The 71,628-nt window shown below is 42.6% G+C and overlaps 3 protein-coding genes and 1 pseudogene across 3 annotated transcripts; all 4 read right to left on the bottom strand.

The window, feature by feature from the left end:
• Positions 1-13,240: 13,240 nt before the first annotated feature.
• Positions 13,241-15,735, bottom strand: LOC128576750 (ras-related protein Rab-5C-like; annotated as a pseudogene).
• Positions 15,736-23,386: 7,651 nt separating this feature from the next.
• On the bottom strand, positions 23,387-26,128 carry LOC128578542 (protein O-GlcNAcase-like). The gene has a single exon (XM_053581228.1). The coding sequence runs from the start codon at positions 26,126-26,128 to the stop codon at positions 23,387-23,389; it is 2,742 nt and encodes a 913-aa protein (XP_053437203.1).
• Positions 26,129-37,763: 11,635 nt separating this feature from the next.
• On the bottom strand, positions 37,764-42,899 carry LOC128576752 (histone H3.3A-like). The gene is made up of 2 exons (XM_053578988.1): positions 42,807-42,899; positions 37,764-38,162 (listed from the first exon to the last, which is right to left on the bottom strand). Exons 1-2 carry the CDS (start codon positions 42,897-42,899, stop codon positions 37,764-37,766), a joined length of 492 nt encoding a protein of 163 aa, XP_053434963.1.
• Positions 42,900-55,047: 12,148 nt separating this feature from the next.
• On the bottom strand, positions 55,048-55,714 carry LOC128578548 (60S ribosomal protein L21-like). Its single transcript, XM_053581230.1, has one exon. It carries the CDS (start codon positions 55,557-55,559, stop codon positions 55,209-55,211), a length of 351 nt encoding a protein of 116 aa, XP_053437205.1. The 5' UTR covers positions 55,560-55,714; the 3' UTR covers positions 55,048-55,208.
• Positions 55,715-71,628: the final 15,914 nt, after the last annotated feature.

Consider the following 71,628-nt stretch of genomic DNA (forward strand, 5'->3'; position numbering starts at 1 on the left):
ATAGTATCAAATGGTCCTGGTATGCTTCTAACCTACCCTCATATTCTCACACCCTGTTTTCTATGAAGGTTAGTTCAATGGGGATACAACATAACTTTAGGTCAGCATAAAAATCATGTATATGAGTCTATTTTTCAAAAACAGTTTTTGTCACCCTTATGAAGGGTTTTTTGGTCACTTGCTTCTCAAGTTCAACATGACTAATAAGAATTCACTGAATGACCCTGACACTGAATATCTTTATCAACAACATAAGCATCTACTTGTATTTGTACAGACTTTTCTAGTTTTGAAACTGCTTAAGGATCCTTATTCTTATCAGATCTTCTCAAAGATTGTTTAGAAATATTATCAACAACTCCAATATACAGATAAAAATCATAAGCTTGGAGATGGGAGAAGAAACGTGCCTGAGGTTTCTGGGTACAGTGTAGGTACCCAGTAAATATTTGCTAAATGAATAAACAGATAAAACTGAAACAAGTGATATATGATAAAAATAGGCCTCAATCTGTAATGTTATCTTCATTTCAAATGGTTCCTGTTTATACATTTTTAAATCCTGAAATCTTTCCACAGAGAAGTATCTTGCAAAGTCCACTTTTTTATTTCTTCCTGTTACTCTAAAATCCATTTTTATTGAGCTCTTGTCACATACTAGGTATATCACAAATGCTGTCTTACTTACTTTTTCAATTAAGATTAAGATTTAATCTTACGAGGTGGATGTTATTATTCTTATTCTAAAAATAAGGAAGGTCTTCACTGAGGGACATTCTATAAAATAGTTGTCATATTCTCTACAAAAATGTCAAAATCAAAAAGACAAAGGGAGACTAAAGACAGAAGAAAACTAAACGCAATATGTGATCCTGAACTATATCCTAGAATAAAAGTCTTTTTTTATTTCTCTACAATGTCATTATAGGGACAATCAATCTATTTGGAACATGGGTTGTTGATTAAATAAAAATATTTTATTAATAATTTTTCTAACTTTGGCTTGGCACCTGTAGCTCAGTGGCTAGGGTGCCAGCCACATACACCAGAGCTGGTAGGTTTGAATCCTGCCCAGGCCTGCCAAACAACAATGACAACTACAACCAAAAAATGGCCAGGCGTTGTAGCAGGTGCTCTCCTCCCCTCCCCTCCCCCTCCCCCTCCCCCTCCTCCCCTCCCCTCCCCCTCTCCTCTCCTCTCCTCTCCTCCCCCTCTCCTCTCCTCTCCTCCCCCTCTCCTCTCCTCTCCTCCCCTCCCCCCTCCTGTCCCCCTCCCCCCTCCTCTCCCATCCCCTCCCCCTCCCCTCCCCCTTCTCCTCTCCCCTCCTCCCCTCCCCCTCTCCCCTTCCATCTCCCCTCTCCCCTCTCCCCTTCCATTTCCCCTCCTCTCCCCTCCTCTCCCCTCTCCTCTCCTCTCCCCTCCTCTCCCCTCTCCTCTCCTCTCCTCTCTCCTCTCCTCTCTTCTCCTCCCTTCTCCTCCCTTCTCCTCCCCTCTCCTCCCTTCTCCTCTCTCCTCCCCTCCCCTCCCCTCTCCTCTCTCCTCCCCTCCCTTCCCTTCTTTTCTTCTCTTCTCTTCTTTTTCTTTCTCACAGTTACTCTGGGGTTGAGTGCCCTGGTGTCATAACTCTCATCAACCTCAAACTCATAGGTTCAAGTGAACTTCTTGCCTCAGGCTTCCGCCACAGTGCCCCGCTATTTTTAGATATGGAGTCTCACTCTTGCTCAGGCTGATCTCAACCTCTTGAGCTCAGGCAATCCACCTGCCTCAATGTCTCAGAGTGCTAGGATTACAGGTGTGAGCCACTGCACCTGTAAATAAATTCCTTTTCATTATAAATTACCCAGTGTGTGGTATTCTGGTACAGAGAACACAAAATAGTCTAAGATGATGGAATTGGAATATTAATTAAAGGATTAAGAAAAAAAAAAAAGAAGGTCCTGAAAAAATTTTTGAAAATGTGGCAAAAATATTACAAAATTTTTAAGTATAAGTAAAGAGTATAATGGAATTTTTAAAATTCTTCTTGCTGATTTCTGTAAATTAAAACTTTTTCTAAACTAAAAAGTGAAATAATAATAATAACCATACATATAATAATAAAGTTCGGCAAGATCAAGCTTGGTCCCAGGACACTTCCCGTTTAGCATTATGCCCTTTCAGTGTTGCTGTCTACTGGCCTTCTTGGTCGATGACTCAGAGGCAGCACTGCAGACGAAATGAATGATTTTAAAAGGGATGGCTGGTGCTCACTCAGGCACATCAGCCATCACTTGTCTTTATTCACTTTTTTATATATCCAAACTCATCAGATAAAAATAATCTAAGAATAAAGAAGACAAAAGGTAAAGATTCCTTATCAGTGTTAATGCAGCAAAGTATGTACACACCTTTCTAAACTAAGAATGTCGTATTTGGAGATAAACAACAATGGGGATAAACCACAAAGGTGCTGGGTTGTCTGTTCTTTTTGCCCACTTCCCTGTATGACTAACTGAAAGTTATTGTGTAGAGGTAGGGAATTAAGTGCAACAGCCCGTTGCCTCAGGCAGATGATCTGTGCCCAGCTGCAACTTGGCAGGGCCCTCCAGCACATTCTTTCCTTTAAGGCATGACTGCCTGCATTTTTCAGCAAAGCCGCTTCTGCGAGCTGGGGGCGAATATCCCCTAAAACTCATATCTGGCACAAGTACTGGAAATGTTCCTTCTCAGGGCCTCATACCTCAAGGAGCACAAATGAGACCGATTCACCTCACAAGAGTGCAGGGGACTGTCCCCCTTCATTTCAGGTATCTAACCCCTCTTGCCACTCTGATTATGCTTTCCTACTGAGATTCCTCCATGATGCTCCAAGCCCTGGACCTGGAGCTTACCACTTCATGAGAGGGTGACTGGACATCCCAGATTACCTAGGACTATCCTAGTTTTCATACTGAAAGTCTTGTGTGTTTGTGTAACCATCAGTCTAGGTTACCCAGACAGTTGGTCATCTTGACTTCATGATTATGTTTTTACCATGTTGACTATAGAGTGAGTCTAGGACCCAGGAAAAGATGGAGGCCTCACTGCACTCTGGGAGGCTAAAACCCCAGTTACTTAAATCACAATAGCACCAGTCTAGCAAGCCCAATCCAAAAATGCTCTCGAAAGGGTCAATTTTCTGGTCCAAGATCTCACAATTAGTGGTATAGCTGAACTAGAGCCTCTGCTTTGGTTCAGTGCTCCATTCATTCATCCATTAGTCTAGTCATTTAAAATCCATATTTAGTGATTAATCACTATGTATCAGGCACTGTTTTAGGCTCTAGAGCAGTGGTTCTCAACCTTCCTAATGCCATGACCCTTTAATACAGTTCCTGTGGGTCATGACCCACAGGTTGAGAACCGCTGCTCTAGAGGGAGATATAGCCATGAACAAGAAAAGATCCCTGCTCTAGTGGAACTTACAGTGGTGGGGGAGACAGATACTATGCAAATGCACAATAGTAAACAAGAAAGAATGAATGAATGAGATGTTTTTAGAGAATTAAAATAAAACAATGTGACAAAGTATGCCTGGGTGACTATTTCAGATTGAGAAGACCAGAACAAGCTTTGAATGACAAAAAGGAGATAGTTGTGAAATTTGGGGGAAGGTCATTCCTGGAGGAAGATGTGACAAATGTAACAGCTCCGAGGCAAGAGCTATTTTGGCACTTTCAAAAAATAAAAAGAGGCTGGGCGCGGTGGCTCACGCCTGTAATCCCAGCACTCTGGGAGGCCGAGGCAGGTGGATTGCCTGAGCTCACGGGTTCAAGACCAGCCTCAGCCAGAGCGAGACCCTGCCTATAAAAAAATAGTTGGGCATTGTGGTGGGTGCCTGTAGTCCCAGCTACTTGGGAGGCTGAGGCAAGAGAATCACTTAAGCCCAAAAGTTGGAGGTTGCTGTGAGCTGTGATGCCATGGCACACTACCTAGGACAAGAAAGTGAGACTCTGTCTCAAAAAAAAAAAAAAAAAAATGTGTTCAGGATACGGTATGTATGTGTAAGTGTGTGTATCAGGTGGGACTGAGGGAGGAAAAGAGAAAGGAAAAAGGGGGAGGGAAGGGGAACAGGAGATAAAGAATGAGAAAGAGAGAAATGGAACCCATTCTAAGAATGGGAAGAAGTGGGAAGCTGTTTGAAGGGTTTTTACTTATTTATTTATTTAGAGATAGTTTCACTTTCACCCTGGGTAAAGTGCTATGGCATCATAGCTCACAGCAACCTCAAACTCTTTCTTGAGCTTAAAAGATCCTCTTGCCTCAGCCTTCCAAGTATCCGGGACTACGGGTGCCCACCACAACGCCCAGCTAGTTTTTCTATTTTTAGGAGAGACAGGGTCTCCCTCTTCTCAAACTCTTGAGCTCAACCAATCCACCTGCCTCGGCCTCCCAGAGTGCTAGGATTATAGGTGTGAACCACTGCAGCTGGCCTGTTCGAAGGTTTTAAGCAAGTCAGAGACATTATCTTGATAGTTTACAACATTGTCAGGGTGTGTAGTTGTTTAAGTAAGGGATGATAGTGACTTGAATTACAGCAGTGATAGTGAAGCTGGAGAGAAGCAGAGATTGAAGAAAGAGTTGACAGAGATTACTTATGGATTGGATATAAGAGATGCAAAAAAAAAAAAAATAGAATCAAGGGTAATTCCTAGAGTTTGATTTAAGTGGCTCTTTGGGAGGCAATGCAGTTTACTGAGCTGGGGAAGGGCAGTGGTGGGGAAGCAGACTAGGATGTGGAGAATGAAGATTAATACTTTGGTTGTATGGAGTGTGAGATGTCGCCAGATAGCCACATGGCTATCTAGTCAAGCAGACACTTGGCAATGTGGGTCTGCTGTTCTCGTGGGTCAGAGCTGGAAATTTAGAGCTGGAAGTCCTGAGTATATGAAGAACATCAGCGTATGCTTGGAACTGAAGAGAGCGGCCTATGTTTTTCTCTTTTTTTCTTTCTTTTTGCAGTTTTTGGCCAGGGCTGGGTTTGAACTTACCACCTCCAGCATATGGGGCCCGTGCCCTACTCCTTTGAGCCATAGGCGCCGCTCTCTTTCTTTCTTTCTTTTTTTAAGACAGAGTCTCAGTTGGTCACCCTTGGTAGAGTGCTGTGGTGTCTTAGCTCACAACAAGCTCAGTCTCTTGGGTTCGTGTGATCCTCTTGCCTCAGCCTCCCAAGTAGCTGAGACTACAGGCACCTGCCACAATGTGCAGCTATTTTTTAGAGACGGTGGTGGTGGTGGGGTTCTCACTCTGGCTCAGGCTGGTCTCGAACCTATGAGCTCAGGCAATCCATCCACCTCAGCCTCCCAAGTGCTGGGATTACAGGCATGAGCCACTATGCCTGGCCATGTTTTTCCCAGCTGCATTTGCTGCCTGGATTTAGATTGGGCAAAGGAAGAAGAGGCAGCAACAGTGACCTAGAGAAGTAAGAGGAGAACCAGAAACCAAGTGACTAAGCTCTTTTGTTAAGGAGCCCGAGGGCAACAAAGTGGGAAGAGGAACATACACATTGTCTCGCATCAACATTGGGTCATGCTAATTCTTTAAATTTGAATAGCTGTAGATTGATCAACGGCTTTTCATAAGCTTTCTCACTTAACCTCTATAACAATCCTGTTAGATGTGTATTATTATCCTTATTTTGCATAGGAAGGAATGGCTGCCAGACACATTGAGTGTCCAGGATGGCCAGGCACGGTGGCTCACACCTGTAATCCCAGCACTCTGGGAGGCCCAGGCAGATTGGATTACCTGAGCTCAGAACTTTGAGACCAGCCTGAGCAAAAGCGAGACCCTGTGTCTACTAAAAATAGAAAAAGCTAGCCAAATATCGTGGCAGGTGCCTGTAGTCGCAACAACTCTGAAGGCTGAGGCAAGAGGATTGGCTGAGCCCAGGAGTTTGAGGTTGCTGTGAGCTAAGAAGCCTTGGCACTCTACTCAGGGCACAGAGTGAGACTCTGTCTTCAAAAAAAAAAAAAAAAAAGTTAAAGGAAAGTCAGTGTGCAGGGTCACAGTGCATGTTAGGCTTGAGGCTCCCCACTAGAAGCAGAGCCTGAAGAGCGTTTTGTTCAAGTGGGCAAGCATCCTCTGGAGATAGGGAAACAGAGCAGGATAGGACAAGGGAAGAAAGTTCAGAAAGGATGTAGTGTGGGCTACCGGCTGACTTCAAGCTGACCTCAGTGGGGTGTGTGTGTGGGGGTGCTGCAGCACAAATAGGACCACAGAATTGCCTCCTCCCCCTTTGAGATGGTTGGCCTTTTGTACCCGTGCGTCAGTCAGTCATTGGCCAGTGGTTGTCCTTGGGAGAGGAGGGGCCTTAATTTCTTTGGAGCAGGGGCTCCCGTTTGTCTGAGGGAAATTGCCTGAAAAGGGGGGCAGCTGTGAGTAGTTAGCTGCCTACACTTACAACAGGGAGGAGAGGCATGCACCAGCCAGGTAAAGGGTGTCCAGGCAGGGTACCAACAATATCCGCTACACAGTCAGTGCTAAAGGGCATCAGGATTTGAACTCAGGTTTTCTGAGGCTATAACTTCTCCCCATGACACTGTGCTTCCCCTTGCACTGTAAGAGCAATACAGGCTTCTTTGGTTACCATGCGGGCAAAGGGTAAGACCTGAAGGTGGGAAAGGAGTAAAGAAGTAATTGAGAGGTTCTCATGAAGTGAGGGGAAGGAAAGATGCTAGAAATAGAAGAAAAACTTGATCTATTTATTAAATTGCCTTAACATTGATTAAAGTAAGTCCTATGTTCCAAGTATACGAGTAGATATTTTCATCATAATAGCCCCATTACCCACGTCTTTCATATTAGAAATTTCATTTGCAAAACTGGTAACATGAAAAAAGATGTTCAGGCTGGGTGAGGTGGCTCACTCCTGTAATCCTAGCACTCTGGGAGGCCAAAGCGGGTGGATTGCCTGAGCTCACAGGTTTGAGACCAGCCTGAGCCAGAGCGAGACCTCATCTCCAAAAATAGTTGGGTGTTGTGGCAGAGGCCTGTAGTCCCAGCTAGCTACTCAGGAGGCTGAGGCAAGAGAATCACCTGAGCCCAAGACTTTGAAGTTGCTGTGAGTTATGATGTGACAGCACTCTATCAAGGGTGACAAATTTGGGACAATCATCTTAACTGGAAATGGGAGGTGGAGTTGGTTCGTACGATTGTTCCTGTAAATATTTAAGACATCTTTTTTGTCTGTATAAAATGCCTGATTCAAATGTTTTCATTGTCTTCCTTTCATGAGCCCATCTTTAAGAAAATGCTAGAATTCGTTATACTTTGCTATAAAACTCCCAACAACTTTTCATGTCCATTTTTCCCTTCTTTTGTGACCTCAGGATAATTAAGTGTCTTTTTCTTCTAAGAAGAAATGTGAAGCATGTGGTGAGCCTGCTGGCCTATTCGCTGATTTATGGGTCAAGTCTGCAGTTATTACAGACAAAATTTGAAAGTCTCTGATTAAGAAGCCCTGCTGATTTAAGGATCTCACTAGAAATATGTGCATAATGAATTATCTACAGATAATATTTCAGATTGTCCCTGGATGATTCATATCACTCGCTTTTATTAAATTATCCATTTTTCTGGAGGATATTCAGGTCTGCACGAAGTGAGATGTAGGGATGTACACAGTATCATAACAGGTTTAACAGAAAACAGTTTTACTTCAGAAGAGCATTTACTCCACATTTTAAGCTAATTTTCCCAGGGCACTGAGTATGTGTGTGTGACTTACACAGATGTTCTACAAAAAACCTTTCTGTCTTGTATATGCTTCAGCACTTGGCTCATTTAAAAATTGTTTTTGTGAAAAGACAACCATTTTCTTATGAGTAGTGATAGGGAGAAGCAGGATAATCAAATTATTTCTTAGAAAAAAATAGAAACAGCAGCCATCAAGATTCAGTTTTAATCAGGCACATGGGCCTGACAAAGCATTAGTTACGAGAATGTGTCACCCTTAAATATGTGGGTTTATTTAACAATGGAAAAGTGATACATAAAGAACAAAGCTCTAGGACTGAGAATTCAGAAAGACCTATTTTTCATTTTTTTTTTTTTCCAGGAATGAAGATTTTTTTTTTTTTAATCGCTGCCTTTTTATATAACAAAAAAGGGAGAAAAGAAAACCTTTACAAAACAGATGCCAGATTCAGGGAAGTGGTTCCCCCCAGAGGCTGTGCCCTCTTCTGATGGAGCCGGGGATGGGAATGGGTTGAGTTGGCAGGTTTAAACAGGGGCTTAGCCAATTTTTATCTGAAAACCTAACTGAGGTCTGCTCTTAAGGAGCCTGGCTAGAAAAGTTGAGGGGGAAGAACTGAAAGCAAGCATCTAAACCTTCTGGAATGCTGTGTATGCCTTCTGTTTCTCCTCCATATTTTGATGCTTCAGGTTATTTTAAAGTTTTCCTCCCTCAGGCAAGGTGATTTATTATTATTATTATTATTATTTTAGAGACAGAGTCTCACTTTGTCGCCCTCGGTAGCGTGCCGTGGCATCACAGCTCACAGCAACTTCCAACTCTTGGGCTTAGGCAATTCTCTTGCCTGAGCTCCCGTGTAGCTGGGACTACAGGTGCCCACCACAACGCCCGGCTATTTTTGTTGCAGTTGTCACTGCTGTTTTAGCTGACCCAGGCCGGGTTCAAACCGGCCACCCATGGTATACGGGGCCAGCGCACCTACCCACTGAGCCACAGGCACCGCCCAAGGTGATTTATTATTATTGGGACTTTATATAACTTTTGATTTTTGCAAAGTGCTTTACAGTCATTTTTCTTTCCTTATCGTGTGCCATGCCTTCCCTGTCTTGCCGTTGTAATTGGTTTTGAGGGAAGCAGCACTTCCTTTCCTAGGGAAAAGAAGATGCTGTATCTGATAGGAGGCACTTTCTGAGTGTTCACCTTTGTAGTTTTCTTTGCTTTCCTTTTCATCTCATTCCCTGCGGCCTCCTGTCATCTTCTGTTTTCATTCCTCCTATTCAGGCCCACACTTCGGTTTTTTTTTTCACCTCTGTCTTCAAATCCTACATAACCCTATTGTTTTGGTCTTTCGCCTCTTGGCTCCAGTCATTAAGAAACAGCTTGCGTGTGGCGCCTGTGGCTCAAGGAGTAGGGTGCAGGTCCCATATGCCAGAGGTGGCGGGTTCAAACCCAGCCCTGGCCAATAAAAAAAAACAAAAACCAAAAAAACACATACACACACAGAAAAAGAAAAGCAAAAAAAAAGAAACAGCTTGCTGTCTGTCCTTGTGGGCATCATCACTTCTCATGCACTCCTGCTTGCTAACCACCCTGAACTCCAGAACATGGCGCCACGTTTTAGAGAGGAGTACTCCCTGCTGTGGTAACTTAGGATACCAGAGGTACCACTTCCACTCGGGGCTCTGTATAGCAATGTCTTAAATTAGAAAAGCGTAGTAGCAAGCCAGGTGTGGTGGCTCACACCTGTAATCCTAGCACTCTGGGAGGCCAAGGTGGGTGGATTCCCTGAGCTCACAGGTTTGAGACCAGCCTGAGCCAGAGTGAGATCTCATCTCTAAAAATAGCTGGGCATTGTGGCAGGTACCTGTAGTCCCAGCTACTTGGGAGGCTGAGGCAAGAGAATTGCTTGAGCCCAAGAGTTTGAGGTTGCTGTGAGCTATGATGCCATAGTACTCTACCAAAGGGCAACAAAGTGAGATTCCGTCCCTAGAAAAAGAAAAGAAAAGCGTAGTAGCCTATTAATGCCAGGCCACTACTAAAAAAAAAAAATCTTTTAGTATGCAGATACTCTTAGGTTAAACCACATAACATTGTCATTTTTGTATGTCAAAAATGGTGAATAGTGGGCCTGGCGTGATGTCTCATTCCTGTAATCCTAGCACACTGGGAGGCCGAGGCAAGTGGATCACCTGAGCTCAAGAGTTGAAACCAGCCTGAGCAATAGCGGGATTATCTCTACTAAAAATAGAAAAACTAGCCAGGTGTGGTGGGCACCTGTAGTCTCAGCTACTCGGGAGACTGAGGCAAAAGTATTGTTCAAGCCTAAGAGTTTGAAGTTACTGTGAGTTGTGATGATACCAGGGTACTCTACCCAGGGTGACAGAGTGAGACTCTGTCTCAAAAAAGAAAGAAAAGAAAAGGGGTAAGGAAAAGATTGGCTCAGTGCCTGTTGCTCAGTGGCTAGGGCGCCAGCCACATACACCAGAGCCACATACACCAAACCCGGCCTGGGCCTGCCAAACAACAATGACAACTATACCAAAAAAATAGCTGGGCGGGGCAGCGCCTGTGGCTCAAAGGGGTAGGGCACCGGCCCCATATGCCGGAGGTGGCAGGTTCAAACCCAGCCCCAGCTAAAACCTCCCCCCTGCAAAAAAATAGTTGGGCATTGTGGCGGGCGCCTGTAGTCCCAGCTACTTGGGAGGCTGAAGCAAGAGAATCGCTTAAGCCCAAGAGTTTGAGGTTGCTGTGAGCTGTAACACTACGGCACTCTACCCAGGGTGACATAGTGAGAGACTGTCTCAAAAAAAAAAAAAAAAAAAAAAAATCGGGGTGAATAGTAGTAATTACACTGTGCTTCCAACTCAATGCTATTCACAAGTAACTTTACAGGTCATCTGCAGGGTGTCTAGATGTCTGGAGAGCCAGCCCTAACAATTCTCCCCTGCCCCTCTTCCCAGAAAAAAGCTGGGGTAAATTCTGTGGTTTTGGCCGAGGCTGGGTTTGAACCCGCCACCTCCGGCATATGGGGCCGGTGCCCTACCCCTTTGAGCCACAGGCGCCGCCCATAAATTCTGTTGAAAATTCTGTAGCCAGCCAAACCATCCATGCTTCATATCTCAGTTTTCCCATATGCAGTGGTATATGAATCCTGCCTGTTAACTTTCTACTCCTCTCCACACAGTTATTATTTTTCTACTCCTCTCCACATAGTATTATACCCTTTCTATGGGGTCATTTGTGATTCATCTCCTATAGTAAAACTTTTTTTTTTTTTTTTGCAGTTTTTTGGCAGGGGCTGGGTTTGAACCCGCCACTTTCGGCATATGGGGCTAGCACCCTACTCCTTTGAGCCACAGGCACCGCCCACACAGTAAAAGTTCTATGTCCTCACTCACTCCCCTCCCAGCTCTAACTGAAACCCCTGGCCCTGTGGTTCTTTCTCTCTCTCTCTCTCTTTTTTTTTTTTTTTGAGACAGAGTCTCACTCTGTTGCCCCAGGATAGAGTGCTATGGCATCATAGCTCATAGCAACCTTGAACTCCTGGTTCAAGTGATCCTCCTGCCTCAGCTTACCAAGTAGCTCGGACTACAGGTGTCTGCCACAACACCTGGCTAGTTTTTTCTATTTTTATTTTTTAGTCATTATTTATTTATTTTTAGGTCGATTGATGGCTGACTATATTGACAAGATACTGATTGGTTACATGTTGAAGAATACAATACAAAATACAGAAAAAGTTGGTTCCATCCCCTCCCCCCACAATACTTACCATTGTGAATTGGTCAGAACGGAGTTCAGAGCCAGGGGTCAGGGTGACCAATGGTGGAGGGATTGTGAGCTACAAGTTTGTGGCTGTCACAATAGTGCTGTGGAAATGCTGTGGCTTCTCTCCCAGCTGGGAGTAAGGGGCTGGGAGGGGGCGGCAGCCTGATGCCAGCAGCTGAGGGGAGAGCTGTCTATCCCTTCCCCAGCTGCAAGGCCTGCCCCACTGCCCCAAACCAAGCCGACTCCAAATTAGGTGAGGATGCTGATGCTCTTGCTGAGTCTGCTGTTCAGCAAGAGGGAAAGGAAGGGTAATTGCTCCATCCCCTGCCCCCATATACAAGGGTGTGTGTGGGGGAACAGGAACACTTGGCTACTATTAGCAAAGGGAAAATGGGGGAACAGTAGAAGGAGGAAGAAGAGGGAAGAGCAGAAGATCATATATATTAAAAAAGTGACTTAAGACTTAAAATTGCATTAGTATTTGAACAGAAAGCTGCACGTGGAATAACTATAATCAAATTATATGGAGAAATCATGGTGGACCCCCCACCCCCGCCCTCTGCTCCCCCTAGTGGTGGCCCGAGAGTTAAGTGCTATTGGTTAGAGTGGGTTCTAGTTGGTCATTGGTTCAAGGGGCGGGGATGAGGTGTGGGGTGGGGGAGGGGGAGAGTCTGGAGGGGAGGGGGTCATGCTGGGGAGAAGTGGGGAGGTTGGAAGGGGTGGGTTCAGTTGCTGCGGTGCTGGCTCCAGCTGGCTGGGTTATTTATTTATTTTTTTATTTTTATTTTTTTGTGTATCACATATGTAAAGAGATTTATTTTAAAGAATTGGTGCCTGCTGGCTCAGTGCCCATAGCACAGTAGTTACAGCACCAGCCACATACTCCGAGGCTGGCAGGTTCGAAACCGGCCCGGGCCAGCTGAGCAACAATGACAACTGCAACAAAAAATAGCCGGGCGTTGTGGTGGGCACCTGTAGTCCCAGCTGCTTGGGAGGCTGAGGCAGGAGAATCACTTAAGCCCAAGAGTCTGAGGTGGCTGTGAGCTGTGACGCCATGGCACTCTACCCAGGGGGAACAGCTTGAGACTCTGTCTCAAAAAAAAAAAAAAAAAAAAAAAGAATTGGTGCCTGCAATTGTGGGGGCTAATAAGTTCAAATCCACAGGGCACTCCAGCAGGCCAGAAGCTGAGAGAGGGTTCCATGTTGCAGTCTTGAGAATTCCTTTAGAGCTCAGTTTCTGCTCTAAAGATCTTCAACTGATTAGATAAGGAACACCTAGGATATTGAGGATAATGTCCTACTTTCCTTATTTCAGGTCAAGTGATTGGAGATGTTAACCATATCTACAAAATACCTTCATAGTAGCAGATGTTAGGACTAGCATCTGACCAAACAACTGGGCCCCGTAGCCTGGACAAGTTGACACTTGAACTTTAGCCATCACTGTATATGTCCCTGTTCCCTTATTTTCATAATCCTGCCTGCTTTGAGACGCTTTCTGTGATGTTCACCATCTCCAGTGAGAGAACACAGAGGTTTGTCAACCAGTTTCCTCTGGACAAAGGGAAAAACAAATACAAGAGCCCAGAAGCCAGAAGAAAATCAAACAGGGCAGCCATGATGGAAGGGTACCTCGGGGAGGACAGTGGTGATGTCAGCAGGGGAGAGAGCTCCAAGGCCAGCCAAGGAGCTTGACTTTATCCTGGGGTAATGGGGAGCCATAGTAGGCACTAGAGCAGGAGAGGAGTGCACTTAGGTTCAGGAACCATTGCAAGACTTGGCATTGGGTGTTATGGGACTATTGGCACCCTCAGGTGGAGAGCTGTGGGGCTTGGTGCCCATGTCCAGGACAGGAAGTGGATGGGAGATAGGCAGATTCAAGAGATTCCAGGGGGAGCATGGGTCAGACTGGGAGGTACAAGTGTGAATTCCTAAATCATCGCACAGAGCTCTGAGTATCATGTACAGTGGCATCATAATAGCTCACTGCAACCTCCAACTCATGGGCAAGCGATCCTCCTCACCTCCTGAGACTATAGGTGCCCACCACCAAGCCCAGCTAATGTTTCTGTATTTTGTAGAGATGGGGGGTCTTGATTTTGCTCAGGCTGGTCTTGAACTCCTGGCCTCCAGCAATCCTCTAGCCTCATCTTCTGAAAGTGCTAGGATCACAGGAATGGGCCATTGTTGCCAGCCTTATTTAATATATATATATATATATATAATTTTATTATTAAATCATAGCTGTGTACATTTGACATATTTTCATCACACTGGTTAACATAGCCTTCCTGGCATTTTCTTAGTTATTGTGTTAAGACATTTATATTCTACATTTACTAAGTTTCACATGTACCCTTGTAAAATGCACCGCAGGTGTAATCCCATCAATCACCCTCCCTCTGCCCATCCTCCCCCCTCCCTCTCCCCCTCCCCCTTCCCCATATTCTTAGGTTATAACTGGGTTATAGCTTTCATGTGAAAGCCATAAATTAGTTTCATAGTAGGGCTGAGTACATTGAATACTTTCTTCCATTCTTGAGATACTTTACTAAGAAGAATATGTTCCAGCTCCATCCATGTAAACATGAAAGAGGTAAAGTCTCCATCTTCCTTTAAGGCTGCATAATATTCCATGGTGTACATATACCACAATTTATTAATCCATTTGTGGATCGATGGGCACTTGGGCTTTTTCAATGACTTAGCAATTATGAATGGGGCTGCAATAAACATTCTGGTGCAAATATCTTTGTTATAATGTGATTTTTGGTCTTCTGGGTATATACCTAGTAGAGGAATTACAGGATTGAATGGCAGGTCTATTTTTAGATCTCTAAGTGTTCTCCAAACATCTTTCGAAAATGGCTGGGTTATTTATTCTCCCAGAGGTCCACACCTCAGGTTCAGCCTGGAGCCCAGCTGCATTCTGGGGCTCGTTCTCAGGAAGCTTCCTAGCTATTGCCATGAAAATTTCATTTACATTTGAAGGAGCTGAGAAAATTTCACCCCAAAATATGATTCCTTGGTATGAAGATTATTTTGAATTAAAGACTATTCATAATCAGGAAACTCTAAACGAAGACTTTCTTCTATCTACCTAAAATCTTAAAGGGCTCCTAGACTCCTTATCACACGGCAATACACCTGGCCCTATACACCTAAGGTCATTTGAAGCACAATACCTGTCTCCAAAATCTGTTTCCCTCCATCTACCCATCCCCTCTTAGCAACCACTTGCTGCAAGTACACTTTCCAGTTTCTCTCCCCCTCCCTTCTAAAAGGCATCTTTAAAAGCCACTGAATATCACCGAAACTTTGGGAAATCATTCTTGTGGTTCCCCCCATGGGCATGGTATTTGGAAATAAACCTTTCTTTTATTAATCTACCATAACTGTGAGTTGATCATTTCAGTGAACCAACCTAGGGGCAAAGGGCAGGTTTCCCTAAGATTCATTAGTCTTTTTTTTTTTTTAGAAAGAGCCTCAAGCTATCACCCTGGGTAGAGTGCTGTGGTGTCACAGCTCACAGCAACCTCAAACTCTTGGGCTTATGCGATTCTCTTGCCTCAGCCTCCCAAGTAGCTGGGACTACAGGTGCCGGCCACAACACCTGGCTATGTTTTGGTTGTAGTTGATATTTTTTGGGAGGCCAGGGCTGGATTCGAACCCGCCAGCTTTAGTGTAGTGGCTGGCGCCTTAGCCACTTGAGCTACAGGTGCTGAGCCTCATTGTAGTCTTTGCTGACGTCTCCATGAACAGTAAACTGTTGTCTTCTGCATGGGCTTGTGCTTCCTGGACTTCTAGGTCTGCCTAGTTATCTGGGAGTGCAATGATGTTGGGGCTGGCCTGCTTCTGTTAACTCCTTCACCCAGTTCTTGTCCTGTGAAAATGTATTTGTGTTAGTAGACCACAATGCCTGCTCCCTTCCATGGTATGTGGAGGCTAGGCTGTGATACTGCTCCTATCCAGCTGTGTCCCATATATCAAACGGCTGTGTCGCCCAAGCAAAGGCCGCCTCAATAGTGTTCTCCTGGTACTTGTGGAATTTAACACCACTTCCGTAAAGCAGAAGATAAGGCTGGACTTACCTACTGCAGACTCCCCCAACGGGATCAGCTAAAACTGACAGGTCTTGTTCTCAGCAGCTGGCCTGTTGGGTTGTGCTGTGCCTCCCTGACAGCCATTGCCTGTCCAGCTGTAGAGGTACCAAGAGAGTCTGGGGTGGGGCTGGTGCTATGCAAAGAGGCACTTATGGGGAGGCAGCGTTACTTGGGACTATCTTGGAATACCTCTGCTTCCCGCCCCACCCTCACCCCCCAGGCTCCTGCTTTCATTTCTGCCTTTTAGCTACTCCGCAGTTTTTCTATTTTGAGTACAGATGGGGTTTTGCTCTTGCTCAGGCTGGTCTCAAACTCCTGAGCTCAGGCAATCTACCCACCTCAGCCTCTCTCCGTGCTAGGATTACAGGTGTGAGTTACCCAGCCTGGCCCAACGCTAAACTGTTAAAAAAGATTGTTCATACTTGCCCTTTTCATTTCTTGCCTACTAGACTCCTCGACCCAACTCAATCTCGTTTCTGTCCTGGCCATACCGTTACCAGAATTTCACTCTTCAGTAGGTCTTTGGTTTCGGGGATTCAAGGAATGAACCCACAGACCACAGATCAGCGCTAAGACAGGATTTTATTAGAAAAAAATACAGAAGTAAAAGGCATCAGAGCTTCTGGTGGGGAAAAGAACTAACTGGGGATTCTCTATGTAGGCTCTTTATCTAGCGCAGTGGTTCTCAACCTGTGGGTCGTGACCCGCAGGACTGTATTAAAGGGCCGCGGCATTAGAAAGGTTGAGAACCACTGATCTAGGGGTATTAGGTCTTGAAAATTACACTTGGCCAGGACTTGGCAAATAGAAACACGTTTTCATCGTTAATGAGTGTTATCGACACAGGAATGAATGCAGTTCCTCCAGCTCAGGATGTTTCCTTTGTGAACTTGCCCAAGTCTAGGAAAACTGGAGTCCCCTGTTCAGCCTTCAGTGGGGGTGGGGGAACCCTGTATCAATCCTCCATCTCCAAGTAGAAACTCCAACTATTGTCAGGGAAAAGGGGTGACGACTCAATCTAACTGCTTCCTGCTGAATCGGGCGACGACAGAAGGGGATAGTTAGGGATTCTCTGGAGGGAGGATGATCCAGGGGTCCGTAATAGAATCAGGTCTTGGATGGAACCATCTTGGATGGTCTTGGATGGAACCATCTTCACTGTTTATGGCCTGATGACGTCATCTCTGGAAGACACAAATCTGGTTAGTGTATTAGAAGGCAAGGGTATAACAGTAAGAGGAAGGGGTTAATTACAGTGCTATTGGTGTTAGGTTGGAAATAATGAAAAGAAAACTACATTAACACTTTCCTTGTTGGCTTCTAAATAATAACTTCAAATTTTCTTTAGGCTCACAAGTGTAGGTGGACTGTGGTTGATTCTCTTCATGCTCTGCTTTGGTAGGAGGTGGTGGGTTCCAGGATTTTACTCGGGAATGATGTATCCAGGAATCTATTCCCAATAACTTTAACAGCTGTAGAAGAAGACAAGGTAACAGGAAAGGGACCTTCCCAAGTTGGGGTTAGGGAAGGTGAATTGGAGAGAAGAGTTTTGACCATAATTAGATCTCTAGGAGAGAAAAGATGTTTTAGTGCTGAATGTGAAAATGTAGTTGGGAGGTTCTTAAGGATTTGTTGAAATTTTGCTAAGGAAGTAATACATTTTACTAATTCTGTAGTTTGATATAATAATAAATCATTAGTTTAAAAGGGTCTCTCATACAATAATTCAAATGGGTTACAACCAAGTTTCTCAGGTAAATTTCTTATTCTAAGGAGAACAATGGAAAGTAATTTAGCCCAAGGGAGATAAATCTCTTGAGTTAGTTTTTGTAACTGTCCTTTGACATTAATTTTTTCTACCTTCCCAGAGGATTGGGGCCTCTAAGAACAGTGTAGGTGATATTTTATCCCTAGGGCTTTAATATTCCCTGTGTAACAGCTGCTTTAAAGGCAGGCCTATTATCACTTTGCAAACTTCGAGGGAGTCCAAATCTAGGAATAATTTCATGTACTAAAGCCTTTATAACTTCCTGGGCCTTTTCTGTCCTGCAAGGGAATGCTTCAACCCAATTAGTAAAAGTATCTACAAATAACTGTAAATATTGTACACCATGTACCTTAGGGAAATGAGTAAAATCTATTTGCCAATCTTTACCTGGATAGTTACCTAGTTTTGTATACCTGGGGGAGCTAGATGGTGATTTAAAGGATTATTTCTCTGATATACCTCACAAGTCCTGTCTGTTTTCTGGTTCTCATTGTGGAGTGACCAGGCCCTCCTTTTGAGCATTTTTAATTAAAGAATAAAGTGGTCTAGCTATTTCACTGTACCTAGGAATCATGAAATAGGCAGCCTTTTCAGGGATATGAGACAATAAAGTATAGGGACTGGGAACAGGATGGAGAGGAATGACCGCATCATTTATAATGTGGAGGTCTTGGACTAGTCTCCAAGTTCCATTTGCCTTCAGCACTCCTAGAATAGGAGCGTTACATGGACTATTGCAAGATATTAATACTTTCTGTTGCTTTAGACTCTGTATTATGGGTATTAGCCCTTTCTTAGCGTCTGCTTTTAGAGGCTATTGTTTTTGATTGGGATAGATGGTGGGATTTTTTTAACTTAATTTGGACTGGTTGAGCGTATCTTGCTCTTCCCACCTATCCCTCAGTAGCCCACACTTCTGGGTTAGTTTCTGTCTCAATAAGGGAAGGCAGAGTATGGCTTGCCCCATATTCATATAAATGGTTGTTCTTGCTTTCGTTAGTATGTCCCTCCCCAAAAGGGGAACAGGACTTTCAGGTATGATTAGGAAGGCATGAGAAAACAGCCGGTCACCCCAATTGCAGCTTAAAGGCTGAGAGAAAAATTTGGTAATCGGATTTCCAGGCACCCCCTGTATAGTTACAGATTTGGGGATAAAAGACAGGGTTAGAGAGGAGTACAGAAAAGGTTGCTGCAGTGTCCAGAAGAAATTGTGTCTTGTCCTCCACTATGAGAATCTGCCCTTGGCATCTTCAGTCCAGTTGAGTGCTGATGGGATCACTGTCCTAGGAGGCCTTCACCTCTGGGGACAAGCTACCCTTCAATGGTCACCCTTGCATTCTGGACAGGGGCCAGGTGGCTTGTCCAGCCAGTGGTGCTCCTGGGGGCAATTTCTCCTGAAGTAGCCAGGCTGACCACATTGGAAGCACTTTTTTTTTTTTTGAGACAGAGTTTCACTATGTTGCCCTCGGTAGAGTGCCGTGGTGTCACAGCTCATAGCAACCTCCAACTCTTGGACTCAAGTGATCCTCCTGCCTTAGCCTCCCAAGTAGCTGGGACTACAGGCGCCCACTACAACGCCCGGCTATTTTTTTGTTGCAGTTGTCACTGTTGTTTTAGCAGGCACAGGCCGGGTTCAAACCCAACAACCTTGGTGTACGTGGCTGGCACCCTACCTACTGAGCTATGGGTGCTGCCCTGGAAGCACTTGTTTTTTTTTTTTTTTTTGAGACAGAGCCTCAAGCTGTCACCCTGGGTAGAGTGCCGTACCGTCACAGCTCACAGCAACCTCCAACTCCTGGGCTCAAGCAATTCTCCTGCCTCCGCCCTGGTGGGCCGGGCTGGATTTGAAACAACCAGCTCAGGTGCATGTGGCTGGGGCCTTAGCCACTTGAGCCACAGGCTCCGAGTCGGAAGCCCTTGTTCTTAGCTCCTCTGGCTTCCCTCTGCCCCTGAATGGTGCTTATTTGTCAGAATGTCATTACTAGAGCTGTCATTCTTTTTCTATCCCTTCTCTCTTTCCTCCTCTTTCTCCCCATCTCGGTTATAAAAGATCACTGTGGCCGTTTTAAGAAGATTCTCCAGGTTATAATCCGGGCCTAGAGCCAATTTCTGGAGTTTTCTTTGAATGTTTGGGGCCGCATGAGTGATAAATTTATCTTTTAAAATAAGTTGGTCCTCTAAAGAGTCGGGTGTCAACTGAGTGTTTTCTCATTGCCTCCCTAAGCCACTCAAGACAGGCTAAGGGACTTTCATTTTGCTCCTGGTAAATAGACAATTTAGAATAGTTCATAGGCTTTTTCTTGGATCAACATAAACCTTCTAGGGTACATGTTAGAAAATGTTTACGCCACCCCAGTCACCCTGTTTCTCAGGGTCCCATTCGGGATCCTCAAATGGAACTGCCTGCCTTCCCATGGAGTATCTGTCCCTTTCCTTAGGAGACATACTGCTATCAGTATTGGACATGAACCACAAATCACCCCACTTTCTAGCTTTATCCAAGATTTCATTTTTCTCATTTGAAGTTAAAGTTTGATCTGTTAGTAGCATTACATCTCTCCAAGAGAAGTCAAAGCTTTGTCCTAACCCTTGGAGAACATCTGTGTACCTATCTGGATCATCAGAAAATTTCCCTAAATCAGTCTTAATTTGTTTTAAATCTGCCAAAGAAAATAGAGTAAATACTCGCATGTGGCTGGGGCCGTAGCCGCTTGAGCCACAGGCGCAAATGAGAAAAATGAAACGTCCGACTATGTTTTGTTGCAGTTGTCATTGTCGTTTAGCTGGGCCGGGTTCAACCCACCAACTTCGTTGTATGTGGCTGGTGCCGTAACGTTACACTGTGCTACAGGTGCCTAGCCAAGCAGGTCTAAATGATAGGTTTTTTAACCTCCTTCCCCACCCCACCCCCAAATGTTAGCAAAGTAATAATAATTAAACTCAGGGTTGAGAGACACTTAAAAAATTTTGTAGAATCGGATATAATTAGGTAAAGTCTTAGAGAAACCCAGAATGACTTTGAACCCTTCCACTTACGCGAATAGACTAGAAAAAATCAAATAGCTAGGGTCATTTTCCTTGCCTTTCTTCATTTTAAAAGGTTTTCTTTCTTTCCTTTTTTTTTTTTTTTTAAGAGACTGAACTGTAGCCTAGGGTTTAGGTAAATTCTTGCCTCAGGGAATTGCCCCGGGCTTCCCTTCATAGGCTCTTGGTCAACGGGAGAAGCCATGTAGGGGAGTCATTTTGCCTTCTGTTTGGAGCTGGCTTCTTGGCCGTTGTTAACATGGTTCAGCTTTTTTTTCTCAAATATACAAAAAGCCAATGGAATTTAATTTCGCAATGAAAGGCAACGAAAAGGACCTTACAACACACCTACAACATCTGAAGCACAGTTATAACATCTGAAAAATACCAGAATGAACCAATACAAACTTAATATATAAAGCAGTCCACTACAAATGTTCAAATACTGCATGTAAACTGCAAGGAGAGAGAGAAAGCAGCAGGGGATTACAGAGATAAACAGACGAAGGTTGGGACCATGGAAGACAAGAGCAGATAGGGAAAGAGCTGGGAGAGCACGTTTTTTTTTTTCCCAGAAGGCCCTCCAGTGCCCCCAGGGTCAGAACCATTGCTGGGGACTCCAGGACCTCTGCGTACTACTTCTGTTTTGTTCAGCTCTCCACCAGAGAAAAGGAGAGACTACTGAATGGGCTCAGAAGCCTTCTCACTTCCCTTTCAAACCTTTCTTTTGGAGCCAAGGGGAATTAGAATGTTCGTTCCCCAACAGCCTCTTGCCTGTGACTTGGAGGTCGGGAGCCACACAATGCGCTTTTAGGGGCAAACGACATCCAAATTAGTCTCCATTATCATGACTATAGAGAAAAACAGGATAGAGGGAAGTGGTCCCATTGCTTACCACAGATCTTTAATCCTGGATGCCGCCCCTAAACATGTTACCGGAATTTCACTCTTCAGTGGGTCCTTGGTCTCAGGGATTCAAGGAATGAATCCAAAGACCACAGATCAGCGGTAAGACAGAATTTTATTAGAAAGGAATACAGAAAAAGTAAAATGCATCAGAGAGAGCTTCCAGCAGGGGGAAAGAACTAACTGGGGAGTCTCTACGTGGGCTCTTTGTCTAGGGGTCTTAGGTCTTGACAATTACACTTGGCCAGGACTTGGCAAATAGAAACACGTTTTCATCGTTAATAAGTGTTACTGACACAGGAATGAATGCAGTCCCTCTAGCTCAGGGCTAAGGTCAGGGTGTTCCCTTCATGAACTTGCTCAAGCCTAGGAAAACTGGGGTCCCTTATCCAGCCTTGAATGGGGGGAGGGACCCTGCATCAATACCACAAAACAGCTCCAGCCAATGCCACCAATAATTTTTCTTGTTGTTAAATCCGGTGGACTCCCTTCCCCTAATTTCTTTTTTGCTCTCTTAGCATTCTCTTTGTGTGGAAACATTCTCTGCCTAAGGTTTGGAAATGTAGACCTCTCTAGGTTTTTTTTTTTTTTTTTTTTTTTTTTGAGACAGTCTCACTCAGTCGCCCTAAGTACAGTGCCATGGTGTCATAGCTCACAGCAACCTTAAACTCTTGGGCTCAGCAATTCTCTTGCCCTAGCCTCCCAAGTACCTGGCACTATAGGCACTCACAACACTCAGCATTTTTTTTAGAGACAGGGTCTTGCTTTTGCTCAGATATCTGGAACTCCTGAGCCTAAGCAATCTACCACCTTGGCCTCCCAGAGTGCTAGGATTACAGGCGTGAGCCCCTGCACCATTCTTTAGGTTTTCTTATCTTTCTGGCCATTCCTTCTCCGTCTCCTTCTGTTCAGCCTATACTTTAAATCTTTTGTTTGTTTTGTTTTTCCCTTAAAAATACACTTAAAATACATGAAAGGGTAGCCATAAATCATTGGTTAAAAATGTGCTCATTCTTTTTTTAAAACTAGATACAAACATGCAAGAATTAAAGACTCTGATTTAATAAAACCAGTAATAACCAGTCTTGAGATTAAAGGACAACTGCCCTAAGGGCAAATTGGGATCAATCAGTCCCTTAACAGATGTCAAAACCAACATTTCACATGCTGACTGGGCTACTGAGGTTAATTTATAGAAGGGACTGCAGTTTGCAATAGATTGAGTCCTAAATTAGGCTCTTGTACCCAAAATAGTCCTGGCCTAGGCCTAAATGGAAAACACTTCAAAAATAATAAAACTTTGAAAACAGACAAAAAAAAAAAAAATCCACCCTTAACTCATTTACATCAAAGTGCCATCGTAAACAGTTTCATTTTCATGAAGAAAACACACTACAAAACAGTAAACACATAGGATAGTCTGGTTACAAACTTTATATACAAAGAAATTTGTATACAAAGATATTTACAAGTTTGTCAACTTCAGGCTTTTGCCACAAACAACTGCATATTTGTCCCTACAAAGCACACCACGCCTGTACCAATAGCCACTACAGAAAACAGCTGGCCATGGCTTTACAAAAAGCAGAAAAACTTTCCCAAACTGAACTCATTTATTCAGCTTCCACTAATGCCACAATCATCCCACTTGGAATCTCTCCACCCTTAAGCCTCTGAAACCCACTAAATCTTTCTAGTCTCTGCCATGTCCTCAAAGACTGAGAGACATTTAATTCAGGATGACAGAAGTGATACTGATCACTTTTAGGTGAGAAATGCAACCACACTGGATGCAGAAAATAGTGCTGACTACATTTATTGAAGACCCTCTCCTTATGTAAGCCCACGTAAGAAGTCTCGGCACCTTACACCAGACCCCAAAAGGAGGCCCACATCTTTGTTTCACACAAGATTTAAAGCAATACTATCTTCTTCCAAACAGTGAGTAATCTGAAAGTGTGATGGGTGAGTTTTACATAGTCTTTGTTTCCAATTTAATTAGTTGATTCCTTGCTACTCCTAAGATTAAACTGTATGAAGACTTCAACCACCACCCATAGGTGGAGTTAAAGAGACCTATACAGTTCGTAGTACTGACTAATGTTATAGGCTCCGACCAAGTATAACCACATCCTTTGGAAATCCTTCTGTTTTTGCAATTTCAAAATAGCCTAACTTGCTGTAAAATTCCAGAATTCTTGTATCATCTGGTCTCACTTCACAGAAAGCTCCCCAGGAGCCATTAGCCTTCAGCGAAGACAGGAGGCAGGCCATCATGCTTTTAGCCACGCTTGGGTCAGTTACTTTTCTGTGAATATCCATCTTTATCAGAGAAGGGAAGTTGGCAAGGAAAGTTTCTGGCAACATTTCTTGTTCTTCATGGAAACTCAACATTATTTTCTCAGCCTCAGAGAGTTCTTTGTCACCAGTTGGCTTGGCATACTTTTGTTGCATGAAGGGAATCCAGGAACTTTTATATTTCTTAATAAAGGGTGTCACATCTACAGTGCCCAGGGCATAACCACATACGTTATCTTCATCTTCTAGGACAAAGCAGTAATCCAGGCTCAGAGCAAGTAGCCCTCCTACTAACTTGTCTCCAATAAGGTCAGGCTGACTTTGAAAAGGTAAACCCACTCCACTGTTATACATTTCTCTGCAAATCTTGTACACGGAAGCCTCATCTTTAGGAAAATATGGTCTGATAGTATAAACTTTGGAGGTAGGAATTGGTGGGGGTGGCTGAAAAAAGAGATCATTTGCCCCATCAATTGGCAGCAAATGCTGGAACTCGCCTGCTAGACCACCTTTGAAGGACCAGGGTTCTTGGTCTTCAATTAAGAACTGGGCTGAAGAATGACTACGACACCCTAACCATTGTACAAAAGACTTTACTACAGACATTATGCTCTTGATATCCCAAACATAGGAGTACATGTCATAAAGGATCTTCCTGTTGGCACAGTTGGAGAACCGAGTGAACATCCGCATCACTAGTCCACACATCTCTTCAAACTTGGCTGCTCGTGACCGCCATTCTTCAATTTTTTCAGAATCTTTTCCTTTGTAATTGGTACTGACAACATTGCTATTTGCTCTAAGCCACCGGAATTCCCGTAACATCTGTGTTCCTTTCGGTCCATGCTCATAAGGAAGGTAGAACAGATCAGCAAGTAACTGCAAATCCTCCGAAGTCACTGGTTCTATGGTGTAAAATAACTTTTCGTTTGGACCTGGCACAAACTGTTCCTTGTGTGTCTGCTCATCAATTTGCATAGGGGCAACATCATTAATGCAATCTTCCTGCATAGAAGTCTCTGAGGATTTTGATTCAGATATGCTCTCTTTATCAGTGTCCATTGGTTTCCATTCCTCTGCCACTTTAGCTCCCACAATGTCACTCAATATTTGATTGTCATTCTTGTGGGCTGTTTCTTCCTGTTTCTCTACCACCATGTCCATGGGTTCTTCATCAGGTTGTTTCTTGTCTTTTTCCTTGGTCAAAGCTGCAGGTTCACCACCCAAGGCTGCTCCCTGGCTCATAATGGGATCCTGGTAAACTGTTGTTTCTACCAGTGTGGCATTTAAAGAGGGTACTGCAACTTGGAGAGTCCCATCACCTACACTTGCTTCACTTTTTACAACTTGGCTACTGCTATACTGATGAGGTACACCAAACTCCTGCAACCATTCTGTTAAAGCTAGTTTTAGAGCTATCTGTGCACTATAGAACACATCAGTTTCAATATCTTCATTACTGCCTTCATTTTCTAACTTCATCTGGATTGACACAGTACTATCTTCACTATCCATCACTCTATCTTTTCTTACTCCATTCATGTTTGATTTGTACCAAGTGGCAAGGGTGTGGATAGCAACATAGTTGGCTTCAAATTCACAATTTGGATTAGTAAGGACTCCTTTTAATCGTGGGATGAGTTCTGTGGATCTTCCTTTGTATGGGCCCAGAAATAGTCTCTTCTGATCATAGTCATTAGCATGAATGTTATCCCAGATTACTGGAGCTCTCTTAATAATCTTAGAAACCTCTTCAATGGACTCTACTGGAATTTCTTTAGAAATAACTTTGGGACCTGTCCAAAGCACCTCAATTCCAGGTAGAAGCTTTTCACCTACAGTCCTTAAATAAGGAGACTGAAACACATTTGGATAACAGAAAGTGCCACAATATTCTGTGGGACAGAAGAGGAAAGTTTCTGGCTCTCCTAGGTACTGATAAATTTCATTTGTGATATAGACCTGGGCATGAGCAAAAGAACTGAATACCTCTTGGTCTGCTGCACACATATTATGGTCAATATCATCAAAAAGCAAAGCAAATGACCTGCACCCAAACTGACAAACCTGGTCTAGCTTACGTTTCAATGTATATACTTCTTTGGGGTTAGAAAAGGTAATATCCAATCCAGGTGAGATAGCATAGATGAACTCTATCTTATATTCTCGTGCAGCAGAGATGAGAGCCATAAGTTGCTCAGCTTCCTCCACTGAATATAGCTCTCGCCAAAACATCCTATGTTTGTAGTCATCTTTTGGGGCATACAAGTATGTATTTAATTCCCATTTCTGAAGCCTTCTAAACAGTTCTTTTCTCTGTTCCATAACCCAGGGTCTTCCATAAAATCCTTCTACCACACCACAAAGGAACCTCCGAGCCAATCCCGCCGCCCCGGCCACTGCCACTCCCTCGACCATGGCTGAGTTGTCTTCTGCAGGTGCAGAAGCCACCTGCGGTGCCAACGATGCCCCAGTGGAGGCAGCAGGGTTGGAGCTGAGCTTGTTCTCCTGCTCCTCCGGCCCTGCCTGGCTCTCCTTATGCACCATTCTCCTGCCCCCAGCCACCGCCACCTCTGAGGGTCCTCCTCCGCCTCCGTCCGTTAGGCTGCAGGCCCTGAAGCCCTGGTAAAGGGCCTCAGCTCTAAGCACGCGCCCTCCTTGCTCCTTCCCCTCCTCCTCTGTCTTCCCCCGCCCTCACCACAGGGACCCGAATACCCGCATGAAAAGGGCGGCCAGGCCGCACCGACTTTTGTCTGCTGCTTGCTGCTGTCTCAGCCTGAACTGGGGAGCCAGAAGCCCGAGCGGAGAGTGAAGCTATGACCTCTCGTTCCTTGGAAGCTGATGGCCAAACCTCCTGTTCTTGTTCTTGGCCTCGGTTGCCCTCTGGATTATTTTAGCTCTTCCGGGCTTTGCTCTCGAAGACGGTTGGACTCGACTCTGCCGCTGCTTCTACGGCCCACTTCCTGTTGGCCGCAGTGCGCCTGCGTTACAGACAGGCTCGGACTGGTTTCCTCTGCCTGGCTCCCCCGCCTTCTTTGGGGCCAGTCTATTGAACTTCATTCGGTAGGGGGAACTAGAACAAAGGAGGGTATAAAGCAGCAGAATATACCATTTATGCCTGCCACCCTCCAGAATAAGCCAGGCACCCTGGGACAGACCATTACCCTACTCAAAGGAGGGGAGTAGGGGAGAAGGCTGTTGCTGGTTGGGACCTATACTTTAAATCTTGATGTTCCTTGAAGTTCTGTCCTTAGCAATCTTTCATTGTTACTTCTATAAATGTCCTGGGGTGAGCTCATCCATGCTTCAGGCTTCAATTTTTTTTTTCTTTTGAGATAGTCTTACGTTGTCCCCCTCATAGACCGTTGTGGCGTCATAGTTCACAGCAACCTCAAACTCTTGGGCTCAAGCGATTTGATTCTCCTACCTCAGCCTCCCAAGCTAGCTGGGACTACAGGCGCCCACTACAACGCCCAGCTATTTTTAGAAATGGGGGGTCTCGCTTTGGCTTGGGCTGGTCTCGAACCCATGAGCTCAGGTGATCCACCTGCCTCGGCCTCCCAGAGTGGGAGGATTACAGGCGTGAGCCATGGTGTCCGGCCTCAGGCTTCAATTATTATCTGCTTGCTTCTCTCTTCTCTGGCTGTGTTTAAATGATGGTTTCCTTTATTCTTTTTTTTTTTTTTGTAGAGACAGAATCTTACTTTATCGCCCTCGGTAGAGTGCCGCTTTGTCACACAGCTTACAGCAACCTCTAACTCCTGGGCTTAGGCGATCCTCTTGCCTCAGCCTCCCGGGTGGCTAGGACTACAGGCACTCTCCACAAAGCCCAGCTATTTTTTGTTGCAGTTTGGCCAGGGCCGGGTTCAAACCTGCCTCCCTCAGTATATAGGGCCGGTGCCGGCACTGTACTCACTGAGCCACAGGCTCCGCTCCTTTCCTTTATTCTTTATTTTCTAAAGGCTATTCATTTCCTTCTGGATCACATTCAACCACAGGACTGTATCTTGTGCCTGAATATTTCTACCATAACTTCAGTTGGTTTTTATGCTGTATTTGAGGAATAAAAGCTTATTGTTCACTAACCACAGGTCAGTGACAGTTGATCTAACAGAAAATTTTCAGTAAGCTTCTGCTTCTAGAATCCATATTAATTGAATTAAGAGTGATCATTTGTAGAGGCTAATTTTGATTTTTTGAATGAAATTCTACATTATGTCCAGAAAATCTGTTAGGCTTTAAAAAACACATTTGGGATTCTTCAGTGCAGGTGAACATGTTCGAGCCTGTGTATAATAAGCAGGAGGAGGCTGAGATCTATTTTGGGTTATTCAGTGGCATTCTGAGATATCATCCTGATTCAATGCAGCTTAGAGATTTAAGAAAATGAGTTATGAGGTCATATCAAACAACAATAGCCACCATAACCGTCTAATAAAGTGTGTGTGGGGTGCAGAATGCCTGTGTGATTGGAATATGGTGCATCAGCCTTGCAAATAGCCACTTACTCCTAGAGCCAGTTGCAACTTGCTGTATGTCAAATGAATGGTAAAAAGGCTATGTTGATTCATTGCACGATTTCTAAATCTTTTGGGAGAAGAAAAGGAAGGTTTGAAAATTCCTGATTTTATACTTATTTTTCAGGTTGCAGAATATAGATTTGATAGAAAACACTTGTACCTTGTTCCACTGAATGATACCCTTCTGATTATTTCCAGATGACCGTCTTCTCTCACCAAACATGTTTAGCAAGAGGAACTGTGCACTTTGAAAATGCCTATTGGGCGGCGCGTGTGACTCAGTGAGTAGGGCGCCGGCCGCATATAACGAGGGTGGCGGAACCCGCCTCGGACAAACTGCAACAAAAAATAGCCAGGCATTGTGGCGGGCACCTGTAGTCCCGGGTACTAAGAGCTGGAGATTGCTGTGAGCTGTGACGCTAGGGCACTCTACTGAGGGTGACAAAGTGAGACTATGTCTCTTAAACAAAAAAAAAAGAGGTGGCGCTTGTGGCTCAAAGGAGTAGGGCGCGCCAGCCCCATATACTGGAGGTGTTGGGTTCAAACCCGGCCCCGACCAAAAACTGAAAAAAAAAAAAAAAAAAAAAAAAAAAAAAGAAAATGTCTATCAAAGGAATTTAATCATAGTATAAAGACTGTCAGGGTGAGACTAGATATCATGGTCCCTCCTTGTTCAACATTACAAGTTTATTTAAAGTATTCTGCACAGCAACATGTCAGATGGCAGCGAGGATGCTTGATTTGGGCAATTGGATGTTTCTGATTCCCTAGGAAGCTTTTCTGCTTCAACAGGTCGTGAGGCTCCATCGCTGCCCTTGATGAAGCCATTTATCTTGGTGCTGGCAGCAGGATGTTGAAAGTGTGCACATGGAAAGGTATGCAGTGGATTATACATGCTTTTGTGGAGTCAGGAGATTATTACTGACAATCAACTCGGAGAAGATTAGGTTATATGCACAAGGCTGCTGAACTGCCTTTCTGGAAACAATGAGTTAGAAAAACAGGAGGATGTTCTTTCATCTTATCTCCTTACTACTTCCAGAGGGTGCTTTGGTCAGGAGAGATTGTAAAACAATTTCTGGTCGGCATTGTGCCCATATCATGAAAAAACTTGCCTGAAAATTTGCACTGTGATGTCTGCCTACCTGTAGTCTGCATTCCTGGGCAGCATCTGTGAAAACCACAGGACCTATGCTCAAAATACTAATAAACAAATAATAAAGTGGGCATAGAACCTGTATTGGTTAGTTTTCACTATGTAATGAGCTTTCTCAAAACTAATGGCTTGAAACAACAATCATTTATTTAGCTCACAATTTGGTGGGCTGCCTGAGCAGTTCTTCTGTCTAGCCTGGCTCTACTGATTTCTGCTGCTTTTCTTCATTAGTCTGCAGTTAGCTGGAAGGTTCAGCAGGTGGCTAGATGATCTAGAATAGCCTCGGGCATGTCTGGCAGTTGGTTGGATATTGGCTTGTAGTTGGCCTACTATTATTCTTTTTCAAGTAGTGTCTTACCCTCCAGAAGGCTATGAGACTCAAATACATGATGGCCTCAGGATCTCAAGCATAGCAATAGGGCAAACCTCAGTATGGAAGGGTTTTCAAGCCTCTGCCAGAGTCATAGTGACTGTTATTCCATTGGCCAAAGCAAATCACATGACCCAGATTCAAGGGATGGAAGAAAGTAGTCCCCATTTTGATGGGAAGGCCTGCAATGTCAATAGTGCAAGGTTATTGTGGAGGGAAGGATTTGGGGGCTAGTTTTACAATTTACCACAGAGTCATTTGGTGGGAGGGGAGGATTTGGGGCTATTTTACAATTTATCACAGAGTCATTTAGAATTTGCAGTGTTTTCACACACACTAATCCTCCCTACATCCATGTGAGACAGAAACTATGATTCCTATTTCATAGATGAGTAAACTGGCTCAGAGAATCTGAGTAGCTTAACCAGGTAACAAGCAGTAGCATTATTGCCCCATGACACAGCAGCTTGAACTATAAAAATTGAGAAACCCTCTGTTATACACTTAACTCTAAAACCATACCTTTGGTATCGCAGCACTTTTTTTTTTTGCTTCTTACATCAAGTGTGGCCCCAATTTTTTAATTAAAAAGAATTTTTTTTGAGACAGTCTCACTGTGTCACCCTCAGCAGAGTGCTGTGGCGTCACAGCTCACAGCAACCTCAAACTCTTGGGCTCAAGCAATTCTCTTGCCTCAGCTTCCCTTGTAGCTGGGACTACAGGGGTTTGTTTTGTTTGTTTAGCAGGCTCGGGCTGGGTTCAAACCCACCAGCTCCAGTGTGTGTGACCAGCACCCTAACCGCTGAGCTATGGGTACTGAGCCATGTTGCCCAAATTTAATGAGAATCTTCTGGTGTTTATTTAATGTAATAGCTCATCACCTGGCACTTATTAAAATGCAGATCTCAGGGCTCCACCAAGGATTCTGAGTCAGTCTTTGGAAAATCAGAGATCTGCATTTTTAACAAGTAGCCCCAAGAATCCTGATGCAGATGGCCAGATCTCCATAAGTTGAGAAGCACTGGTTTATATTACTACACTAAGTATTCCCAGCAGGACACATTTTCATCCTGTAGTAGAAAGCCCACACATGACAATTCCTTTGGTCAGCTTTCCAGATCCATGAGTTAATAGCATTGGGACAATCTTTTAACTTCTTTGTCTTGACATCTGCAAAACACAAGTATGATAGGAAAGACTCCCGGAAGACTGGTATGAAGATTAAGAGAATAGCCCAAGAAGCACTGAGCTTGGTACCTGAGTAGATCTTCACCAAGTGTTGTTTTTTCTTTTTTCTTTTCTCTTTATCCTGAGAAGCTGTAGCACCAATTGATAAGTCATTGAGAAGTGGAAAAGTTGTTTCTAGAAGGCATTGCAGACTTGCACTGTCAATGCCCAGAAGTGAGAAATGATTGTCGAATATTCATCAGCACCTCAGAAAGTACATAGCTGTGCTGGAGAAAAAAAACAGTATCAGATTCTTTAGAAGACTAAGAATCATGACTGGAAACAGTGACAGTCCTGGTAGGCAACAGCTGTTGTCATTAGAGACCAACTATATGCACAAGAGGCACAGAAGGGCTGGTCATGCCTCAACCTTTCCAGTCTTTTCCAAATTGCTGCAAACTTTTGGTGTCAGCAGTATTGCTTGTACATCCCTAGACAATGACAAACTGTATGATGATTATTAAGACTTGATCTTACTCTAGTGAATAGTGTCAATGTAGGCAGAATCCCTACAAATATTTCCTTATAATCATATAAACGAAGGATCTAAAACATGGCATGTAGTATATTATTTTCTCATCCTCTGGGGACTTTTATTTGAAGCTTCTGGGTTGAAGTGATAAGCAAATGGCTTGTTTCCTTCAGTTTTGCTATTTTAGCACTTTCTTGCCTATTTTTTATGCCCTCTCTCCCATTGTCTCTTTGTCCAGTCCTTCATAGCTTCTGCCTGTGTAAATGTCATGGTTCTAATTCCTTGTTCCTTTCTTGTTTTTTAAAAAAGGAAAGGTGCCCCTTTTATCCAAATAGTCAGAATCCAGTTTGAAATGTGTGCTTTTTTTCTGTTTTATGGCATTTGTCTATCTGTGGTCATCATCTGTACCAGTAGATGGAGCACTTTTCCTATGTGAAACATCACTGTAGGTCATAGGGTGGGGTGTTTTCCCCTCATCTGTCATTTTTGCTGCAGTGAAATAGTAGTTGGAAGGTGGTATAATACAAAGCAAAACCCCTAATCTTGGCTAGACTAGAGCATATACTTTTCTGACTCATGTCAGCAATGCAGGGCTTAACAGCAGCTGATCTAGATAGGTGGTAGCTGAAAAATAATGAGGGTTTTGTGCATGTGTACAGGCTTGTGTGGTCTACATTCTTTTTCCAAAGAGTTATTGGCAGCTTGGTGTCAAAGGTACCCTTTCTTCTCTCTCCTTTCCTCTCCTCCTCATTTTTTTTTTTTTTTTTTTGGTTATCCAGGCTTCACCTCTCTGCTTGTTCTCCTTAGTGTCAAGGTTCCCAGTATACAGTGCCATTCACTTGTAGACCTCAAAGTAAAATTACAGCTTTGTAGAGATGGCAGGCAATGTAAACATCATCTAGTACTGACGGCAATAGAGCCCAAGTTAATAAAAAATTTATGTTAAGATTTGGGGCAGGGCGGTGCCTGTGGCTCAGAGAGTGGGGTGCCATATACCAAGGGTGGCGGGTTTGAACCCGGCCCCCGGCCAAACTGCAACAACAGCAACAAAAAGGATTTGGGGCAGCCTTGTCATTTGATCATACTGTCGCTATTGTCATCATCACTGTTACTGAGCTGTCATTAATGGTGGGATCATGGGATAGATGATTTTCTGACTTGCCTGTTTTTTGGGTTTTTTTTGTAGTTTTTGGCCAGGGTTGGTTTGAACCCACCACCTCTGGTAGTGGAATATGGGGCTGGTGCCCTATTCCTTTGAGCCACAGGTGCCACACTGACTTGCCTGTTTTAACTAAAGTTACCAATCTTATGAAACAGCTATCAGATCTTTTCTATTAAATCAACCAGCTGTTTTAACTTTGGTGTATGTTGGGGAAGATCCGAGCCTCAGGTTTTGAATGAATTTGTCTTGTACCTGGCCTACTGCAGCATCATGTGTATTTGGGTATTTTGCAGATACTTAACATTTATTTCTTTTGCAGTTTTTGGCAGGGACCAGGTTTGAACCCACCACCTCTGGTACATGGGGCCGGCGCCCTACTCCTTGAGCCACAGGTGCTGCCCGTGATACTTAGTTTCTAAAGGTATGTCAGAATTAATTGGGATCCTAAAAATCCCCATAAATGCCTGGGCTCTATTCCTGTTCTGTACTACTTTTAGTTTAGGTCTTGGGAATTTGCATTTTTAAGCATTCTTTCAAGTGCGTCTCACACACCTGTAGTTTAAGAACCTAAAACAAGATGTGATGATCACTGATTCCTTGCTGCAACTCATCCGTTTTGACTGTACCTCCTTCACTCTCACTTCTATCCTGGGGAAAGCAAAGGTCATGTTTCTTGCAGAAATTGGGGCTGGGAATCTTTTTTCCTAATTCTATTTTATAGTGTACTTTGGAGTTTAGATGTACCTGAATTTGAAATCAGGCTTGACTAAGTACTTGCTATGTGACCTTTAGCAAGTGACTAACAGAGCTGAATTTCAACAACTCCATTTGTAAAAAACACAGCTGATCATGTGGACCTCACAGTCCTCCTTGGGTAATGCCTTTAAAGAGCTTAGCACAGTTCCCAGACTCTGAGAAGTGCATAATACATGGTATCAATTTTTTTTTTATTTTTTGAGACAGAGTCTCACTATGTGGCCCTTGGTAGAGTGCTGTGGCATCACAGCTCACAGCAACTCAAACTCTGGGGCTTAAGTGATTCTCTTGCCTCAGCCTCCTGAGTAGCTGGGACTATAGGCGCCCACCACAATGCCCAGCTTTTATTTGGTTGCAGTTGTCATTGTTGTTTAGCAGGTCCAGGCTGGTCTCAAACCTGCCAGCTTTGGTGCATGTGGCCAGTGTCCTACTCACTGAGCTATGGGCACCAAGCCAGGAATCTATTATTTTTAATGGTAGCATTTTGACCTACTGAAGAAAAATTCAGCCCCATGTGACACCAAAAACATGATTCACAAAGAAAAAAAAAAAAAAGACACATTGGATCTCATCGAATTAAAAACTTTTTCTTTGGGCGGCGCCTGTGGCTCAGTGAGCAGGGCGCCGGCCCCATATGCCGAGGGTGGCGGGTTCAAACCCAGCCCCGGCCAAACTGCAACAAAAAAATAGCCGGGCGTTGTGGCGGGCTCCTGTAGTCCCAGCTACTCGGGAGGCTGAGGCAGGAGAATCGCCTAAGCCCTGGAGTTGGAGGTTGCGTGAGCTGTGTGATGCCACGGCACTCTACCAAGGGCCATAAAGTGAGACTCTGTCTCTACAAAAAAAAAAAAAACAACAACAAAAAAAACTTTTTCTTTGCAAAAGACCCTGTTAAGAGTATAAAAAGACAAGTTATAAATTGGGAGAAGATATTTGCAAGTTACAAAACCCCAAAAAGAGTCATATCCAGAATATACAAAGAACTGTCTAAATTCAACATTGAGAAAACAAAACAAAACAGTGCAATTAGAAAATGAACAGAACAAAACCAAAAAAAAAAAAAAAAAAGGAAAGAAAGAAAATGAACAAAACCAGGCCGGGCATGGTGGCTCACACCTGTAATCCTAGCACTCTGGGAGGAGGCCAAGGCAGGTGGATCGCTTGAGCTCATAAGTTCAAGACCAGCCTGAGTAAGAGCAAGACCCTGTCTCTAAAAATAGTTGGGCATTGTATTGGATGCTTATAGTCCCAGCTACTCGGGAGACTGAGGCAAGAGAATTGCTTGAGCCTGAAAGTTTGAGGTTGCTGGGAGCTATGATGCCATGGTACTCTACTGAAGGTAATAAACTGAGACTCTGTCTCAAAAAAGAAAAGAAAGAAAATGAACAAATGATCAGGTATGGTGGCTCATGCCAGTACTCCTAGCAGTCTGGGAGACTGAGCCAGGAGGATCACTTGACCTCAGAAGAGCAAGAACGAGACCCTGTCACTAATAAAAGAAAAATTAGCTGGGCATTGTAGTGTTCCTGTAGTCCCAGCTACTCAGGAGACTGAGGCAGAAGGATCTCTTGAACCCAGGAATTTGAGGTTGCTGCGAGTTAGGTTGATGCCATGGTGCTCTAGCCCAGGCAACAGAGGGAGACACTGTCTCAAAAAAAAAAAAAAAAGACAAAAGACTTGAACAGAAATTTCATCAAGGAAATTTGATATCCAAAGAGATATGGATGGCAAATAAACACAGAAAAATGTTTCAACAATGCTACCCATTAGGGAAAAGCAAATTAAAACCATGATGAGGGGTGATGCCTGTATCTCAGTGGTTAGGGCACTGGCTACATGCTCCTGGGCTGGTTGGTTTGAACCTGGCCCCAGCCTGCCAAACAACAACCACCACAAAGAAAAATAGTCGGGTGTTTGTGGCGGGTGCCTGTAGTCCCAGCTACTTGGGAGGCTGAGGCAAGAGAACCGCTTAAGCCCAAGAGTTTGAGGTTGCTGTGAGCTGTGACGCTACAGCTGTGAGCTGTGACGCTACAGCACTCTACCCAGGGCTACATAATGAGAGTCTGTCTCAAAAAAAAAAAAAAAAACAAACAAACCAAAAAAACCCATGATGAGATAACTACATTAAAATGGTTAAAATAACAATTACTGATATTAATACCTGATGTTAAGAATAGAGTCACTGAATCTTTCACCCATTTTTGGTGGAAGCATGGAATCTTTCACACATTTAAAAAAAAATTAAGCACACACTTAACCATATAGCTCAGGAATCAGTGTATAGCTTGGCATTTATCTTAGAGAAATGAAAACTTATGTTCACACAAGTTGTCCACAACTGGAAATAATGTAAACGTTTCAAGTGAATGGTTGAACAAATTGTGGTGCATCCATATCATGGAATACTACTCAATGATGAAAAAGAATGGATTTTAATGTCACTGTATTGGTGAAAAAAGCCAGTCTCTTTGTTGTTATTACTATTGTTACTTTTTTTTTTTGCAGTTTTGGCCAGGGCTGGGTTTGAACCCACCACCCTCAGTATTTGGGACCAGCGCCCTACTCCTTGAGCCACAGACACTGCCCAAAAAAGCCAATTTCTAAAAGTTATATGCTGTGTGAGTCTATTTATGTAATTTTTTTTTTTTTTTTGAGACAGAGTGTCGTTTTGTTGCCCTTGGTAGAGTGCTGTGGCATCACAGCTCACAGCGACCTCTAACTCTTAGGCTTAAGCGATTCTCTTGCCTCAGGCTCCCAAGTAGCTGGGACTACAGACACCTGCCACGAGGTCTGGCTGTTTTTTGGTTGTAGTTGTCATTGTTTGGCAGGCCTGGGCTGGGTTCAAACCCACCAGCTCTGGTGTATGTGGCTGGCGCCCTAGCCACTGAGCTACAGGCGCGAAGCCTTGTCTCCAAAAAAAACAAAAAAACAACTACATATATATAGTTTTTAGGCTTGGTGCAGTAATTACGGCGTTGGCCACATACTCTGAGGGTGGTGTGTTCGAACCCGACCCACACCAGCTAAAACAACAATGACAACTGCAACAACAAAAAAATAGCCAGGTATTATGGCAGGCGCCTGTAGTCCCAGCTACTTGGGGGGCTAAGGCAAGATAATCACTTATGCCCAAGAGTTTGAAGTTGCTGTGAGCTGTGATGCCATGGCACTCTACCCAGGGCGACAGCTTGAGACTCTATCTCAAAAAGAATTTTCTTTTTAATTTTCGAATATTAGGGAGTACACATACTTCATTTGCAAGTTTTGCTTTTGTACAGATTGAGTCAAAGTTATAAATGTGTCCTTCCCCCAAATAGAGTGCACTGTGCACAATAGGTACGAATTTACCTATTCCTTCCTCCCTGTTCCTCCTAGTTTGAATTTCATTGAGATTTACTGCCATATGTGCATTTAAGTATTGATTGATTTTTCCAATTTGGTATAGAGTAGTATGTGTGCTTGTTTCTCCCTTCTTCTTTTTTTTTTTTTTTTTTTTGCAGTTTTTGGCCAGGGCTGGGTTTGAACCTGCCACCTCCAGCATATGGGGCCTGTGCCCTACTACTTTGAGCCACAAGGTGCCGCCTGTTTCTCCATTCTTGTGATGTGTCACTTAGGACAATGGTTTCCAGTTCTGTCTGGGCTGGCACAAAAGGTACTAGAGCATCATGATTTTGTTTTTTGTTTTTTTTTTTTTTTGAGACAGAGTCTCACTATGCCACCCTTGGTAGAGTACCGTGGCGTTACAGCTCACAGCAACCTCAAACGCTTGGGCTTAAGCATTCTCTTGCCTCAGCTTCCCAAGTAACTGGGATTATAGGCACCCGACACAATGCCTGGCTATTTTTTTGTTGCAGTTGTTTAGCAGGCCCTGTCTGGGTTCGAACCCACCAGCCTCGGTGTATGTGGCTGGCGCCATAACCACTACGGGCGCTGAGCCCATCATAATTTTTTTTTGTCCAGAAAAATTTTGATTGTCATTAAGTTGAACTGCTAAAACTTGTTCACTGAAACATTTTGAATCGCATTAATGCTGCACATCCCCGCATTTTATATTAAAAATTCACACACGGGCGGCGCCTGTGGCTCAGTGAGCAGGGCGCCGGCCCCATATACTGAGGGTGGTGGGTTCAAACCCGGCCCCGGCCAAACTGCAACCAAAAAATAGCCGGGCGTTGTGGCGGGCGCCTGTAGTCCCAGCTACTCGGGAGGCTGAGGCAGGAGAATCGCCTAAGCCCAGGAGTTGTAGGTTGCTGTGAGCTGTGTGACGCCACGGCACTCTACTGAGGGCCATAAAGTGAAACTCTGTCTCTACAAAAAAAAAAAAAAATTCACACACAAATGAAAATGGAAAAACTGCCAATACCTGATTTCTGTCCCCTATTTTTCCAATCGCAGTCATATACTTAAGTATCTTTTGACCCCCCTGGGGGAAAATAAAATCTAATGTTTAGAACTACCAATAACAGGAAGAAGAGAATTTTTTCTTCTTGATAATGAAATGTTTTCCCATCAAAGTGGACTCTTAAGCACGTTCTCCAGATATGCGGCGTGCTAGCTGGATGTCTTTAGGCATAATTGTTACACATTTGCCATGGCACAGATAGCACAGGTTGGTGTCTTCAAAAAGGGCAACCAGATAGGCCTCACTTGCCTCCTGCAAAGCACCAGTAGCTGCGGTCTGGAAGCGCAGATCTGTCTTAAAGTCCTGAGCAATTTCTCGCACCACACACTGGAAAGTAAGTTTGCGAATCCGAAGTTCAGTGGACTTCTGATAATGCCTAATTTCACGGAGTGCCGCAGTAGCAGGCCTGTAGCGATGAGGTTTCTTCACCCCTCCAGTAGAGGGCGCACTTGTGCGAGCAGCTTTTGTAGCCAGTTGCTTCCTGGGTGTTTTACCACCGGAGGATTTGCGAGCAGTCTGCTTTGTACCAGGAGCCAAGGTATAAAGACCTCCTTACTTTACCCCCTTCTCCTTAGGCTGGAGCTCGGCGAGCTAGAGACGGCGCTGGCATTAGACAGTGATGGCGGCACAGCGGCGGCTGCCCCCATCATGATTTTTAATGGCTGAGTAGTACTCCATGGTATGCATATATCACAATTTATTAATCCATTAATGTACTGGTGGATTGTAATGTATTGGTATCCATAAACATATTGTTTATGTGACAAAAATTAGAGAGATGGAGAACAGATAAGGGGTTACCAGGAGTTAGGGAAAGGGAGAGAGTGAAGGAGGTGTGGATCTAAGGCTGCATAGAGTTCCTTTGTGGTGATGAAATGGTTTTGTATGTTGATTGTGGTGGTGGTTTCACAAATGTATACCTGTGATGAAATGCCATAGAATTATAAACAGATGTACAAAAATAAGTGCATACAAAAATTGGTGCAATTAGGCCAGGTGCAGTGGCTCACGCTTGTCATCCTAGCACTCTGGAAGGTGGAGGTGGTTGGATCGCCTGAGGTCAGGAGTTCAAGACCAGCCTGAGCCAGAGTGAAACCTCATCTCTAAAAATAGCTGGGCATTGTGGTGGGCACCTATAGTCCCAGCTACCTGAGAGGCTGAGACAAGAGAATCGTTTAAGCCGGAGAGTTTGAGGTTGCTGTGAGCTGTGACGCTACGGCACTCTACCCAGGGCGACAGCTTGAGACTCTGTTAAAAAAAAGTTGGTGTGGGGCGGCGCCTGTGGCTCAACGGGTAGGGCGCCGGTCCCATATGCCGGAGGTGGTGGGTTCAAGCCCAGCCCCGGCCAAAAAAAAAAAAAAAAAAAAAAAAAAGTTGGTGTAATCAGTAAGATCTGTAGTCCATTACAGAATTATGCCAATGAATTCCTTGATTTTGATATGCATACTAGTCATGTAAGATGTCACCATTGTGGGGAGCTGGGTGACGATACCTTGGCTTATACTATTTTTGCAGCTTCTTGTGAGTCTATAATTATTTTTTAAATTAAAAGTAAAAAACAAAACAAAACAAAAACTAACAACAAAATTATAGCCCCAGTCTGAGTATCAACAGCCAGTGGGATCAATAAAATGAGTGAAAAAAAAAAATCCTTGCTAATATTGGTAGTCCTATTGAATTCATTGGATAAAAACTAGATTTTGAAGATACGTATGACTGATACTGATATTTTCTTAAGACAATTACTAGGAGGTATTTTTTTTTTTTTTTGGTGGGTGGTGAGGCTATCTATATGTCATGCTATTTCCAGAACTCTTAGCATCGTATGGAATATAGAATGTGAAAAAAAAAAAAATTTTTTTTTTTGAGACACAGTCTCAAGCTGTTGCCCTGTCACCCTGGGTACAGTGCCATGGTATCATAGCTAATAGCAACCTCCCAACTCTTGGGCTCAAGCAATCCTCTTGCCTCAGTTTTTCTATTCTTAGTAGAGACAGGGTCTTGATTTTTGCTCAGGCTGGTCTCAAACTCTTGAGCCCGAAAAAAATTTTTTTAAAGAAGTTTAGTGTTGAATTTCCCTGATTACAGTTTGCTCTTCTTTCTATTACACAAAAATGTCTGATTTTACACCCACTTTTAAGTTTTAGGTAGCAATGACAAGGTGACTTTTGTAGCACCTTTCTTAAACATAAAAAGTTAAAAGTGGGTGGTAGTGGCAAGCCACATTAAAAAGTCACCCTGAGTTGTATTCTGAGAAAGGACAGCTTAAAAGAGCAACAGAGCAATTCAGCCCTTAAGCAGAGACCTTATTTATATGCCACATTTCAGCTGGGAAGAGATTTTATGACCAAATTTTAGAGCTTTAAAGATTAAGTCTAATGTAAACATCCTAGCAGCATTAACTCTTAACAGCACAGCTGAGCTTGGTGCACACCCCCATTTATTATGTTGGTTCTCTTCTGCAATGAAAGACACTTAAATCATTGGTGTAACACTTCCATTTATTGGATTCGTATCTTTCAACTTTTAGACATGATACAAAGCTATGTGAACAATTGAATTATGAGCCTTCATGTATATTTTAACCCACAATATGGGTTTGGAATTTCTGTTCTAGATGGACTTCATCACTTCTTTCCCTCTCACAAGATAGAGGTATGGATTTAGGATGGAAAAACCAAGTTTTATTATTATTATTATTTTTTTAAATTTTTATTTTTCATGTGTTCCCTCCATTCTTCCTTCGTTTTATTTTATTTTATTGCAGTTTTTGGCCAGGGCTGGGTTTGAACCCGTCACTTCCGGTTTATGGGCTGGTGCCCTACTCCTTGAGCCACAGGTGCCACCCCCCCAAGTTTCATTATTATTTGCTCTGGCCATTCCTCCCAGGATGGGATAAATGATTGACAACTACTACATTTTTCTTTCTTGGGTTACCAGCTAGGTCAAATTGGTTAACTTCAAATAAGGCACCAGATAGAGACAACATCAAAAACGCTATTAATTATCTGCTTTCTATAAATTCTGCCTCCAAGCATTCATATAAACTTGTTTCTCTATTGGTCTTCCTCGCTCACTTCAAACTACCCCTGCCCTGTCCTTACTATTCAATTTCTACTTATCCTTCAGAGAAGTTCGTGTAAAATTTACTTCCTAAAGGAAGTCCTAGATTGGATCAGGTTCCCCATTGTACTCTCTCCTACCATCCTGGACTTCTCTTTCAGAAGCTTTATCACAGGGGCAAATAAAAAAATAATTTAATAGTTAATTTTTATATTATGTCTTTCCTACTACATCATAGAGTCTACTGGGGCAGAGAAATATTGAATGTGTACAGATTCATATCCCCAGTAGCCAGCACAGTGCTTGATATATAGTAGCTAGTCAAAAAAACATTCGTTGAATAAGGTAAAGCATGAATGAAGGTAAAAGTGAGTGGAAGCAGAGAAATGGTAATAGTTTGTGGGGCGACAGCTAACATTTACTGAGCATATACTATATATCATATGCCTCATATTCTGTTAATTGCTTTTCATATGTCATGCCATTCAATTTTTACCACACCCTACGAGATAAGTACTATTCCTATCCGTATTTAACGGATAAGAAAACTGAGGCTTCTGAGAGTTTGAGGAAGCTGCTCAAGGTTCCATAGCTGAGGACATTTTTTAGTCATGTATCAGTTCCTTTCCTATTCCTTTTCCCTAGCTTCTGCCTTCTCTATGTATTCTGTGTGTACACTCACCCTTTCTCTGTGGATAAAATTCTGGATATAAATGTCAGAGAGAAGTAACTTCATTCTGGACATTCTTTTTTTCTTTTTTAGAGACAGAGTCTCACTTTGTCGCCCTCAATAGAGTGCTGTGGTGTCACAGCTCACAGCAACCTCCAACTCTTGGGCTTAGGCGATTCTCTTGTCTCAGCCTCCCGAGCAGCTGGGACTATAGGTGCCCACCACAACGCCTGGCTATATTTTATTTTTTTGCAATTTGGCTGGGGCTGGGTTCAAACCCACCACCCTCATTATATGGGGTCAGCGCCCTGTTCACTGAGCCACAGGCGCCACCCCTATTCTGGACATTCTTTAAGGATGTTGCTCCCTAGGGAGAAGCTGCTTCTAGAGCTAGTTTTGGATGGAGTAACCAAGGGCAGATTAAGTCACCTGATTTGGGGCATCTGTACATCTCTGTGGCAGTCCGTGTAGGTGTGGATGATACGCTGAGGCAGATTCAAGAGAACTGTTCTGAGCATTCTAATATATATGAAAATACTGTGCTTTATGGGGTAATTTTTCGTAATCTAAGGGTCTAAAAGTTCTTCTTCCATATATCAATTTCTGAAATATTTATAATCTTAAATATGAACTCAAAATACTATTGAACATCAAATATGTGAGCAGCAAACTGCCAATATTTAAATCTTTTCAAATCTGACTCATGGTCCTCCCCTCATCAGTGCCAGCTAATGCTATCATCATGACCATCACGGTTTAGCAGTTTTAAAATACATGCTACATACCAAGTAGGCTGCAAGTAGCTCTCTCCGTGGCATTTGGAAACACATAAAAAATATGCGGCTTGACTTTTCATCCCCTTCACACCCTCTGCATTTCCCTTTTGGAGCACTCAGAGGGAGGTACCCTGGGAAGAAAATTCAACCCAAAGAAAGGAAAATAGAATTTTGCCCCCGCAGAAAACAATGTGTAAAACCAAATCTATTGTTCTTAATTCAGGGTCTGGTTCCCATGCCTGGCTTTTTGCGTCTATCATTTTACTTTTGTTCAATGGTGATTTTCCATTTAGAAGTGCTTTTGTATTTATCTCTCTTTATGCCTGTTTTTAGATTCCTGCTGTTCCATTTGATGCTCTAGTTTTAGCTTATTTATTTATTTTTTGAGACAGAGCGTCACTTTAGCAGCCTGACTAGAGTGCTGTGGCATCATCACAGTTCATAGCAACCTCAAGTTCTTGTGCTCAAGTGATCCCCTTGTCTCAATTTTTCTGTTTTTAGTAGAGATGGGGGTCTCGCTCATGCTCAGGCTGGTCTCGAACTCCTGAGCTCAGGGGACCCACCTGCCTCCGCCTCCCAGAGTGTTGAGATTACAGGTATGAGCCATTGCATCCGGTCTTTAGCTATTTTAGTCTTGTTCTTGATGTTTCTCACTTGTCCTTCACCATGGTCAGTCGGTTTATCTGCATCCTTTCCTAATCCTTCATTTTCTTTCCGTTTTCTAGATCCTCGACATCTGCTTTTCATCTGCAATATATTGGCTCTTTTGGTTAACAAATTTTATTTCCCTAATTAATCCCCATGTGTTTTATTTATTTTATTTATTTATTTTTGCAGTTTCTGGCCAGGGCTGGGTTTGAACCCGCCACCTCTGGCATATGGGGCCGGTGCCCTACTCCTTTGAGCCACAGGCACTGCCCCCTATGTGTTTTATTTTTAAAAATCTCCCCACAATTTTCTCTAATTGAATTTTCAGCTCCCTATTGCTTTTGGAGGTTTACTTTTGACAGAATGTTCACTTGGTTACTTTCTTCTTTCATTACTGAGTTTAATTAGCAAGACTTAGACCCCATCTCTACTAAAAAAAAAAAAAAGAAAAGAAAAGAAAAAAAAGCTGGGTGTAATAGTGCCTGCCTGTAGTCCCAGATACTTAGGCAAAAGGATTGCTCAAGCCCAAGAGTTTGAGGTTGTTGTGAACTATGACGCCATGGCTCTCTGCTGAGGGCTACAAAGTAAGACTGTCTCAAAAAACAAACAAACAAAAAAAATTGGACAGACTTTTCATCCTCACTTTTGGTCTTCCAGATGCACATGGACTAAACACTTTGAAGCAGTGAATGAAGCCACATCGGAGGAACACTGGAGTTAAAGTCAGAATGTCTGACCTTAAGTCCAAACTCCGTCATTTAATTATCAGAACATCGTCTGTAAAATGAAAATAATGCTGTTACCAGCTCTTCTAAGTGATCAAATGAAATAAAAGACATAGACACAGACTACAAATGCCTCCTACTTGTGGTATTTTTAGTTTTCATGCAACTGTCATTCCATAAATTGGCACCTTTTTTCTAGTTAATACAAGGACAAAATAAAAATGATGAAAAATGTCAAATAAACATCAGATGCTTAAAATTGTATCAAGTTCTCCAGGAGGTTCTCATTAACCTCTTGATAAAGATACGTTGGTAATGTTGGCACAGAGAACACAGATTATATCTACATCTCTCAGCTACAGAACATACTTCAAGAAGATAGGCCTTTGTGTCAGAGGAGGTTGTAGAGGAAGGTAGGGTGTATGGAACCTTATGTGCAATATGTATATATATTTTTGAAATTGTTTTTTTTTTTTTTTTTGCAGTTTCTGGCCGGGTTCGAACCCCCGCCACCTCTGGCATATGGGGCCAGCACCCTACTCCTTTGAGCTACAGGTGCCAACCCTTATGTGCAATATTAAAACTAAATTAAAAGGCTGGGTGCGTGGGCAGCGCCTGTGGCTCAGTGAGTAGGGTGCCGGCCCCATATGCCGAGGGTGGTGGGTTCAAACCCAGCCCTGGCCAAACTGCAACAAAAAAATAGCCGGGCGTTGTGGCGGGCGCCTGTAGTCCCAGCTACTCGGGAGGCTGAGGCAGGAGAATCGCGTAGGCCCAAGAGTTAGAGGTTGCTGTGAGCCGTGTGATGCCACGGGCACTCTACCCGAGGGCGGTACAGTGAGACTCTGTCTCTACAAAAAAAAAAAAAAAGGCTGGGTGCGGTGGCTCATGCCTATAATTCTAGCACTCTAGGAGACTGTGGTGGGTAGATTGCCTGAGCTCATGAGTTCGAGACTAGCCTGAGCCAGAGTGAGACCCTGTCTCTAAAAAAAAAAAAATAGCCAGGTGTTGTGGTGGGTGCCTGTAGTCCCAACTACTGAGGAGGCTGAGGCAAGAGAATCGCTTGAGCCCAAGAGTTAGAGGTTGCTGTGAGCTGTTATGCCACAGCACTCTACGGAGGGTGAGAAAGTGAGACTTCTGAGGCTGAGGCAAGAGAATCACTTGAGCCCAAGAGTTTGAGGTTGCTGTGAGCTGTGACGCTACGGCACTCTACCGAGGGCAACATAGTGAGACTCTGTCTTGAGAAAAAAAAAAGAATATTGAGGGTTTTGAGTTAAACTATCAATTTCTTATAGCTACGTGGAAACCATTATATTGTCTATTCAGTATCATTGGAACTCTTGAAATTGACAATATTCAATGTCATGTTTATGCAAAAGATAAAATACTGGATGTCAAGCTCTTATCATTATTTTAAACTGTTACTGAGTTTTTACTCTGCTCTGTGCATATAAAGTGTTTTACATATCCAGCAGTCCTAAAAAAAAAAGACAATTTCCATTTTACAGGTCAGAATGAGGCACAGAGAGGTTTATTAATCTGTCCCAGGGCAGCTAGCTAGCAAGTGGATCTGAACCCAGGAAGTCTGACTCCCGACTCTGTATTGCCTTTCTTCCCTGGGCAGTGTATAACTGGAAAACATTATGTTATTTGGTTATGTTTTCCCAAAATACAAATATGAACAAGACCTTATCCTAAAGTTTTTCTTTCCCAAGTTTCCAAAGTCCACTATGTAGAAAATTGGTATCTCAAGATGATCTGAAGAAGGAAAAAGTAGTTCTTATGTTTAAGATCACATAGTTGCCATTTTTTCTTAACTGAGTCACTTTGGCCATGAAATGTGAGTGACAGATTTCTATAAGGTATTGTACGTGAAATCATTTTACACACATTGGAAATATTATGCATGTTTATAACTTCTTTAACTATTTATAAATTTTACATGCCTAAAAATGCCATTTAAAACAGTTGCTACTCCAGCCGGGCGTGGTGACTCACACCTGTAATCCTAGAACTCTGTGAGGCTGAGGTGGGTGGATTGCTTGAGCTCAGGAGTTTGAGACCAGCCTGAGCAAAAGCGAGGACCTGTCTCTACTTAAAGTAGAAAATATTAGCCAGGCACAGTGGCAGGTGCCTGTAGTCCCAGATACTTGAGGCAGGAGGATCTCTTGAGCCCAAGAGTTTGAGGTTTTCTGAGCTATGATGACACCATGGCACTCAACCCCAGGGTGACAGAGTGAGACTCTGTCTCAAAAACAACAACAACAACAACAAAAACGCCTGTAGTCCCAGCTACTTGGGAGGCTGAGGCAAGAGAATTACCTAAGCCCAGGAGTTGGAGGTTGCTGTGAGCTATGACGCCATAGCACTCTACCATGGGCGATAAAGTGAGACTCTGTCTCTAAAAAAAATTAATTAATTAATTAATTAAAAAATAATTAATTTAAAAACAACAACAAAATAGTTGCTACTTCATCTACATTTTCTCTATAAAATCTTAAAACTTGCTTAATTTCCAGTTCCCTACTACAGATTGAACGGCTTATAAAAAAATTTACAGTTCTTAGCAGTAACGATACACATAATAATGGTGAATTAAGAAGTTTAAAAATGTAGGCTCAATGTGGGGGTCATGGTAAAAGGCTGGAAATAGGAACATTTTAAAATCTTACAGTGGCACTTTGTAATCTCTGAAGCACAAATTCAGTTAACGTCAACTATCTGTGATGCTCCAAGAAGCATGGAAGAGAGATTTACATTGGTTATGTTAGGCTGCTTGTGTTAGGTCACTCCTGTATATACTTAAACTAATAACCACTATGGCATCAATAAAGCCCTAATGATGTAAGGTCATTCTCTTAATGAATATTGTGTTTTATTTTATTTATTTATTTTTATTAAATCATAGCTGTGTACATTGATATGATCATGGGGCACCATGCACTAGTTTCATAGACCATTTGACACACTTTCATCACACTGGTTAACATAGCCTTCCTGGCATTTTCTTACTGTGCTAAGACATTTAAATTCCACATTTACTAAGTTTCATATATACCCTTGTAAGATGCACCGCAGGTGTAATCCCACCGATCCCCCTCCATCTGCCCACATCCCCCCTCCCTCCGCTCCCTTTCCCCTTTCCCCCTATTCTTAGGTTGTAACTGGGTTATAGCTTTCATGTGAAAGCCATAAATTAGTTTCATAGTAGGACTGAATACATTGGATACTTTTTCTTCCATTCTTGGGATACTTTACTAAGAAGAATATGTTCCAGCTCCATCCATGTAAACATGAAAGAGGTAAAGTCTCCGTCTTTCTTTAAGGCTGATTCATATTCCATGGTGTACATATACCACAATTTATTAATCCATTCGTGGATCGATGGGCACTTGGGCTTTTTCCATGACTTAGCAATTATGAATAGGGCTGCAGTAAACATTCTGGTACAAATATCTTTGTTGTGATGTGAGTTTTGGTCTTCTGGGTATATGCCTAGTAGAGGAATTATAGGATTGAATGGCAGATATATTTTTAGATCGCTAAGTGTTCTCCATACATCTTTCCCAAAGGAATGTATTAATTTGCCTTCCCACTAGCAGTGTAGAAGTGTTCCCTTTTCTTCACATCCATGCCAACACCTCTGGTCTTGGGATTTTGTGATATAGTCTAGTCTTACTGGAGTTAGATGATATCTCAAAGTAGTTTTGATTTGCATTTCTCTGATGATTAAAGATGATGAGCATTTTTTCATATGTCTGTAGGCCGTGCGCCTGTCTTCTTCAGAGAAGTTTCTCTTCAAATCCCTTGCCCAGCCTGCAATGGGATCACTTGTTTTTTTCTTGCTTATACATTTGAGTTCTCTGTGGATTCAGGTTATTAAACCTTTGTCGGAGACATAACCTGCAAATATCTTCTCCCATTCTGAGGGCTGTTTGCTTGCTTTACTTACTGTGTTGTAGGCTGTGCAGAAGCTTTTTAGTTTGATCAGGTCCCAGTAGTGTATTTTTGAAGCTGCTTCAATTGCCCTGGGGGGTCCTCCTCATAAAATACTCGCCCAGGCCGATTTCTTCAAGGGTTTTCCCTGTACTCGCCTCTAGTATTTTTATAGTTTCATGTCTTAAGTTTAAATCTTTAATCCAGTGAGAGTCTATCTTAGTTAATGGTGAAAGGTGTGGGTCCAGTTTCAGTCTTCTTCAGGTTGCCAGCCAGTTCACCCAGCATCATTTGTTAAATAGGGAATCGTTCCCCCACTGAATGTTTTTAATTGGCTTGTCAAAGATTAAATAACGGTAAGTAGCTGGATTCATCTCTTGGTTCTCTATTCTGTTCCAGATATCTACTTCTCTGTTTTGGTGCCAGTACCATGCTGTTTTGATCTCTATCAATTTGTAGTATAGTCTGAGGTCTGATAGCATGATTCCTCCTGCTTTGTTTTTATTTCTGAGTAATGTCTTGGCTATTCAAGGTTTTTTCTGATTCCATATAAAACGAAGTATTGTTTTTTCAAGATCTTTAAACTATGACAGTGGAGCTTTAATAGGGATTGCGTTAAAATTATATATTGCTTTGGGTAGTATAGACATTTTAACAATGTTGATTCTTCCCAGTCACGAGCATGGTATGTTTTTCCATTTGTTAACATTTTCAGCTATTTCTTTTCTTAGAGTTTCATAGTTCTCTTTATAGAGATCTTTCAGGTCCTTTGTTAGATAAACTCCCAAATATTTCATCTTCTTTGGCACTACTGTGAATGGGATAGAGTCCTTAACTGTTTTTTCATCTTGACTATTGTTGGTATATATAAAGGCTACCAGTTTATGAATTTTGATTTTGTAACCTGAGACACTGCTGTATTCCTTGATCACTTCTAAGAGTTTTGTAGTAAAATCCCTAGTGTTTTCCAGATATACAATCATATCATCTATGAAGAGTGAAAGTTTGATCTCTTCTGACCCTATATGGATACCCTTGATTGCCTCTTCTTCCCTAATTGTGGTGGCTAAAATTTCCATTACAATGTTAAAGAGCAATGGAGACAATGGGCAGCCTTTTCTGGTTCCTGATCTGAGTGGAAATGATTTCAATTTAACTCCATCCAATACGATATTGGCTGTGGATTTGCTGTGGATGGCTTCTATCAGTTTAAGAAATGTCCCTTCTATACCAATTTTCTTGAGTGTTCTGATCATGAAGGGATGCTGGATATTATCAAAAGCTTTTTCTGCATCGATTGAGAGAATCATATGGTCTTTGTTTTTTAATTTGTTTATGTGCTGAATTATACTTATAGATTTACGGATATTGAACCAGCCTTGAGACCCTGGGATAAAACCGACTTGGTCATGATGTATAATTTGTTTGATGTGTTTGGATTCTGTTTGTTAGGATCTTGTTGAATATTTTTGCATCTATATTCATTAGTGATATTGGTCTATAATTTTCTTTTCTTGTTGGGTCTTTTCCTGGTTTGGGGATCAGGGTGATGTTTGCTTCCTAGAATGTGTTGGGTAGTCTTCCTTCTTTTTCTACCTTTTGGAACAGGTTGAGTAATATAGGTATTGATTCCTCTTTGAAGGTTTGGTAGAATTCTGACGTGAAACCATCTGGTCCTGGGCTTTTCTTTTTAGGGAGGTTTTGTATGTTTGATGCTATTTCAGAACTTGATATGGGCCTATTCAACATTTCCACTTGATTCTGGCTAAGTCTCAGAAGGTGACGTGCTTCCAAGTATCGGTCTATTTCCTTCAGATTTTCATATTTCTGAGAATAAAGTTTCTTGTAATATTCATTAAGGATTTTTTGAATTTCTGAGGAGTCTATTATTTCGTCTTTGCCCTTTCTGATTGATGAAATTAGAGATTTTACTCTTTTTTTCCTGATTAGGTTGGCCAAAGGTTTATCTATTTTATTGCCCTTTTCAAAAAACCAACTTTTTGATTTATTGATCTGTTGTATGATTCTTTTGTTTTCAATTTCATTTAATTCTGCTCTAATTTTGGTTATTTCTTTTCTTCTACTGGGTTTGGGGTTGGAATGTTCTTCCTTGTCCAGTTGCTTGAGATGTCCCATTAAGTTGTTAACTTCCTCTCTTTCTGTTCTCTTGAGCAAGGCTTACAGTGCTATAAATTTCCCTCTTATGACTGCCTTTGCAGTATTCCAGAGGTTCTGATAATTCATGTCTTCATTGTCGTTTTGTTCCAAAAACTTGGCAGTTTTCTTCTTAATCTCATCTCTGACCCAGCTATCATTCAGCCTAAGGTTATTTAACTTCCATGTTTTTGTATGAGTATGCAGATTCCTGTTGCTACTGAGTTCAACTTTTATTCCATGGTGGTCTGAAAAGATGCAAGGAGTAATTTCTATTCCTTTAAATTTACTGAGGTTAGACTTGTGACCTAAGATGTGATCGATTTTGGAGTAAGTTCTGTGGGCTGATGAGAAGTATGTGTATTCAGTTTCGTTGGGATGAAATGTTCTGTATATGTCTGCTAAATCCAAATGTTGGATGGTTAGGTTTAAATCTAAAATTTCTTTGCTCAGATTCTTATTGGAGGATTGATCCAACACTGCCAAAGGAGTGTTGAAATCTCCGACTATTATGGAGCTGGAGGAAATCAAGTTGCTCATGTCTGTTAGAGTTTCTCTTATAAACTGAGGTGCATTCTGGTTGGGTGCATAGATATTAATAATTGAAATCTCATCATAGTGAGTATTACCCTTAACAAATATGAAGTGACCATTCTTGTCCTTCCTTACTTTTGTTGGTTTAAAGCCTATTGTATCTGCAAATAAAATTGCAACACCTGCTTTTTTCTGATTACCATTTGCCTGAAATATGGATGACCATCCTTTCACCCTGACTCTATATTTGTCTTTTAAGGTAAGATGTGACTCTTGTATGCACAAAATATCTGGCCTGAGTTTTTGTATCCAGTCAGCTAACCTATGCCTCTTTAGAGGACAGTTTAAGCCGTTCACGTTAATGGAGAATATTGATAAGTCTGGTAACATTTTGGGTATTGAGTTTTTCAAAAGTCCAGTGGACATTTTTAATCCTTTCGCCACTGTGGAAGTTGGAGTTTGATCAAAAGTTTCTGAGGGAGTTTACTTTTGTGGTAGAGGATTGGGTTGGTCATTATGGAGGATAGGTCTGAGAATATCCTGAAGAGCTGGTTTGGTTATGGCAAATTTCTTCAACATATGAATGTCATTAAAGTATTTAATTTCTCCATCATAAATGAAACTCAGTTTAGCTGGATACAGGATCTGGGGTTGAAAGTTATTTTGCTTTAGGAGGTTAAAAGTCGGTGACCACCCTCTTCTGGCTTGAAAGTTTCAGCAGAGAGATCTGCAGTCATTCTAATATTCTTCCCTTTATAGGTAATGGCTTTCTTCCGTCTGGCTGCTTTGAGAATTTTCTCCTTCATATTAACTTTAGCGAAGTTAATTATGATATGCCTGGGGGATGTCTTATTGGGGTTGAGTCGTACTGGGGTTCTGAAGCTGTCTGCTGTCTGAATTTCAGAATCTCTTGGCATGTCTGGAAAATTCTCTTTCGTAATTTCATGGAAAAAGGCCTCTGTGCCTAGTGAGGCCACTTCATTGGTTTCAGAGATTCCAATGAGTCAGGTATTAGCCTTCTTTGAATTATCCCAGAGCTATCTGAGAGAATGATCTGTTTTTGCTCTGCATTTCTCTTCCTCTTTGAGAGTTTGGGAGTGTTCAAAGGCTTTGTCTTCAATGTCAGAAGTCCTTTCTTCTGCTTGCTCCACTCTGTTACTGAGGGATTCTACTGTATTTTTCAGATCTTTGAGAGCTGCAACTTCAGCACTGACCAGCTGCAGTTTAGACACTGTCCACACCCCTCGAGAAATCATCCAAGAATCTGGACTCCTGGGGGATAGGTTTCCAGACCTCAGAGTGAGAGTGGAGGGGAGTGCTGGGAGCTCAGAGTTGCAGGTAGAGAATATATACGGTTTTACACAGTTTTATGCCTGGCCGTATTGCTGCTAAAAGACGGCTGCTGCTCCGTGCCTCAGGCAACTGCTGCTTTGGTGTGGTTCCCTCTCAGCCAACCTCTCCTCGCTCCCGTGCCCCAGAGTCAGCACTGACCAGCTGCAGTTTAGGCACTGTCCACACCCCTTGAGGAATCACCCAAGAATCTGAACTCCTGGGGGATAGGCCTCCAGATCTCAGAGTGAGTAGAGGGGAGTTCTGGGAGCTCAGAGTTGTAGGTAGAGAATATATACAGTTTTGTGCCTGGCAGGAGAACGCCATGGCACCCTAGTAGGGGAGGCAGGTCCAGTTTTTAGAGGGTCTCTCCCATGGAGTGTAGTGGGAGGACCTTTGAACTCTGCCCGTTTGTTTGTGGGGCACTCTGAGCCATTCTCATGGGGGAGGGGACTCCCGTCCACTTGGTGATGGATTTTGTACCTTTTGTTTGTATCCTTGTGGTTGTAGCTCATCTCAGCGGGGTTGATGTACATTCTTCACCCTTCTCTCTTGGTGTAGCTCACATCCACCAGGTTACTTGCTAAATTTTTGTCCTTGAACTCTCCTTCTGGATGGGAGCCTCTGTGGAAAGCTGGCTTTAGTCAGCCATCTTGTCTCTGCCCCCGAATATTGTGTTTTACTGGAATAACCAATATGAATACCTTATGCCCATTTCTCTTTTAACATCAGAGTCCTATTTGTTAGCTAACTTCCTTTTATTCATTTTTGTTCCTCACACAGTATGAAGAATTCTTTCAGTTGTTCATACCACATCTCTTCACATGATATATTTACCAAATTATCATGGCCCACTGTAAACATCGCTTTGGAAGACTAAACAAATTAAGTCCATTCAGTTTCTCTGTGCAAATGACATTTTCAAAGACAAATTGAAAAAAATCAATCCATTCAGTATAAGACACAATAAAAATGTCATAAAAACTAGTCTCAAAGTCAAACCAAGCAAATTTGTACTTTTTTTATTATTATCTTCCCCAAATGGAAAGGAAAATAGAAAATATGAGAACCTTAACTTTTGAGAGCAGTGTGGGAAACTGTAATTACATTAGCAACATCCAACAGTGTTATCAACACTGAGCAATTCCTCTCATCTCAACACAGCAGCCGACTCAGAAAATCACACCTTTTAGCTCATGGGATTTGTGACACTTAGTAATGCATGTGTAATTGGGTAAAAATAGGCATTACTGCAAGATTTATTTTTATTTGCTTCTGTACTTTCTCTAAAGGAAAAATACTCATGAATCTCCTACCCCTGCTTCAAGAGGGTATGGCTGGATTCTCTTTGAAGGAGAATGACTTAATTTTTTTTAATGCAGTTGCTCAAGTGTTGCCATATTCCTGACAGGGGAGAAGTGGAGCTGGCAGAATCCCTGGAAGCTCTTCTACCCCTTACAAGGCAGCTGGAATTGTTAGAAGATCTCCAATCACCTTCTCTTGACCAGATCTCTTTCCCTCCACTAATGCTCATTTCTTGCCCTCCTGGGTGCTGCTTCCAGACCATATTCCTGAAATATGAATTCGAAATTCCCAGCATCCATCCAGAGAATAAATTCATTAGGAAATTCCAGCTTCTTGGCAAGACTTCTTTTCCTCTTCTCTACATCTTGAGCTCTCTGCTTTTGTCTTAACTTTGTTGGTCCTGTGTTCCCTCCCTGAACTGCCTTTTTGTCCTTCTGCCTATTCAGATCCCAGCCTTTCCGCCAATCCCTGCCCATCCATGAAGCAAAAATAGCAAAAAAATAGATCTCTCTTTATCCTCCTATGCTTCAGATGGGGGCTTTTTCTGTAAGAAAGAACCTAAGATATACAAAGGCAAAGGGGGATTAGGGGTGGGAGAATTTACCCCTCACTTCAGTTCCATGTAATTTAAATATACAGTTGTCACATTTCATTTCACTTCTAGCTCCACTTTCATGTCCCATGACATCTTAAACTTGAGAAAATTTCCGACTTTCTTCCAAAGTCCTTGGTCGTCTTCTTGTATTCCTTCTCTGATACCAACATATACTCAAGATGTTCAGAGTTGAAAATTCAAATATTATCCTTCAAAATCCTTTGTATTGCTTTTTTTCTGTCTCAGTCCATTTGTGTTACTGTAAAGGAATACCTGATGAGGAGTGATTTATAAACAAAAGAGGTTTATTTGGCTCATTGCTCTATAGACTGTACAAGAAATGTGCCTGCAGCATCTGCTTCTGGTGAGGGCCTCAGGCTATTTCCACTTACAGCAGAAGGTGAAGGGGAGCTGATGCATAGATTTCCTATGGCAGGAAGCAAGAGTGTGTGTCCATCTCTTTTTCCAACAACCAGCTCTGGGGGGAGCACTCAAAGGATCTATTAGAGTAAAAACTCATTATCCCGAGGAAGGGACCAAGCCATTCAGGAGGCATTTGCCCTCATAACCCAGTTACCTCCCATGAAATTTGAACATTGGGGATCAAATTTCAACATGTGATTTGGAGGGTCAAATATATAAACTATTACGGCTACTCATTTGATCAACAAGAACTACAATTTCTAGTTTTCTTTTTTTTTTTTTTTTTTTGTGGTTTTTGGCCGGGGCTGGGTTTGAACCCACCACCTCTGGTATATGGGACCGGTGCCCTACTCCTTGAGCCACAGGCGCCGCCCTACAATTTCTAGTTTTCAATGTCTCTTTACGTCTCTCCCGTCTCTGTTCTTTAATGTTTCTGGCCTTAGTTGAGCCTTCACCATTTCCTTCCAAATTTTCTGAAAAAGTTGTCCAGTAGATCCCAGGCCTCAAGCCTCACTTACACTTAGACACTTAATTCATCTTCCGTGTTTATCTTTGTTCCAAAGGGAAAATCTGATCATTTAATGAAAAAATCCGGCGGTGCCTGTGGCTCAGTGAGTAGGGCGCCGGCCCCATATGCCGAGGGTGGTGGGTTCAAACCAGCCCCGGCCAAACTGCAACAACAACAACAACAAAAATAGCCGGGGGCGGTGCCTGTGGCTCAAGGAGTAGGGCGCCGGTCCCATATGCCAGAGGTGGCGGGTTCAAACCCAGCCCCGGCCAAAAACCACAAAAAAAAAAAAAAAAAATAGCCGGGCGTTGTGTCGGGCACCTGTAGTCCCAGCTGCTTGGGAGGCTGAGGCAAGAGAATCACATAAGCCCAACAGCTGGAGGTTGCTGTGAGCTGTGTGATGCCATGGCACTCTACCGAGGGCAGTAAAGTGAGACTCTGTCTCTAAAACAAAAAAAGAAAAAATCCAGCAGCAACATTCCTTTGCTTTTCATGTACTATTCAAACTTTTCTTTCTTTTTTTTTTTTTTTTTTTTTTTAGGACACATTAAAATTTGCTTTAATACTTCTTTGGGGGGGAAAAAAAACCACACTGGTAGTGAATGAACAAGAAACATTTTTATGCTATTATTTGTATCTACCATGCCATGGATTCATAGGGGAAGAGGTTCCAGCAGCTCAGGGAGGCACCTTGCCATTTAATGTGAGAAAGTGTTGATTGACTTTTGAATTCGTGGGAAATAGGTCCCAGCACCTTGTATCACTGTTACATGGGGACTATTGGTTATCTTGTGTGCCCCTGCTGTACACATATTATGCCATGAGCTCATGGGGAATAAATAGGTTCTTGCTCCTAAAAACATGGGTTCACTAGTACTCCTGTGTGCTATGTTATATGCTTATTATGCCATGAATTCATAGGGAATGGGTTCCAGGAGCTCAGGCTCCTTTCCGTTAGTTCTCACAAAGTGGGCTTCTCTGGGTGGCGTAGGCTGGCGCTTCAGTTGAACCCAGGTACCTTTCTCTTTGGCTTCCTTCTTTTTCTGATCATTTTCCTTCACACATTTCAGGAAGCTATCTCGGCTCTTAGAGTGCTTAATATGCTCAATACGAACATTAATCCTCTTCGTGAGGATCTTGCCCTTAACTTGTTTGTTTACAACAATGCCAACAGCATGCTGGGTAATATTGTAAACTCTTCCAGTTTTGCCATGGTAACATTTGTGTGGCATGCCTTTTTGAACAGTACCCATTCCCTTGATGTCTACAATATCACCTTTCTTGTAGATTCACATATATGTGGCCAAAGGAACAACTCCATGTTTTCTAAAAGGCCTAGAGAACATGTATCGGGTGCCTCTCCTCTTTCCCTTTGTGTTTGTCATTTTGGTGAATTACTGGAAGATGGTGTCTCCGGCCGAAAGGGTGTACTATTCAAACTTTTCATCAGAACTGCCAGGTTTTTCTCTGCTCTGTCTTGCTTCTTTTTCAGCATCCTAAATCTTTCTTACCCTCTGTCCTGTCCTCCCCACTACTTGACCCTGAACATGAGAAGATCCATTGTGGCCCATGCCACTCTCTCTTTCTGTAGTGTGCTACCTTATCTCTTCTCCTCAGCATCGCATATTCAATCTTTAAAAATCCTTTCAGGTAACATCACACCCGAGGAAGTTTCCAGAACATCCACCACTTCCATGTCTAGGTAACATTCTATTTCTCTGTGTGTACTTAATTCTATCATAACAGTTACATATCAAATTTAATGTTGGTCACCCCAACTAAAGTATGAAGGCAAAACACCTAGAATCTAACACAGTACCTGACCAAAATTAAGTCCTCATAAATAATAATGAGTGCATAAATAAATAGCATGTAATCCTAAATTTCTCCATATGGCTTTTTAAAAAACTGTTCATTGCTCTGGATATATTAAGTTTGTCTTTCTAAGATTACAAGGACCTTAACAATCGAGGACTCAATGTGTCTAAAACTGCACTGGAATAACCACACACACAAGGGAGTTTGATAGATACACTAGAAATCATGACCAAGAATAAGAGATCTAATATGTGGGCGGATTGAGAGGCTACATTTACACCTTTATTCCTCCTTTCTGCTTAGCCATTAATGGAAACATCTTTGGCTTATCGAGTAGAAGGGTAATCATTTCTCAGGACATCACTTTTAGGTCCAGCCAAGGGCACCCATCAATGGAGCCCATCATCAGCTGTGGTTGACCAGAGCTCTGATTTGCTGTTCTCACTGAACTCTTTTTGTAAGAAAGGTTGACTAAGCAGTGACCTTGTCTGTTTCACAAGATAGAGCTCTCCCTCTAAACTCCCATAAGTTTGAAGGCCTTTCTTTCTTTTTAATGTCTGGGAGCTATAGATGAAGTATAAATAACCAGTGAGGGAGTGGTGGTGTGGTAGAGACATAATAGCAGATCAACAATTCAACAGGCTAGAATTCTGATTTTGATGAAACTGTTAAAGCCAGGAAAATCGGCTTGGTGTCCATAGCACAGTGGTTACGGTGTCAGCCACATACACTGAGGCTGGCGGATTCGAAACCAGCCGGGGCCAGCTGAAATAACAATGACAACTGCAACAAAAAATAGCCAGGTGTTGTGGCAGGCACCTGTGGTCCCAGCTACTTGGGAGGCTGAGGCAAGAGAATCGCTTAAGCCCAAGAGTTTGAGGTTGCTGTGAGCTGTGACCTCACAGCACTCTACTGGGGTCAGTATAGTGAGACTGTCTCAAAAACAACCCCAGAAAAATCTATGGGCAGAGTGGGTTTCTGTGTCAATGTCTTAAACTCATGTAGGATGTAGAATGAAAAACACAATGTGTATAATTCAGTAAAAGGAATAAATGTAGGTACCAAAATGCATACAAAAGCTTATCTATCATATTGTTAAACTAGTCCAGTTTCATGTTTTTTTTTGATGTCTGAGAGACCTGGAGCTCTACCATGTTTTTGTGATAATTCACAGCATCATATATCCTATGCATTTTCCATATCCCACCGTATCATATGGCTCCTCCATACCAGACAAATTGTTCTAAGCCTGTTCGTAAAAAACAGCTCACGTTCTGGCTCTTGTCTAAAATCTCTCCACCCTTCCTCCCACCTTCATTTAAATTATGTCCTTTCTTCAAGACTTAGCTAACTTGATAAAAATTATGAGCACTAATCTGAAAAGATTTTATTTTGCAGGAAGAAATGGTCCTAAGAAAATTAGGTGAGGGTATGTGCAATGTGATCAGAGCTTTGTTTGAAAAATAGAACTCTCCTCCAAGAAATTTCTATCCCTAAATAGTAGGTAGTATCCTGGTCCATTTAGGAAGGTTAAATATAATAATTGGTGACTTTTGACTATTAAGTGAGTTAAGACCAAACTTATCTAAGGTATTAAAATCAAAGCAATAGTAAATCTGTTCTTAATTTTTTTTTATTATCGAAGTGATTCATACACATTATTCTATCGTAATGCTAGCAATGTCACATCAGAAAGGATAACCAAGGCTGGAAACGGTGGCTCACATCTATAATCTCAGCACTCTGGGAGGCCGAGGCCAGGTGGATTGCCTGAGCTCGTGAGTTCGAGAATAGCCAGAGCGAGATGCCATCTCTAAAAATAGTTGGGCATTGTGGCAGATGCCTGTTGTCCCAGCTACTTGGGAGGCTGAGGCAAGAGAATCACTTGAGCCCAAGAGTTGGAGGTTGCTGTGAGCTTGACACCACAGCACTCTACTGAGGGTGACAAAGTAAAACTCTTTCTCAAAAAAGAAAATAAAATACGAAATAAAGTAGAAAACAAAGAATTATATTTTGTTAAAAAAAGGATAACCAATGGACTGTAGATCCAAACATTGATAGTACTATGATGGCCAGCAAGGATTACTTTTGCTTCAAATCCTAAATAGCATTAGGACATTTATCTATTCATTCATTAAAAATATTTTTTCCTGGGCGGCGCCTGTAGCTCAGTGAGTAGGGTGTGGGCCCCATTTACTGAGGGTGACAGGTTCAAACCTGGCCCCGGCCAAACTGCAACAAAAACAGCCAGGCATTGTGGTGGGCGCCCGTAGTCCCAGCTACTCAGGAGGCTGAGGCAAGAGAATCGCCTAAGCCCAAGAGCTGGAGGTTGATGTGAGCTGTGACGCCACAGCACTCCACTAAGGGCGACAAAGTAAGACTGTCTTTAAAAAAATGTGTGTGTGTGTGTATATATATATATATATATATTTTTTTTTTTCTGATTTTCTGTTTGGTTCCAGGCAATTTTCTAGGCACTTGAGACAAAATAGTGGGAAAAAACCCAAACCCAAATCCCTGTCCTCATGGTATCTATATCTAGAAGAGGGCAGATAGTAACCAAATTAAATAAGTTAAAAAATGAATCACTCAAGCCTAAGAGTTTGAGGTTGCTGTGAGCTATGATGCTACAGCACTCTACCCAGGGTAACAGAGTGAGACTGTCTCAAAAAATAAAAAAGTAGAGAGTATAATGGTGATTACCAAGAAGCTAGAATGGTTAAAGAGGAGGTTGGATTGGAGATATTAGTCAGGGGATACATAATTACATTTGGGTAGGAAGAATAAATCTTAAGAGATCTATTGTATAGCCAAATTACTATAGTTAATGATGATGTATTGTATTATTTTTTTTTTTGAGATAGAGTTTCACTAGGTCACCCTTGGTAGAGTGCTGTGGCATCATAGCTCACAGCAACCTCAAACTTGGGCTTAAGCGATTGTCCTGCCTCAGCCTCCCAAGTAGCTGGGACTACAGGTTCCTGCCACAATGCCCAGCTATTTTTTTGTTGCAGTTGTCATTGTTTTAGCTGGCCTGGGCCAGGTTCGAACCTGGCAGCCTTGGTGTATGTGGCCAGAGCCCTATCACTGATCTACAGATGCCACCGATATATTGTATTATTGAAAAATATAAAGAGAATGAATGTCATGTGCTATCACTACAAAAATGATAACTATGTGCATTTGTTAACTGGCTAGATTTAGCCATTCCACAGTGCATATATACTTCAAAAAATCATGTTTATGATCAAAGCACATAATATTATTTGCCAATTAAAATGTATCTAGCAAGGCCAGGCGTGGTGGTTCACACCTGTAATCCTAGCACTGTGGGAGGCTGAAGTGGGTGAATTGCCTGAGCTTACGAGTTCAAGACCAGCCTGAGCCAGAGCGAGACCCTGTCTCTAAAAATAGCCAGGTGTTGTAGCCAGCGCCTGTGGTCCCAGCTACTTGGGAGGCTGAGGGAAGAGAATCGCTTGAGCCCAAGAGTTTGAGGTTGCTACGAGCTATGACGCTATATTACTCAACCTAGGGTGACAAAGTGAGACTCTGTCTAAAATCAATAAATAAAATCTATCTATAAAACTGGGCGGTGGGACATTTGAACACTAAGGTATCAGGAAGATAAAGAGGAATTGAGGAGCATTAAGAGGAGTAGAATTGAGGAGAGGTCAGAGAAGTAGAAAGAAAACCAGGAGAGTGAAATATTCTGAATGTCTGCTCAAGAAAGTGATCAAGTAAGATGGGGCTAAGGATAAACCTTAGGGTTAAGGTGTAGGAAATTGGAGTCTAAGACAAGATCAGTTTTCATGGAGTTATGGACGTGAACACCCGATAGCCAAGGGTTTAAGAGAAGTTGAGAGGAAAGGAAAAGGACATTATGAATATGTAGCACACTTTCAAGGAGTTTAGCTGTGAAGCAGATCAGTATTCAGAGGGTTATTAGCAGGACATTTTAGGGTAAGATAACCATCTTTCATCAACCAACCCCATTCAAATCACCAGATGACCACACCCTCATGAGTGATACCACATGGGCCTAGCAAAACAACTACCCGACATTCTGACTCAAATTGTTATTTTATTTTTTATTTTTATTTTTATTTATTTTTATTTTTTGGAGACAAAGCCTTAAGCTGTCGCCCTGGGTAGAGTGCCATGGCATCACAGCTCAACTCTTGGGCTCAAGTGAGCCTCCTGCCTCCACCTCCCAAGTAGCTGGGACTACAGGCGCCCGCCACAACACTCAGCTATTTTTTGGTTGCAGCTGCCATTGTTGTTTGGTAGGCCTGGGCTGGATTCGAACCTGCCAGCTCAGGTGTATGTGGCTGGCGCCTTAGCTGCTTGAACCACAGGCTCCAAGCCCTGACTCAAATTGTTGACCCACAAAATCATGAGCAAATAAAATAATTACCACTTTAAAATATACTACAGGCTGACTATCCCTTATCTGAAACCCTTGGGAAAAGAAATGTTTCAGATTTTAGACTTTTTTTTTTTTTTTTTTTTTATTCTGGAATATTTTCATTATACTAACTGGTTGAGCATCCCATCCAAATATCTGAAATCCCAAAATGCTCCAGTGAGCATTGCCTTTGAGCATCATGTCAGCAGTCAGCAAGTTTCTAATTTCAGAGTACTTCAGATTTTCAGTTTTTAGATTTGGGATGCTCAACTTGTACTATGTAATAGGATGGCTTGCTATGTAGCAAAGGCTAACCAGTACCGAGGAGAATGTATTATTCTGAATGGCGCGCAGGGAAAGTAGGGTTGTGAATGGAATAGGAAAATACAGTATGATTGTTGGCCACACTGAGGGCCCACTTAAGAGTCATACTCGTGAAGTTTAAGTGCACTGAATCGAAATGGTTAGGTTTTTCTCCAGTCACATTTAGTTGCATGGGTGCAGGTGTGGTGCAGAGGTGAAAGAGAAATAAGGTTAGAGATTTTGCTAAGTAAACACAATAAAGTAGATCAGGTACGGTGGAGATGTATGCAAATCATCATTTATCATTGGGTTAAACTTGAGCAAATTAGAGGAGATCAAGGAGTTGAGTCACAGAGAAAATATTGTAAACAAATTGGTTAGATTTCTAGACAGGTTAAAGGATTTTTGACTTCATGATTCTAGAGAGAATGAACTAGAAAAATAGGAGGCGGTGGTCAGAGATTTTGATGCATGAGATAGAGATTATGGAAAAAAATGCAGTTATGCCAGTTGACAAGAACTATGGCATGGCCATAGTGATGAGTGTCTGAGTAGATTGAAGGACAAGATCATAAGAAGAGGGCCGGGCGTGGTGGCTCACACCTGTAATCCTAGCACTCTGGGAGGCCAAGGCGGGTGGATTGCCTGAGCTCACAAGTTCAAGACCAGCCTGAGCAAGAGTGAGACCCCCGTCTCTAAAAATAGCCGGGTGTTGTAGCAGATGCCTGTAGTCCCAGCTACCGGGGAGACTGAGACAAAAGAATCTCCTGAGCCCAAGAGTTTGAGGTTGCTGTGAGCTGTGATGCCACGGCACTCTACCAAGGGTGACAACTGAGACTCTATCTCATACACACACGCGCACACACACACACACACACATATCATAAGAAGAAAGAAAATTAGTTTGGTGCCCGTACCTCAGCCATTAGGGCACTGGCCACATACCCTGAGGCAGGTGGGTTTGAACCCGGCTTGGGCCTGCTAAACAACAGTGACAACTGCAATAAAAAAAAAAAGCAAGGCATTCTGGTGGGCACCTATAGTCCCAGCTACTTGGAAGGCTGAGGCAACAGAATTACTAAAGCCCAAGAGTTTGAGGTTGTTGTAAGCTGTGATGCTACAGCACTCTATCAAGGGTAACATAGTGAGACTCTGTCTCAAAGAAAAAAAAAAAAAAAAAACAGGTCGAAGGACTAAGAGGCCAGGTTGTGGAAGGATCATCTTATGTGGATATTGCAATCCTCAGGAATTAGAACAGGGCTGATAATGATTCCTATTGGCTAGGAGCTAAGGTCTTCGAGAAATAATGACTTACTTTAGTGTCTGCAGATAACTATAACAAGAAAGGATGGTAGGGGTCCATAATATGATGACGTTAGAATCCAAATTGAGGTTTTAAGGGTGGAGGGACAGGAGGAAGAGTAGTTTGGAAACATCGACAGGGAGGAAGGAAGACTCCCACCATACCATTAGGACCAGTGGAAAGGATGGCCATCATTGGAGAGGGCTCCAAGGGAAGCAGCGTCCTTAGGGGAAATTCCAGACTGGGGTAAAAATAAGGTGAAGGGAGTGTTCAAAAAAGAAGTTGGAAACATAGGAGATCTTGCTGGTAGTGGTCCTTGAGTTCCAAACAGCACAGGAAAAAGGTGTTTTGTTTTTTTTTTTGAGACAGAGTCTCAAGCTATCACCCTGGGTAGAGTGCCGTGGCGTTACAGCTCACAGCAACCTCAAACTCTTGGGCTTAAGTGATTGTCTTGCCTCAGCCTCCCAAGTAGCTGGGACTATGGGCACCTGCCACCATGCCCACCCATTTTTTTTTTTTTTTTGTAGCTGTCACACTGAGCTATGGGCGCCACCCAGGAGAAAGGGTTTTAAAAGTTTAGTAGGGGTGCTAAAAGGGGACAGAAAAAGAAAAGTGCGAGGCCTCTGGTGGTGCCTGTGGCTCAAAGGAGTAGGTCACCAGCCGCATATACGGGAGGTGGTGGGTTCAAACCCACCCCGGCCAAAAACTGCAAAAGAAAAAAGAAAGAAAAGAAAAGTGCAAGGCCTTATGGGGATTTAGAGCAAGGTGTGTCCTGGGAAACTTGGGAGTGGGGGGAGCTGCTCATGTAGTGATGGATGTAAGCAATGATAAATGGGAATTTGAGATATAACCTTTTGGCTGCAAGGCAGGCAGTGATGATGAAGCCCTTGATTTGAGGGGGTTGAAGGATTTCTGGGGCCCCCTCTTCACATCTGCCTATGATGATGTGGAGGTTTGGGGAGGGCTGGTTGTGTTAGTTAAATAGTGGAGTAGGTGAGTGTCATGCTGTATAACCTCACCAGTATTCCCTGATTCTGACCTGACACATGCGCATCCTCTGGGAAAGACTGGTTAGTTAACGTATGTTGGCATCTTTGAAACTTCAGGGGTTGCCAATAAACTTCTTTCTTCTGAATGTCTGACAAAAATGGTGAACAATTTTTCAAGAGAGGTAAAAGCTATCAGAGCTGAGTCTGATGTTCTTTCTCTGAGAGGAAGGGTGCAAGCCCTGCATTTCTTTCATGTTGCTCCAAAACACTTGCGCTGGCACCACCAGGGGCTTTGATGTTCTTCTAGCACTCTGACATCCTGACATCTGGGCTTGTACTCTTCTGAAGCAGCAAATTGAAATAGTAGTCAAACTCTAGTTTAAAAAGAAAAAGGACAGCGAGACCTCATACAGAACTTTTTGATGCCAGTCGCCTCATTAGAGGGAATGCGCTCTCTCTGTCGTCAAACGGGATTATTAGTTTCACATTTTCATATTCACCCCAACTGTCTGTCACTAGGCACCCTCATTATCCCAGGAGATCTCCAATAAGAGATTTGACAGCCCTTCCCCAGAGGCCAGATCCAAATGTGCTGCCTCTTCCAAATGGCCTTTTACTTAAACATAAAAACTACACCTTTGACCTTAAAATGATATACCCCTCCCCTTTTATCATCCCACTTTTAGTTACAGTTACACTTATCTTCATGCCAGATAAACCCTCTGTCTTGCTTAGTTCCTCCAAGCCCTGATGTGGCAGTCTGTCTCCTAGTGTTTTCATCCCTCCATGTGTCAGGCCAGCTTAAAGCTAAGCGTCTTTTAGAGAATGATCCAGATCACTGCTTTCGATTGAGAGACTTTGACTCTTTTACCCTCTGTTTTCCATACGTGTTCACAGACTTGAAGAATTGAGTGGAGGGAAAAAGAAAACCATTTTTTTTTTATATTGAAGTTGCTTTGTTCAACATGAACCTCTCATAATTTTTAATCTGTAAAATCCTCCCTGATTGAGTATACATTTCTGCCAACCTCAATACCTTTATGGGTTGGACCATAATGGTTATGATTAGTTGTGGGTTCTCCATCTTTCTCCTACCTTCAAGTTTCTACTTCTTTTTTTTTGAGACAGAGCCTCAAGCTGTCACCCTGGGTAGAGTGCCAAGGCATCACAGCTCACAGCACTCTCCAACTCCTGGGCTCAAGCGATTCTCCTGCCTCCGCCTCTCAAGTAGCTGGGACTACAGGTGCCCGCCATAACTCCCATCTATTTTTTGGTTGTAGCCATCATTGTTGTTTGGGCTGGATTCAAACTCACCAGCTCAGGTGTATGTGGCTGGCGCCTTAGCCACTGAGCCCAAGTCTCTACTTCTCTCACTAACATCTTAGAGAAGTTTGGCATTTTTCTTTTTCCCCACTTTTCTTTCTCTAAAGCTACTATTTGCGACAAGAATAGATCAGATAGGTAATGTGGGTTTTCCCAATTTTTTTCAGGGAAAGGGCCGGGCGCAGTGGCTCACACCTGTCATCCTAGCACTCTGGGAGGCCGAGGAGGGTGATTGCCTGAGCTCAGGAGTTCGAGACCAGCCTGAGCAAGATTGAGACCCCATCTCTAAAAATAGCTTGGCATTATAGCGGGGGCCTGTAGTCCCAGCTACTCAGGAGGCTGAGGCAGGAGGATCACTTGAATCCAAGAGTTTGAAGTTGCTGTGAGCTATGACGCCACAACACTCAACCCCAGGGCGACTGACTGAGACTCTGTTTCAAAAAAAAAAAAAAAAAATTGTAGGAGGGATAGCTCCCCTTCCTCTCCTTCAGTAAATCCTTTCTTGTAAAATCTTTATTTTCAGTAAGATGTAAATTGACAGATAGTAGTGGAGGGTTTAATGAATATGCCAGAAGATCCGTGAAATCCAGTTAGTTTGATGTCTTAAGGCCCCTCATTGAGGCCTTGGGTGTGCTGTTAATTGTGTTGTCAGGAATTGCACACAGTCCTGGCATCACTGAGTTCTCCTCCATAAGTGACTCTTCTGCACTGAAGGACTATTGCACCTTGGATGGCCTCTAAGCTTGTCAAAAGACTCTCCAGTGTGGGGACAGATGCCAAACAACTCAGGCCTCCGGTCTTCTTTTTCACCTTTTCCAGTAGATTTTTTGCTAGTAGGTCTCTCTTGGTAGCTTTCTGATAGAGAAGCAGAGGTTCTGACTGATCAGAGGAGATTCTGTTTGTGAAGCGAGGACCCTTCCAGAACAAACTGAGAGAAGGTCACACAGTTGCCTGGTTGTGACACCCACAGCTTGTCTTCACAAATAGTTGTTCTCCTTTTTGAGAACTGAGATGGGCTTTTTACTCTTCACTGGTCCCTAGTGTTACTGGCCCTGAGCCACTCCTTGAACTGCTCTCCTAATGGGCAAGATTGTACTTGCCTGAAGAAACAATTTTATTTTACTTTTTTATTTTTTTTAAGAGATGGGGTCTTGCTATGTTGCCCAGGCTGGAGTGCAGTGGCTATTCACAGGCACGATCCCACTACTAATCAGGATGGGAGTTTCGACCTTCTCTGTTTCTGACCTGGGCAGGTTCACCCCTCCTTAGGCAACCTGGTGGCCCCCCGCTCCCGGGAGGTCACCATATTGATGCCAAACTTAGTGCAGGCACCCAATTGGCATAGCGCACTACAGCCCGGAACTCCTGGACTCAAGCGATCCTCCTGTCTCAGCCTCTCGAGTAGCTGGGACTACTGGCATGTGCCACTGCTTCTGGTTATTTTACATTTTTTAAGTTTTATAGATTTATAGGGTACAAGAGCAGTTTTGTTACATGGATGTAGTGTATAGTGGCAAAGTCTGAGCTTTTAGAGTAACCATCACCCAAATAGTGTACACTGCACCCATCAAGTAATTTTTCAAACCACACCACCTTTTCACTCTCCCACCCCCTCACCATTTAGAGCCTCTGGTGTCTATTATTCCACTATGTCCATATGTACACATTATTTAGCTCCCCTTATAAGTGACAACACATAGTATTTGACTTCCTGTTTCTGAGTTATTTCACTCAGGGTAATGCTTCCAGTTTCATCCATGTTGATGCAAAAGACAAGATCTCATTTTTATGGCTGAATATTGTTCCAGTCATCCATTTATGGACACATAGGTAGCTTCCATATCTTTGCTATTGTGAATAGTGCCGAAATAAACATACACTTCCGGGTATCTTATTGATATAATGACTTTTTTCCTTTATGTAGATGCTGAGTAGTGGGATTGCTGTATTGAACGGTATGTCTGCTTTTAGTTCTTTGAGAAATCTCCATAGTTCACAGGAACCTCAAACTCTTGGGCTCAAGTGACCTTCTTCCCTCAGCCTCCCAAGTAGCTGGGACTACAGGTGCCTGCTACAACGCCCGGCTATTTTTAGAGGGGGGGTTTTGCTCTGGGTCAGGCTGGTCTTGAACCTGTGAGCTCAGGCAATCCACCGCCTTGGCTTCCCAGAGTGCTGGGATTACAGGCATGAGCCACCTCTCCCAGCCTTTTGCCCACTTTTTAATGGAGTTATTTAGGGATTAGTGATGAAAAAAATTTTTTTTAAGACAGAGTCTCACTTTGTCACCCTCAGTGGGGTGCTGTGGAGTCATAGCTCACAGCAATCTCAAACTCTTGGGCTCAAGCGATTCTCTCGCCTCAGCCTCCCAAGTGGCTGGGACTACAGACACCCAACACAATGCCTGGCTATTTTTGTTGTTGTTGCAGTTGTCATTGTTGTTTAGCAGGCCAGGGCGGATTCGAGCCTGCCAGCCTCGTATATGTGGCTGGCACCCTACCCTGTGAGCTATGGGCGCTGCCTGTGATAAAATTTTTGAGTTGCTTGTAGATTGAGTATTAGAAGAAGAAGGAAACACCATCAATTATAAGCTTCACAGCATCTGTAATATAAAAATAAATGCAGTATTTCAGAGAAGCATGGCTTTCATTAGTCAGAAAAGGAATCACATCTTTCCCTTGGCTCTTCACAAAGAGGACCCTGGGAGAAATGACCATACAATGTCCTCAACAACACCCCTGCAGTGAGTACCAGCTTGACATTCTCATGATGTTCCCTCCAAGCATCTGAAAGGACCTGTGCCAATTCTCCAAGAACAACAATAAATAATAATAATAGCCAGCATTTACTTGTGTTAGGCATTGAATCCCCCAAATAAACTCAAGAGTTGAGCACTGTTATTGACCTCCTAAATACCAGCAGACGTCTGGAGACAGATGTGAACACCAACCTAAGGGATAGGAACGATCCTTTTTCAGAGGTGGAGGATGCATACTGACTTCTTCACTATTCATGGTATCCAAGACGCAAAATCTAGGTGCAAAAATGCAAAAGTGAGTGCCTGTAAGGCCCAGCAGGTAATTTAAATCAATAAAGAGACGCTTTTGGTTGCCTAAGTTACATTGCTTGAATGGCATGTACTGTGGTGAATTGGAGAATATATATGCTTTAAGGTGGCAGCTGAAACTCCATGTGATGGTTCCCATGGGAACAGGGCCCAGTGTGGCCAGATAGTCCGTATTTTTTTTTTGTAGAGACAGAGTCTCACTTTATGGCCCTCGGTAGAGTGCTGTGGCCTCACACACTCACAGCAACCTCCAACTCCTGGGCTTAAGTGATTCTCTTGCCTCAGCCTCCTGAGTAGCTGGGACCACAGGCGCCTGCCACAACGCCCGGCTATTTTTTGGTTGCAGTTTGGCCGGGGCCGGGTTTGAACCCGCCACCCTCGATATATGGGGCTGGCGCCTTACTGACTGAGCCACAGGTGCCACCCATCAGATAGTCCGTATTTTCAAAAGAAACCAGAAATATAGAATTTTATGAGAACTCTTCCAATTAAAAATCCACTAGCCACAAAAGAAGCTGTACCAAATCTAAGAAGAAGATAGCGATCATCTCAACGTACCGTTTCTGACTACAAAGATGTAAAACTAGAAATCAATAATGGGAAGAATGTCAGAAACTTTACAAATATGTGGCAATTAAACATCATGCTCCTGAATAATTAACCAAAGGGCCATTGAAGAAATTAAAAGGGATTTTAAAATATCATTGAGATAAAAATGGAAGCTCAGCATAGCAGAGCCTATGTGATACAGCAAAAATAGTTCTGAGAGGGACATTTGTAACAATAAACACATAAAAAAAAAAAGGGAACTTCTCAAAAATACAACCTGATAATGCACCTGAAGGAACTAGAGAAGCAAGAACATGCTAAACCCAATTAGTAGAAGAAAAGAAATAATAAAGGTCGTAGTAGAAGTAAATAGAGACTAAACAAATACAATTCAAAGGTTGAACAAAATGAAGAGGGTTTTTTTTTTTTTGAGATAGAGTCTCACTTTGTCACCCTTGGTAGAGTACTGTTGTGTCATAGCTCACAGCAACTTCAAACTCTTGGGCTCAAGCAATTCTCTTGCCTCAGCCTCCCAAGTAGCTGGGACTACAGGTGCCTGCCACTGCGCCTGGCTATTTTTAGACATGGGGGTCTCGCTCTTGTCAGGCTGGTCTCAAGCTTGTGAGCTCAGGCAGTCCACACACCTCAGCCTCCCAGAGTGCTAGGATTACAGTCGTGAGCCACTGTGCCCAGCTGAAGGATTGATTTTTGAGAAGATAAACAGAATTGATGAAGCACTAGCTAGACTAAGAAAAAAAGAGAGCTGACTCTTTGAGATGACTTGAATAAAATCAGATGTGAAAGAAAGACATTACAACTGATACCACGGAAATACAAAAGATCACAAGACAGCATTATAAACAATTATTTGCCAACAAATTAGATAACCTAGAAGAAGTGGATCAATTCCTAGACACACGCAATCTGTTAAGACTGAATTTATAAAGAATAGAAAATCTGACTAGATAATAAGTGAGGAAGTTGAATTAGTAATAAAGTCTCCCATCAAAAAACCCCTCAAAACCTGATGGCTTCACTGCTAAATTCTGCCAAATACTTTAAGAACCAATTTGCCTCAAATTTTCCAAAAAAGTTAAGGAAGAAGGGGTATTTCCAAATTCATTCTATGAGGCCAGAATTACCCTGATACCAAAACCAGACAGGGACACAGTGATAACAAACAAAAACACAACAGGCCAATATTCCTAATGAACATAGAACCAAAATGTTCAGTAAAGTATGAGTAAGCCAAATTTAACAGCAAGTTAAAAAGATCATTCGCTATGATCAAGTGGGATTCATCCCAGAGATATAAGGATGGTTTGACATATACAAATCAATAAATGATATACATAACATTAACAGAAAGATAAATACTACATCCCATGTGATCATTTCAGTAGATACAGAAAAATCATTTGACAAGATTCAGTATTCCTTCATGATAAAAACTTGTAACAAGCTGGGTGCAGTGGCTGACACCTGTAATCCTAGCACTCTGTGAGGCCTAGGTGGGTGGATTCTCTGAGCTCACGAGTTTGAGGCAGCCTGAGCCAGAGCAAGACCTCATCTCTAAAAATAGCTGGGCATTGTGGCAGGTGTCTGTAGTCCTACCTACAAGGGAGGCTGAGGCAAGGGGATTGCTTGAGCCCAAGAGTTTGAGGTTGCTGTAAGCTGTGACACCATGGCACTCTGCCGAGGGTGACAAAGTAAGACTCTGTCTCAAAAAAAATAAAAATAAAAATAAATCATTAGTCCAAGCAAAATATGTCTGCTGATGGATCTAGCCTAGGGCCTTCCGTTAGACCCTCTGGTTAGAAGGACAATAAATGTTCCCGTGTCATTGTTTCTCTGAATCATCAGAGGTCACAATAAGCCACCAACCCTGAACTCAAAGATCATTTATTGAGCCTTGATTTATAATCTTAATCCTCCTTCACTCCTTTTTCCATATATTTCCATATATAAGGTATATATAATATTCCACTCCTATTTCCCTATACAAGGTATATATAGTATATGGAAATATGTTTTTTATATATATACTTTGTCCTTCCTGATATGCTAATGTAATGCAGCTCTAGTAGCTAGTAGATCTTGAAGTGACCTTAGGGATGGAAACCCTGTATAGTGGACCAATAAAATAATATCTTTTATCAAATCAAGCATACCAATTTTAAGGTAACCATTATTTCAGGTACCACAAAAAAAAAAAAAAAGGGAAAAAGAAAAAAATGCTACCAATTAAATAAATTAAGAAACAGTGTTTTCTTATCCTGAAGATTTTTCAATTTACATTTCCTGGAAGATCTCTTTACACTCATTTAGGCATGGATTTTTGGTTATTACATCATTCTTGTGCATACATAAGAAAAAGGAAACTATGCTAAATAAATTGTTTGAAGTACTGCTAAAAGTTCTAAGGCAGGGGCATCAGCACACCAGATTTTAGGCTGTACTACAAGGCCATAGTGGTCAAGACAGCATGATACTGGCACAAAAATAGAGACAGACATTTGGAATTGAATAGAAAACCAGGAAATGAAACCAGCAACTTACAGCCACCTAATCTGTGATAAACCTAACAAGAGCGTCCACTGGGGGCAAGACTCCCTATTCAATAAATGGTGCTGGGAGAACTGGATATCCACATGTAAAAGACTGAAACTGGACCCACACCTTTCTCCACTCACAAAAATTGATTCAAGATGGATAAAGGACTTAAATTTAAGGCATGAAACAATAAAAATCCTCAAAGGAAGCATAGGAAAAACACTGGAAGATATTGGCCTGGGGAAAGACTTTATGAGGAAGACTGCCATGGCAATTGCAACAACAGCAATAATAAACAAATGGGATTTAATTAAATTGAAAAGCTTCTGTATAGTCAAGGAGACAACAACCAAAGCAAACGGACAGCCTACCCAATGGGAAAGGATACTTGCATATTTTGAATCAGACAAAAGCTTAGTAACTAGGATCTATACAGAAATTAATCCACAAGAAAAAAACCAACAATCCCATACATCAATGGGGAAGAGAGATGAACAGAACCTTCTCTAAAGAAGACAGATGAATGGCTAGCAAACATGTGAAAAAATGCTCATCATGCCTAATTATTAGAGGAATGCAAATTAAAACCACCCTGAGATCCCATCTAACCCCAGCAAGAATGGCCCATATCACAAAATCTCAAAACTGCAGATGCTGGTGTGGATGTGGAGAGAAGGGAACACTTTTACACTGCTGTTGGGACTGCAAACTAATACAACCTTTTTGGAAGGAAGTATGGAGAAACCTCAAAGAACTCAAGCTAGACCTCCCATTTGATCCTGCAATCCCATTACTGGGCATCTATCCAGAAGGAAAAAAAACCCTTTTATTATAGAGACACTTAATACTAGACTGTTTATCGCAGCTCAATTTACAATCGCTAAAATGTGGAAACAGCCTAAATGCCCCTCAACCCAAGAATGGATTGGTAAGCTGTGGTATATGTATACCATGGAATGCTATTCAGCCATTAAAAAAATGGAGATTTTGCAGAATTTGTACTAACCTGGATGGA

This window comes from Nycticebus coucang, chromosome X (genome assembly GCF_027406575.1).
Source record: "Nycticebus coucang isolate mNycCou1 chromosome X, mNycCou1.pri, whole genome shotgun sequence".
Classification (NCBI taxonomy): Eukaryota; Metazoa; Chordata; class Mammalia; order Primates; family Lorisidae; genus Nycticebus; species Nycticebus coucang.

What these genes read in the sequence shown, in the direction of transcription:
- LOC128578542 (XM_053581228.1), bottom strand. Translation starts at nt 26,128, where the DNA reads ATGGTGCATAAGGAGAGCCAGGCAGGGCCGGAGGAGCAGGAGAACAAG.
- LOC128576752 (XM_053578988.1), bottom strand. Translation starts at nt 42,899, where the DNA reads ATGAAAAGCAGATGTCGAGGATCTAGAAAACGGAAAGAAAATGAAGGA. An exon ending in CTGACCATGGTGAAGGACAA is followed by an intron (nt 38,163 to 42,806) that starts GTGAGAAACATC and finishes CCTGGTACAAAG; the next exon opens with CAGACTGCTCGCAAATCCTC.
- LOC128578548 (XM_053581230.1), bottom strand. Translation starts at nt 55,559, where the DNA reads ATGGGTACTGTTCAAAAAGGCATGCCACACAAATGTTACCATGGCAAA.